Source organism: Mustela nigripes, chromosome 7, assembly GCF_022355385.1.
Source record: "Mustela nigripes isolate SB6536 chromosome 7, MUSNIG.SB6536, whole genome shotgun sequence".
NCBI classification, from domain to species: domain Eukaryota; kingdom Metazoa; phylum Chordata; class Mammalia; order Carnivora; family Mustelidae; genus Mustela; species Mustela nigripes.
In genome coordinates this window covers 87,983,557-88,043,039 of record NC_081563.1, presented here as the reverse complement: position 1 = coordinate 88,043,039, position 59,483 = coordinate 87,983,557, and the positions used below count along the sequence as shown (strand labels likewise).

The 59,483-nt window shown below is 38.6% G+C and overlaps 1 pseudogene; it reads right to left on the bottom strand.

Moving 5' to 3' along the window:
* Window positions 1-22,890: 22,890 nt before the first annotated feature.
* Window positions 22,891-59,134, bottom strand: LOC132022390 (casein kinase II subunit alpha-like; annotated as a pseudogene).
* Between the last annotated feature and the right edge of the window lie 349 nt (window positions 59,135-59,483).

Genomic DNA, 59,483 nt, shown 5'->3' with positions numbered 1-59,483 from the left:
GGGAGAGAGACAAACCATAAGTGACTCTTAATCTCACAAAACAAACTGAGGGTTGCTGGGGGGAGGGGGGTTAGGAGAAGGGGGTGGGATTATGGACATTGGGGAGGGTATGTGTTTTGGTGTGTGCTGTGAAGTGTGTAAACCTGGTGATTCAACAGACCTGTACCCTTGGGGATAAAAATATATGTTTATAAAAAATAAAAAATTTAAAAAAAAGTTTATACAACCACTGAAATGGCTGGGGGATAAATGTCTCTTTTTTAAAGCATGGGAAAAGCACAAACTATTACCCTAGCTTCTGGAGCACCATGGTGAGTGACTCTCAGAAGAAGCCCTGAAGGCCAAGGGGAGCTACTGCCAATGATTTGTGTTGTCTTTCCTTTAGAGAACAATGCCTTTTCCTTTCCTTTTGATTTCCATATATTATATATGTCTCTCTTATTGACTAATTCTAAGGGCAAAGGAATTTTGGGACATTTAAAGTTTCAGTTTTTTCTCCTGAAATGCACTTGTTAACACATTGCTAACTTGTGTCAGGCATTCGATTTTCAACACACTTTCTAGAGTAAAAAAATTAAGTGAAAAAACAAAATATTTGCAAATAATGAATTATCTGTGGAAAGTTATAATCCATTGTCAAGTGGGTCCAGTTTGTCTCTTCATTCACCAGCCTCTTTGTATTTCTATTTCAGGTGTCACCATTGCTTTTAGAGCCCTAGGGAGAGCTCACTGCTTAAAGAATAAAAGATGATATGTTGGTCACATTATTGCTGATTTAAAATGTTGCCTATTCCTGGTTATTTTTCATATTTGCATAGCCAAAAAATATAGCTATTTTGTCTCAAATGTATAGCATTTTGAGAGCATAGAGTAAATATCATCAATTTCTGTCAATTTCTTCTGTTTCTTTCTGCTATTTCATCACCTTCCATGCTTACCACACAATGCCCCTAATCTGAATAATAAGCATACTGCACTGATGCTGAAATTTTTTAACATGTGTACATGCACCATTTTTTATCTACACATGTGTTACAGTAAATTTTTCCAGATGAAAACCTTATCTCTTTACTTTTGTGTAAAATAAGCTTTAAAATAACTTCTTAATATATCCCCATTCAAAAAATAAAATACTTTTGGATTATAAAATTAAGACAAGGTATTAACAAGTCATGCACAAAATTATAAAGAAGGAAAAATTCTGTTGTAAAAGTGCCCATTGCTAAAGCTATAGTGCATATATTTTAAACATTTTTCTATACACTAACACATGCACACATTTCTGAGTTGGGTAGTAGTCAGTATATTCTTCAGGAAAGTCAACCTATATGTTTACACTTAGCAATTCATTATGAATATTTTCTGTGTCAATAGCTTATAGGATTAATATCACAATGTTTGATGACTAGGTACTTCATACTGTCAGATCATAGGGTCTTCTGCATTTTTGTCACTTCAAGCAATATTTTGAGTAGTGTGTACAAATGTACACAATGATGAATGAACGAGGTCTTGAGCAATGCATATGTAATGCACATCATTATGTTTTACAGAAGGTAGGATTAGGATATTGATAAAACTAGGAAAATAAGCAGAACTGAATAGTGAAGAGTCTATTTGCTGTAAAACTGAAGAATATGAAAAAGGCTAAGTGTTATTTATGCTAATCCTGGCTATAATTTGTCCTCAATAATGTAAGTGAATATTTTTTAAATAAAATTTATTCTTTTGAGTTGTCATAATTTCAGTCATGTACATTTCTTATGAAGGTGAAATTCGCATAAAAGTAACCATTTTAAGGTGTGTGATTCATCAGCATTCAGCACATTGACAATGTTATGTAACCACCACTTAATATCACATTCTAAAATATTTTCATCACCCTAAAAGAAAATTCCAAATGTATTAAGCAGTTGATTCCCATTATCCCTGACCCCTAGTCCCTGACAACCTATCAATTTCCTTTCTACTTCTGTGGATTTTCCTATGCGGATTATTTCACATAAATGGGATAATATAATATGTGACCTTTTTAGTCTGGCTTCTTTCACTCGCTGTAAAGTTTTTAAGGTTCATTCATGTTATAGCATATCTCAGTACTTGGTTCTTTTTTTAAATAAAAAATTTATTTTTTATTAATGTATAATGTATTATTAACCTCAGGGCTTTGTTCTTTTTTATGGATGAATAATATTCCATTGTCTATATGACATTTATTGATTCATCCATCTGTTGAGTGGAATTGCTAGTTATAGGTTACTTGGATTGTCTCATTCTTGAGTCTGTTTATGTAGTATGTGTGTTTCTGGGAATTTGTCCAATTCATCTATATTGGTAAACAACTATTCATAATATTCTCCTATAATCCTTTAGTCTTCAGTGTTTTTTCCTAGTCAGTATAGCTAAGGGCTTGTCAATTTTATTGATCTTTCAAAAGAACAAATTTTGTTTTCCTTTTTTTTTTTTTGGTATTAATAATTTTATTTATCTCTGATCTAACTTTTATTATTATCTTCTTCATACTGGCTTTAGTTTTAATTTGTTCTTCTTTCTCTATTTCCTTAAGGTGTAAAGTTAGATAATCAGTTTGAGACTTTCTTCTTAACATCGGTGTTTATGGCTCTAAATTTCTCTGTGAGCTCTGTTTGTGCTGCATCCCATAGTTTTATTATATGTTTCTGTGTGTTCATTTTCCATCTGAAAGTATTTGCTGATTTCTTTTTGTGATTTCTTCGTTGATTCATTGGTAGTTTAGGAGAATATTGTTAATTTCTACACATTTATAAATTTTTCAGTGTTCCTGGATTGATTTTTATTTTCATTTCATTGTTGCTGGAGAAACTACTTTGGATGATTTCAATATTTTTTACATTTGTTGAGGCTTACTTTGTGGCCTAATATATGGCCTAATCTCTAGAATGTTTCATGTGTCCCATTATTTTTAGGAAAAGGCAAATATCTTAACATGTCCTATCAAAATAAATAACCTGGTGCCTAACTACTCTACTTTTATTTTGTACCTAATTCCCCTTAGTCTAATTGCTTATGCAATACTACTTTCTTTTATGCCCTCAGATTTGCCTAACTTCCTCTCAATAATGGACTTAATATAGGCTGCTCTTTCTTCCTGGAATGCTGTTTCCTCCCTTAGCTAAAATCCACATTATAACTCCTTATTGAACCACATTCTTTTTCTTTAACAGAGTATTGCACAGTTGAAACAATACACTTATTTCTGATTATCTTACTAATGCCTATCTTCTCCACCAGACTATAAATTGTGATAGCAGGAACCAAGTTTGTTTTGACTATTATTTTGTCTCCAGAAGCTAGTAGGGTTCTTGGCACTATTAAGTTCTCTATAGGTGTTTGTAGAATACATGTATAAATGGAAGTAAAGGATGTTAATCTTCAATCCTCAAATTACAGCAACTATCCCAATTCTATTTAAGTCTGGTCACTAAAGCCAAACAGTCTACAATAAAGAAGGAAGTCTAAATGAGTAAATCAGCAGTTATTATTCAATGCTTTCTTAGAATTAATATACAACACATGTCTGTTCCACTTGGAGGAATGATTTCTTGATGGCACCATTTGCTGAGTTATTTGATATGTTATATTTATTCTTATTGGAAATTTAAATGCCTATAATGTGCAAAGCATTAGATACAGCATATGAAAGACAATTTGTTAGTACATTAAGCATTCAGTTTTTCTCTCCACATTTTACTTCTCCAATCAGAGCATTTATGAACTATCATAACAGCTAATATAAAGGGGATGATTTTTGGATTTCTTTGAAACTGAAAAATCCATAATCTTATCTTTGTGCCACAGAATACAAAGATATATCTCAGAAACACTTTACAGATAATCTAATTAATTTACAAATAAGAAATGTAAGGTTTAGACTGATTAAATAATTAATTGAAGTCACAGAGCTGGGAATTTAGTCCCAAACTTCCAAAACCCTTAAGAAGTCTTATTCCATTATAATGTGTTGCTACATCATATTTCTTAATTCATTCAATGCATATTTATAAGAAGTTTGCTTTCCTTATATTAAAAATAATGCAGGTGCTTCTGGTTTGAGCCACGAGGCAGTAATGGATATCAGAATTATCTTCTCAATATAGACCATTATAAAACGACCATATTCAGGCATTGGAGGAAAGACAGTATAGGGCTGGGGTTCTTGGAAGAAGGGAATCCAGACAAGTTTCACAAGTACCTGGTTTTCTTACTGGGGGTTCTCTAGAAGTCATGCCACAGGGAATTTGAGTCCAGAGTCCATTGGCAATACTGGGTAGAGTCAGGGCTACCGAGGTGGCCATAATGTGAGAAAACATGAAGTGAAAAAAGAAGGTGTCCGGAGGACGAGTTCTGTATAGGAGTTTCCTTAAATCTTTGCCCAAAAACTAAGTGCTACATACATGGGATAAGACTGGAGTCCAGCAGGGAAGACCTACTAGGGGCTGGCGGGGTCCCACAATGCTGACAGACGTTAGAGAGCGACTCTGCCACAGTGAACACCACAGGTATCCGGTTGAGAGCACAGCAACGCCAGAGCACGGAGCTATACTTGTCACAAAGAATGCTCTAGATAGGCCCCAAAATAGGCACGAATAGAAGGAAGCTGATCAGCCAGTAAATTAGTTAAACACAGTTCAATATTGTTCTAAGGAAGTGAACATAAACTCTCTGCAACCTAATATCTACAAGTTTCAGAAAGCCATAGAAAATGACTATACCAAGAGATGTTTGACTTATAAGGTAGGGCTTCTGAACAGTTATTACTGGGGGACCTGGGTGGCTTGTAGGTTAAGCGTCTGACTCTTGGTTCAGCTCAGGTCATGATCTCAGGGTTGTGAGACTGAGCCCTACTGAGGCTCCCCACTGGGCATGGAGCCTGCTTAAGATTTTCTCTGTCCCTCTTCCTTTGCCCCTTCGCACACCCCTGCTCTGTCTAAAAATAAATAAATAAATAAAACAAAAAATCATTATCATAAATATATTCAAGGTTCATGGGAAAGAGGGATAAAAAAGAATGATAGGGACTCAGCACAGAAATTCACATTTAAAAGAAGAATCTATGAAAATTCTGCATCAGCAAAACAAAATATCTGAATTCAAGAATTTTTCTGACAAGCTCAACACTAAATAAATAGTACAGAAGAAAGATTAGTGGGATTTGAGATGGGGTAAGAAAAACAATATAGAGAAAAATGGCTGGAAATGTCAGTGGCACATCATCTAACATGTTTGTGAGTGGAGCACCAGAAAAAAAGGAGAGAAAATTGGGGTAGAAAAAAATATTTATAGAAGTAATGACTGAAAAGTTTCATATTTAATGAAAATCATAAACCTGTGAAATTGAAAAGCAGGAAAACACAAAGCAAACCACATCATTTCATACTGATGTTAAACTAGAGACAAAAGGAAATCCTAAAAATAGAGAAAAAAGCCACATTGATATGTGATATAAGGGAACAATGATAAGAATAACTGCTGAACACTCATCAGAAGTAGAATGATCAGGAAGAAAGTAGAATGACTCCTTTAAAATGGCATTATTAACCTCAAATTCTCTATCTTGCAAAACTGACTTTCAAAAGTGAAATTAAAATAAGAGCATTTCAGATAAGCAAAGGCTGAGATCATTTGTCTTTGGGAAACCTGCACTATAAGAAATCCAAATAGAAGTTGCTAAGCCTAAATCACCTAAGGGAAATTATAGCAAATTGAGACTTAGATCTATAAGAAAGAAGCAAAGAGTACTAGAAATGATAAATATGCAAGTAAATACAAAGTAACCCTTTTCTTTTTTTCTGACTGTCCTTAAAGGAAAATTGACCATTTAAAACAAATATTAAACATTATTCTGGAGTTGATAATATAGATAGAGATAAAATACACATATGAGAGGCAGAAAAAAGTTCACTGCTGGAAGTTTTAAGTTACAGCAATATTATGAATTAAAGATGAACTGTAATAAATTAATATGCATATTGTAATCTCTAGAACAATCTAAAAATTTGAAGCAAAGAAGTATAGCTTAAAAGCCAATAGATGTCATAAAATGAAATAATAGAAATTATTTCAGGGGCGCCTGTGTGGCTCAGTCAATTGAATGGCCAGCTCTTAATTTTGGCTCAGGTCATGGTCTTGGGGTCCTGGGATCAAGCCCTGGTTTGGGCTCCACACTCAGCAAGGAGTCTGCTCTTGCAGAGAGAGAGGATTCTCTCTCTCTCTTTCCCTCTGCCTCTCTCCCTGCTCTCCCTCTTTCTCTAAAATAAATAAAGAAATCTTATAAAAATTTGTCAAAGGAAGGCCGAGGAAAGAGAAAATAATAAATAAATATAAAATAAATTTAAAAAGAGAAAAATAGCAGACTTAAAGCATATAAAGGCATATAAAAATCACATTGAATACAAATGAACTAAATACGCCACTTTAAAAACAGTGATTATTATACTAGATAAAAAAGTGGGACAATTAAATGCTATTTGAGGGGTGTCTGGGTGGCTCAATCACTAAGTATCTGCCTTTGGCTCAGGTCATGATGTCGAGGTCCTGGGATTGAGCTCTGCATCAGACTCCCTGCTCACTGGGGAGCCAGCTTCTCCCTCTCCCTCTGCTTGCTGCTCCCCGTACTTGGGCTCCCTCTCCCTCTCTCTTTCTCTATATCTGTCAAATAAATAAATAAAATCTAATATATATATATATATATCTTATATATATATATATATATAAAATATATATATATATCTGTGTCAATCTGTGTCTTTTTATTTAAAGCATATATATATATATATATATGCTTTGTTCACGCAAGCCTTATCCTCTGTGTCTCTGTGTTCTGTCTGGGCCACTTCGGTGAGTAGATTCAACCAAATATGGGAAGATCCCCAGTCAGAGGCCTCTGGACACAGTTGATCATCTATTTCTACCCTTCCTTTTGGACTTTCAAATATAAGAAAAAAAATGACTCTAAACACTCAGTTTCTTTAGGACCACACTGTCAACCACAAGATTGTCCTGCCAAGGATCACCTCCACAAGGCAGGCAAAGCCTAAAACCCCACATCTTTCTGTCTACAGCTAGCCCATTGACTCCTGCTGGGATCAGGGCCTGTAAGCACCGGAACTGACCTGAGGTTGGGGAGGGGTGATTGTCTCCTTTCCAGATGCCCTGGTGCTAAAGGACTATAGTCCAGGTTTCCTAGCCCCCAGTTCTGCAGTCTTGTTAGTTACCTCATGGATTTTGAGACATTAATGCCCTGGTCCCAGACATGGGAGAGTCAACAAGAAGATAGTTATTAGCTAAGTTATCCTTCCTAGATCCAGAACTTGAGGTGCCTTAATTTATACCTGACAAGTGAATATTAATGTTTAGTGAATTATAAATAATAATTTAATATACTAAATTAACGTGATTATACATTAATATAATAAATCAATGAATATAATGTTAAATCAGTTGAGCACAAGTACTGTTTTAAGGGACCTTTAAGGAGAGACATGAAATGTAGAAGTTCCTGCAAGTAAAGTTCACTGAGGAAGACACTTGTGAGCAGGAGGAGTCTAAGGTTTTTCCAGTCATCCCGTAGGTGAAATTATCATCTACTCATAGAGCAGTCCTGACTACTCTTCTCTAAATGTGGGCATCTTCACACTTGGGGCCCACACATTCACATTCCTACTCTTCTGCATAGGCTCAGGGGAGCCCTCCAGATGAGGGGTGCACTGTGAAGACCTCAGGGCCCTTACATCCACACAGAAGTGGCTACGTTTATGTGCCCCTTTGTCTTGAAGACCTTCAGGTTTAGGCCCTAGAAATATTTTGTGGGGAGTACAGAAGATGCCTCAGGTTAGCTTGGATCCCCATGATGTAGGAAAATCCTATCTGGGAGAAGATGTGCCTTGTTTGGCTGAAAATATAAACCAAATGAGACTTATACTGAATGTTGTCTTCAGGGAAATGGAGATGGCAGAGATCCCCATGGAAATAGAAAAAAACTGCTAAATGAAATGAATATTAGGAAGACAAAATAATTCTATTGGGATGATAGAGAAGAAATAGTAGTCTAGGAGTCTGAATACCTGAGCTTGAATTTTTTTGGCTGACATTTGACAAGTTACTTTATCTCTGTGATCCTCCCTTTCTTCATTTGCAAAGTGAGACACTGGTCTATATTAGGTGTTCCAATTTCCCCAGGTCCATGGGGAAATGACTATGATGGTTAAGTTCTCCGTTTGACAATAGACAATACAATCTCCTTAAGTGACTATGGGATGGGTGATTGTACCTCAGGAAAGTTTTTAGTGTTTATTCATAAATTGAATTTAATGCCTTAAAAGTGATGGCATTAATTTCCAATTATGTTCATGTCCAGATGGTGTTTAGATTTTTTTTCTAATATCAGCTGGAGATAAAGAATGTGGCCTCTGCCCCCTCCCTCTCCTCCAACCCCTACAGTTTTGGAAAGAAGGAAAATAAACAGAGTATTTTGCAAATCTTAAAATTATGACTTATGTTTTGGAACTTCAGGAATTTCTCCATCCTGAATAAGAATTTGTTTAATATAAGGGAAGCCTTAGGGGACATTCCAGTATATGTGACCATGTCTTAGGAATCTATATATACCCAAGCTCAGAAACTTCATTTGAAGAAATTTTAGTTTGTCTTATCCTATAAGACTTAGCTCTTGAGAGTGGGTAGTCTTCCCCAGCTTCACACTGCTACAACACACTTCCCACCTGTTATTTCCTTGCTGTGGAGCATCTCTGGCACCATGGCCATGGGTGTTGTTAGGCTTTTGAGCATGTGTGACTGTGGAGTCACCACTGAGTCACTGATTAATGCGACCAGTCCCCAGTGTACAATTCTTCCCCTTTCTTACCTTGGGGGAGGCAACCTCAGATATATTTCATATAGTCATGCAAGATGGAACAATCCATAACAGGAGAGAATCCCATTAATCCTTCTATTAGCTTTACCCCCTTCCCATATTTAAGTCACCCAATCTTATTTCTGCTTCCCATGAATTACTTTCCTAAATAACTTACATGTGTAAAACCTTCCTCTTGGGATCTATCTATGGGAGACCTCAATGTTATTAAAAATATAAAATATTTCATTGACACAGGCATCTTTACCATAATTTTCCAGCTGTCCATCTAAAACTTTTGCTCTTACTTAGGCACTGATAATGACAAATAGAGAAACTCATAATTCCCTGAGACAATGGCTATCCTTTGAGGGGTGGGGGCATTAGTTGTTAACTGTTGAGTGGGAATGAGGATAAATCTTTTATTCAAAATTCAGATGTCTTCCATTCATATATGACTGATTTTCCAACATTTATTTAATACAATTAAATCATGGTCACATATCTTAGTCACAAACTTAAAATGAAGATGGTAATTAGTTCTTTCTGAGACCTTTCATAACAGGAAGCTTGAGTGTCCTTATAAGTAGGAGGCAAAAAAATTCATTATGCCAAATAAAGGCTTATTCTAGAACCAGAATTAACAAGTATTTCTATTTTGTCATTTTATCCTTAGGTATTTTTAAGTAAAAGATAGAAAATATCATGGTTAAGAGATTAAAAAATAGAATGATACAAATGCTATCAAGTTATGGAAATGTTAGGATACAAGACAATGTATTATATAGATGTAGATATGTAGTAGAAGTGATGGTCTTTTAAAATAAGGTAAGCTGAAAAATGGAACACCATTTACCCAAATAATTCCTACCATAATGTTTGTCATTTTCCTAAATTATCTCAGCTATACTTTAACTATAGTGGGGCATTGGAATCCCATTTTCATGAGTCCAGTCTTTTTTTTTTAATTTTTTAATAAACATATAATGTGTTTTTATCCCCAGGGGTACAGGTCTGTGACTTGCCAGGTTTACACATTTCACAGCACTCATCATAGCCCATACCCTCCCCAATGTCCATATCCCCACCACCCTATCCTGTCCCCACTCCCCCCAGCACCCCTCAGTCTGTTTTTTGAGATTGAGTCTTTTATGGTTTGTCTCCCTCCTGATCCCATCTTCTTTCATTTTTTCTTTTCCTACCTCCTAAACTCCCCATGTTGCATCTCCACTTCCTCATATCAGGGAGATCATATGATAGTTGTCTTTCTCTGATTGACTCATTTCACTAAGCATAATACCCTCTAGTTCCATCCACGTCATCACAAAAGGCAAGATTTCATTTCTTTTGATGGCTGCATAGTATTCCATTATATATATATATATATATATATATATATATATATATATATATCATATCATATCTTCTCTATCCATGCATCTGTTGATCTGTTGATGGACATCTAGATTATTTCCATAGTTTGGCTATTGTGGACATTGCTGCCATAAACATTCAGATGCACGTGTCCCCTGGGAGCACCATGTTTGTATCTTTGGGATATATACTCAGCAGTGCAATTGCTGGGTCATAGGGTAGCTCTATTTTCGGTTTTTTGAGGAAGCTCCACATTGTTTTCCAGAGTGGCTGCACCAGCTTGCATTCCCATCAGCAGTGTAGGAGGGTTCCCCTTTCTCCGCATCCTTGCCAGCATCTGTCATTCCGACTTGTTAATTTTAGGCATTCTGACTGGTGTTATGAGGTATCTCATTGTGCTTTTGATTTGTATTTCCGTAATGCCGAGAGATGTGAAGCATTTTTTCCTGTGTCTGTTGGCCATCTGGATGTCTTCATTGCAGAAATGTCTGTTCATGTTCTCTGCCCATTTCTTGATTGGATTATTTGTTCTTTGGGTGTTGAGTTTGCTGAGCTCTTTATAGATTTTGATACTAGCCCTTTATCTGGTATGTCATTTGCAAATATTTTCTCCCATTCTGTCAGTTGTCTTTTGGTTTTGTTAACTGTTTCCTTTGCTGTGCAAAAGCTTTTGATCTTGATGAAATCCCAATAGTTCATTTTTGCCCTTGCTTCCCTTGCCTTTGCAATGTTCCTAGAAAGAAGTTGCTGTGACTGAGGTCATTGAGGTTGCTGTCTGTGTTCTCCTCAAGGATTTTGATGGATTCCTTTCTCACATTGAGGTTCTTCATTCATTTTGAGTCCATTTTCATGTGTGGTGTAAGGAAGTGGTCCAGTTTCATTTTTCTGCATGTGGCTGTCCAATTTTCCCAGGATGATTTGTAGAAGAGGCTGTCTTTTTTCCATTGGACATTCTTTCCTGCTTTGATGAAGATTAGTTGATCATAGAGTTGACGGTCTATTCTTGAGCTCTCTCTTCTGTTCCATTGATCTATGTGTCTGTTTTTGTGCCAGTACCATACTGTCTTGATGATGACAGCTTTGTAAGAGAGCTTAAAGTCTGGAATTGTGATGCCACCAACGTTGGCTTTCTTTTCCAATATTCCTTTGGCTATTCGAGGTCTTTTCTGCTTCCATATACATTTTAAGATTATTTGTTCTAGTTATTTGAAAAAATGGATGGGATTTTGGTAGGGATTGCATTAAGTGTGTAGATTGCTTTAGGTAGCATAGACATTTTCACAATATTTGTTCTTCCAATCCAGGAGCATGGAACATTTTTCCATTTCTTTGTGTCTTCCTCAATTTCTTTCATGAGTACTTTATAGTTTTCTGAGTATAGATTCTTTGCCTCTTTGGTTAGGTTTATTCCTAGGTATCTTATGGTTTGGGTGCAATTGTAAATGGGATTGACTCCTTAATTTCTCCTTCTTCTATCTTGTTGTTGGTGTAAAAAAATGCAGCTGATTTCTGTGCATTGACTTTACATCCTGACACTTTACTGAATTCCTATACAAGTTCTAGCAGTTTTGGAGTGGAGTCTTTTGGGTTTTCCACAAATAGTATCATATCATCTGCAAAGAGTGATAGTTTGACTTCTTATTTGCTGATTTGGATGCCTTTAATTTCTTTTTGTTGTCTGATTGCTGAAGCTAGGACTTCTAGTACTATGTTGCATAGCATGGTGATAATGGACATCCCTGCCGTGTTCCTGAGCTTAGCAGAAAAGCTCTCAGTTTTTCTCCATTGAGAATGATATTTGTGGTGGGTTTTTCATAGATGGCTTTAATAATATTGAGGTATATGCTCTCTATCCCTACACTATGAAGAGTTTTAATCAGGAAGGGATGCTGCACTTTGTCAAATGCTTTTTCAGCATCTATTGAGAGTATCATATGGTTCTTGTTCTTTCTTTTATTAATGTATTGTATCATATTGATTGATTTGAAGATGTTGAACCAACCTTGCAGCCCTGAAATAAATCCCACTTGGTGTGGTGAATAATCTTTTTAATGTACTGTTGGATCCTATTGGCTAGTATTTTGGTGAGAATTTTCGCATCTGTGTTCATCAAGGATATTGGTCTGTAATTCTCTTTTTTAGTGGGATCCTTGTTAGGTGATGCTGGACTCATAAGATGAGTTTGGAAGTTTTCCTTCCATTTCTCTTTTTTCTAACGGTTTCAGGAGAATAGGAATTAATTCTTCTTTAAATGTTAGGTAGAATTCCCCCGGGAAGCCGTCTGGCTCTGGGCTTTTGTTTGTTGGGAGATTTTTGACGACTGTTTTTTTTTTTTTTTTTTTTTTAAGGTTTTTTTTTTTTTTTAGGGGGGGGGGGGGGTGGAGAGAGAGCACAGGCAGACAGAATAGCAGGCAGAGGCAGAGGGAGAAGCAGGCTCCCTGCCAAGCAAGGAGCCCGACGTGGGACTCGATCCCAGGACACTGGGATCATGACCTGAGCCGAAGGCAGCTGCTTAACCAACTGAGCCACCCAGGCGTCCCTGACGACTGTTTTAATCTCCTTACTGGTTATGGGTCTGTTCAGGTTTTGTATTTCTTCCTGGTTCAGTTGTGGTAGTTTATATGTTTCTAGGAATGCATCCATTTCTTCCAGATTGTCAAATTTGTTGGCATAGAGTTGCTCATAGTATGTTCTTATAATTGTTTGTATCTCTTTGGTGTTGATTGTGATCTCTTCTCTTTCATTCATGATTTTATTTATTTGGGTCCTTTCTCTTTTCTTTTTGGTAAGTCTGGCCAGGGGTTTATCAATCTTATTAATTCTTTTGAATAACCACCTCCTAGTTTCATTGATTTGTTCTATTGTTTTTTTAGTTTCTATTTCATTGATTTCTGCTCTGATCTCTATGATTTCTCTTCTCCTGCTGGCTTTCTTTGTTGTTCTTTCTCCATCTCCTTTAGTTGTAGGGTTAGGTTGTATACTTGAGACCTTACTTGTTTCTTGAGAAAGGCTTGTATCGCTATATATTTTCCTCTCAGGACTGGCTTTGTTGTGTCCCACAGATTTTGAACCATTGTGTTTCCATTACCATTTATTTCCATGAATTTTTTCAATTCTTCTTTAATTTCCTTGTTGACCCACTCATTTTTTAGAAGGATGCTGTTTAGTCTCCATGTATTTGGGTTCTTTCCAAATTTCCTCTTGTGATTGAGTTCTAGCTTCAGAGCATTGTGGTCTGAAAATATGCAGGGAATGATCCCATACTTTTGATACCAGTTGCGAACTGATTTATGACCCAGGATATGGTCTATTCTGGAGAATGTTCTATGTGCTTTAGAGAAGAATGTGTACTCTGTTGCCTTGGGATGGAATGTTCTGAATATATCTATGATGTCCACTGGTTCAGTGTGTCGTTCAAGGCCTTTATTTCCTTGTTGATCTTTTTCTTGGATGATCTGTCCATTTCAGTGAGGGGGAGTGTTAAAGTCCCCTACTATTATTGTATTATGTTGATGTGTTTCTTTGATTTTGTTATTACTTGGTTTATATAGTTGGCTGCTCCCGTGTTAGGGGCATAGATATTTAAAATTGTTAGGTCTTCTTATTGGACAGACCCTTTGAGTATGATGTAGTGTCCCTCCTCATCTCTTATTATAGTCCTTGGCTTAAAATCTAAATGATCTAAGGATTGTCACCTCAGCTTTCTTCTAGTGTCCATTAGCATGGTACATTGTTTTCCACCCCCTCACTTTAAATATGGAGGTGTCTTTGGGTCTGAAATGAGTTTCTTGTAGGCAGCATATTGATGGGTTTTGTTTTTTTATCCAATCTGATACTCTGTGTCTTTTGATTGGGGCATTTAGCCTATTAACATTCAGGGTAACTATTGAGAGATATGAATTTAGTGCCATTGTATTGCCTGTAAGGTGACTGTATATTGTCTGTATATACTGTATATGGAGACTGTATAGACTGTATATACTGTATATTGTCTCTTTTCCTTTCTGATCTACTACTTTTAGGTTCTCTCTTTGTTTAGAGGACCCCTTTCAATATTTCCTGTAGAGCTGGTTTCGAGTTTGCAAATTCTTTCAGTTTTTGTTTGTCCTGGAAGATTTTAATCTTTCCTTTTATTTTCAATGATAGCCTAGCTCGATTGAGTATTCTTGGCTGCATGTTTTTCTTGTTTAGTGCTTTGAATATATCATGCCAGTTCTTTCTGGCCTGCCAGGTCTCTGTGGATAAGTCTGCTGCCAATCTAATGTATTTACCCTTGTATATTACAGACTGCTTTTCCTGGGCTGCTTTCAGGATTTTCTCTTTGTCGCTAAGGCTTGTGAATTTTACTATCAGGTGACGGTGTGTAGACCTATTTTTATTAATTTTGTGGGGCATTCTTTGCATCTCCTGGATTTTGATGTTTGTTCCCTTTGCCATATTAGGGAAATTCTCTACAATAATTCACCCCAATATACCTTCTGCTCCCCTCTCTCTTTCTTCTTCTTCTGGAATCCCAATTATTCTAATATTGTGTCATCTTATGGTGTTACTTATCGCTCAAATTCTCTCCTCATGGTCCGGTATCTGTTTGTCTCTCTTTTGCTCATCTTCTTTATTCTCTGTCATTTGATCTTCTATGTCACTAATTCTTTCTTCTGCCTCATTTATCCGAGCATTAAGAGCTTCCATTTTTAATTGCACCTCATTAATAGCTTTTTTTATTTCAATTTGGTTAGATTTTAGTTCCTTTCTTTCTCCAGAAAGGTCTTTTATCTCTCTGGAGAGTTGTTCTCTACTATCTTCTATGCCTTTTTAGAACCTGGCTAGAACCTTGAGAATCATCATTCTGAGCTCTACATCTGTCATATTACCAATGCCCATATTGATTAGGTCCCTAGCCTTCAGTACTGCTTCTTGTTCTTTTTGTGGTGAGTTTTTCCGCTTTGTCATTTTGTCCAGATAAGAATATATAAAGGAGCAAATAAAATGTTAGAAGGGTGGCAAAGACCCCAGGGAAATGTGCTTTAACAAAATCAGAAGAGACCCCAAATCATGGGAGGGAGAAAGGGGATAAACAAGAAGAAAAAAAAAAAGAAAACAAAACAAATAAGGAAAAAATATTTAAAAAAAAGAAAATATATGTATATACAAAAAAATATAGTTAGATACAATGGAGGAGAAAATATGACTATAATAATGAAGGTTCAAAAAGGATTATTATTATTATTATTTGGTAAGGTATTGTTAAGAGAAACTAGTTTAAAAAAAGTTAAAAGATGAAAGGGTAAAAGTTTAAAAAATTTAGAAGAAGAAAAAGAAAAAGAAAAAAAATTAACTGCAAGACTAAAGAATCGAGCTTTTGTTCCCTGAGTGCTTTCTGTAGAGTTCTGGAGGACGGGAAGGATAATGGCAGCTTCCCAGTCTCCAGCTCAGAGGAGCTGAGAGCTTGGGATCCTGCTCCTCAGTGCACCCTCAGAGAAAAGCACCCAATTGCTCCCATCTCCCTGGCCTCTGGTCGCATTTGGAGAAAAGCGCTCGGTCACTTGTTCTTGGAGAAAAGTGCCCAGTCACTCATGCTTGGAGAAAAGTGCTCAATCATTTCCATCTCAGCCTGCGACCGGTTCAAGGTTACCCCGAGCTGAGAGCTCACTCCTTGGCTTTGTTGCTGTAGCTGGCTTCCCTGCTCTAATACCTGTGAGCTCTGCGACACTCAGACACCCCCAGTCCTTCTGTGATCCCATGGGACCTGGGGTTACGCTGACCCCACTGACCCCGAGTGGGCTTCCCCCAGGTTTAACCTCTGGAGCAATGTCCCTCCATGGAGCAGACTTTTAAAAGTCCTGATTTTGTGCTCCATTGCTCCGCCGCTTGCCAGGAGCCAGCCCCTCCCCCCAGGGTCTATCTTCCCATAGCTTCGGTCTCACTTCTCCGCTGGTCCTACCTTTCAGAAAGTAGTAGATTTTCTGTTTCTAGAATTGTTGCTCTTTTCTTCAATTTCCCATTGGATTTGTAGGTGTTCACAATGTTTAGATAAGCTATCTAGCTGATCTCCTGCTACCTGATGTAGCCTCAGCCTGCTACTTCTCTGCTATCTTGACTTTCCCTGAGTTCAGTCTTTAAAAAAAGAAAATCTTCATGTCAATGGAGATTTTGAGGTCTTGGATAAAAACTATTCAGTTACTCAGCAAAAAATCTATACAAATATTATGTGTGTGGGCGTGTGTATGTGTATGTGTGTGTGTAACAAAAATCAAAGATCTTCATGGCATGACTTCTTCCCAGAAAAGATATGTTTTGTTATGCCAACTGCACAACAACCAATAAATCAGCCAGGGGAGGAAGAGCTGCTGACTTTATACTTAAAGGAAAAGGGATCACTTCAAAAAAAGTCAGAGGATACTTAAAAAAACCTTTCAGAGTAATTGTCAATACAGCTGTTTTATATTGGCATCCTGTTTCCTGCCTTCTAATCCCTGCACACACAGGATAGAGCTTAGAAATAGTGTCCCAACACAAAGGATACCAAAGAGGTAATTTACAAGAATGCAGAAGCTCTTACTCTGTGAAAGACAAATACCATATGATCTCACTCATATGTGGAATTTAAGAAAGAAAACAGATGAACATCTGGGGCCAGGAAAAAGGTGGAGAGAGGAAAGCAAACCATAAGAGACTCTTTTTTTTTTTTTAAGATTTTATTTATGTATGTGAGAGAGAATGAGAGAGAGCATGAGGGAGAGAAGGTCAGAGGGAGAAGCTGATTCCTTACTGAGCAGGAAGCCCAATGTGGGACTTGATCCTGACTCCAGGATCATGACTCGAGCCAAAGGAAGTTGCTTAACCAACTGAGCCACCCAGACAACCACAATAAGAGACTCTTAATGATAGAGAACAAACAGGATTGATAGAGGGATGGAATAGCTGGGCGGTGGGTATTAAGGAGGACACTCGTTATGATGAGTACTGGGTGTTCTATGTAAGTGATGAATCACTGAATTCTACTCCAGAAACCAATATTGCAGGGTATGTTAACTGGCTAAAATTTTAATTTTAAAAAAATCTGTTACTCTATAAACCCTTGCCCCTCCCCTTCACCCAGTTGGGTCTTTTTTATTTTTTCATGCTTCTGTAGTGACTTCTTAGGTATCATGGGAAAAAACCTCTCCATATATGTTCTAAAAGGCTCTTGAGTGGCATGTCAGAGTCTTCTATGTTCACCTTCAGTTTCTTGCAAGGTCTGATGTGTTTTAATATGTTCAGATTCCCTTTATACCCTTTCTCCCCCTCTCAAAAGAAAACATTCATTAGCTTAAGTTTCCCATTCAAATTCCAATCCAGTGCACATGTGATTACAAATTACATCTCTTGCAAATATTTTGCTTTTAGCTTCTTCACAAATTCAATATGGAACCCCCACTGTATTCTAGGGCATACACATGTTAAGACCAGTAAATATCCAGCATAAGGGGCAGAAAGGAAGAAAGTCATCATCCACACAGTCCAGATCTTTCCCTATGTTGAGAAACAATTTAAAATATGGCATTATCTTCCTCTAAAGTTTACCATTGTATTTATTCAGGCCATCACCTTGCTCTAGCCAAGAAGAGTTATGTGTACCCATGACACCAGGTGAAAAAGACTTGTAAATCTATAAAGGTAGGGGAATGAAATGAAGACTTCAGACCTTAAGATAAGTTGGAAGAATTTTTCCTAATTCCTATGAGCAGCTCTGTTAATCAAATAATGGCAGAAAATACAGAGCTGATGGTTTTGCTGTGGTACTTGGAAAGCCAGGCTTCACTCAGTAGTACCTGATTGTAAGGGCCTATTTAGCCAGAGTGATTCCATCTGGTTAAACAGTGATTTTGTTGTTTATGCAGTAAAACTTAAACTGATGCTGTCCCTCCCCACCCACCCCCCAGGGAACTTACTTAAAAGCAAGTCCAGGAAACCAGTCCCAGGTAACAAAGCCCAAATACAAGGGCAGGTCAGGCCAGGTGGAGACATCCAATCAGTGGAGCGTGCATACTGTCTCCCTAGCTACCAAGGAGTGTGGGCCTCACCTTTTGGGCGCCAATTCTGACCAAGGTGATAGGCTAGTTCAAATATCTACTAGGGCAAATTGTAATTCAATTGGCCACGCGTGTGTGACCTAGCATGACTATGCAGCTTTCTCTGTGTGTTGCAATCTCATTGGCCACCTGTGTATGGCCAGGCCCAACCACATGGCCTTTGCTCTATAAAAGTTAGTATGTAAGGCAGGGAGGGGTCGCCCTCTCTGTAAAAGGCGGCCCCAACTGGTCAGTTTGTTGGTTGGTTTGATTCTTGATGCTTGGCGCAAAATAAAGCTTTGCTTGACTTTCGCTTTGTACCAGTCTCACTCCTTTGATTATGGACCTAACACTGATAAATTTAGGTGGTTGAATTTCCGTGGAAAGTCCACTGTAAATGCACAAAAGTTGGCAACTTTTCTATCCTCAGTTCCTGGCACTGTTGAGACACAAAGGAAAATGGTGAAGGTTCTTAATCCCTAGAGATATTTTAGTTGGTGTTTTTAAAGGCCCTTGACCCTTCCTGGTACTGTGGGTAGTACCAGGGGTGTATAAAAGTGGGAGCTGTGGAGGGCCTCCACTAAACAGGGCTGCAGGCCCCTCAGATGTGAACACGAGACCCTAACCCAGTGAGACTTTTACATGGGGATTTTACACCTCATCTTGTTAATAAAACCTAATCTGTTTTTGTAACAAAGAATTCTAGCACTGAAATTTCACATATGAAGGACTTTCACACATGAAGGATAAGAGTAGTTTATACAGATGCACAGCAAGGGGAGGCCGGGCTCTAAGCAGAGAGTTTTCAGTTTTTCCACAGTGACAGGGCTACCATCTCAGACTCACTGGAGGTTGTGGTTCTGCTCCTACATGTCAGATGCATTGATAGGACAGAGGGGCAGGTCTTGTCACTGGATGGCTGTGAGGAATGGGGAGGGTAGGAGGAAAAGAACATAGAAAGCTTAAAATGAACCTCTGTGCAGACACAGCTCCCATCAGGTCTTAAAGCATTGCTAACTTGAAACTTACATAGAGAATGTTTCTTTTGTAAAAAGAATTGTTTTGCCCAGTAATAACAGAAGGATGTGTATTTTGTTGCTTTAGGATGGAATGTCCTGAATATATCTGTGAAGTCCATCTGGTCCAGTGTATCATTCAAAGCCCTTATTTCCTTCTTCATCTTCTGCTTAGATGATCTGTCCATTTCGGTGAGGGTGGTGTTAAAGTCCTCTACTATTATTGTACTATTGTCAATGTGTTTCTTTGATTTTGTTATTAGTGGGCTTATATAACTGGCTTCTATAACTGCCCCATGTTAGGGGCATGAAGATTTACAATGGTTAGATCTTCTTGTTGAATGGGCCCTTTAATTGTGATATAGAGTCCTTCCTCATCTCTTAATACAGTCTTTGGTTTAAAATCTAAATTTCCTGATAAAGGATTGCCACCCCAGCTTCCTTTTGTTGTCTATTAGCATGATAAATTGTTTACACCCCTCACTTTATACCTATAAGTGTCTTTGGGTCTAAAATGAGTCTCTTGAAGACAACATATCAATGGGTCTTGCTTTTTTATCCAACCTGATATGCTGTGTCTTTTGATTGGGGCATTTAGCCCATTTACATTCAGAGTAACTATTGAAATATATGAATTTAGTGCCACTGTATTGTCTGTAAGGTGACTGTTACTGTATATTGCCTCTGTTCCTTTCTCATATATGTTACTTTTGGGCTTTTTTTTTTTTTTCATTTATAGAATCTCCCTCAATATCTCTTGTAGGGCTGGCTTAGTGATGATCACAAATTCTTTTAGTTTCTTTCTATTCTAGAAGCTATTTATCTCTCTATTTTGAATGACAGCCTTGCTGGATAAAGTATTCTTGGCTGCATATTTTTTTTATTTAACACCTGACTATATCATACCATTTTTTTCTGGCCTCCCTGATCTCTGTGGATAGGCCTTCTGCTAGTCTAATGTTTCTATTATTAGAGGTTACAGAGTCATACACTAGATTTGGGGTGTATTTTGGTCTGTTAGAAGAAACTCCATCCCAAAATTTTAAAGAAAGAAAAATTATATATATAAATAAGATTAAGTACAATGAAGGGATAGAATATGACCGTGAAAATGAAAATTAAAAAAGATTTTTAAAAAGGAGTTGATAAAATAAGAAGTTTGTTGAAAAAATGAAGAAGAAAATTTTTTAAAAAAGAAAAAATAAAGAAAATTAAAATAGAAAGACTAAAGAATCATGGGATAAAAGCCCTGAATTCTATATGCTGTATTCCCTACCGCTGCAGTTTCACAGTTCTCATTGATCAGTAAACTTCGTCTTGGGTGGATGTTCTTGCTGATCCTCTGGGAGAAGGGCCTGTTGCATTGATTCTCAAATGTCTTTGCCCCAGGAATATTTGCAGTGCCCTTGCCAGGGACCAGGCTACGTAATCTGCTCTAGTTTACTGTCAGTGGCTTTTGTTCCCTGAAGGCTTTCTGCACAGCCTTAGGGGATGAGAATGAAAATGGTAGCCTCCCAATCGCTGGCCCCAGAGCAGAAAGCTTGGAGTCCCATGCCTCAGTGTTCCCTCAGAGATAAACTATTAATTACTACTGGGTTCCTGGTCTCTGACCACACTCCATGCTCACCAGGTGCTACTTCTCCTGGGGGAGGAAAGAGGGTTTCCCTGGTTCTGCCTTACTATTTATAGCAACCTGAGCTGAGAGTCCATTCCTGGACTCACTCTTTGCAGTGGCTTCCCTCTCCAATGCCTGGGAGCTCTGCTGCATTCAGGAACCCCCCATCCTCCTGTGACCCTGAGGTTCCACACTGTCCTAGTGAGGGTTCCACCCCCCATCCACTTAGTCACCTAAGTGATGTCTCTTACCAGGACAGACTTCTAAGAGTTCTGATTTTGTGCTCCACTGTTCTATCACTTGCTAGTAACTGGCTTACAGAGGTTCCTTCCCCTCAAGGTCTATGTTCCTATATATTGCCTTGAATTCACTACTCTGTACCTCCTCCCTTGCAGAAAGTGGTCACTTTTCTATTTGTAGAGTTGCAGCTATTCTTTTCTTTGACTTCTGGTTGAATTTTCAGGTGTTCAGAATGGTTTGATAGCTATCTAGCTGAATTCCTTGGGACCAGACAGAATTAAGGTCTCCTACTCCCCAGCTGTTTTGGACTCCCTGGTAATAATTTTTTAAGTAAATTGTAATTAAAATTGTAACTGAGTTGGATTTAGGGTTAGGTCAATAAGATATGATTCCTACTACTGAAAAGATGTTTTCAGGTCTTGTCTACACTTTGTGTAGATTTTCAGCAGCACAGTGAAATGAAGATGTATTTTCAGTAGATTTGCCAAGACAGAAACCCCCACTGAAGTATCTTTGGAGCACAGTGATATAAGTGGATTGAAGTACACTGGTCTTACAGGTTGGGTCCTCTCTTTCTCCTTCCTTCCCACCTCCCTTGAAGAATCTACATTTTTTGAACTTTGAGGGAAGAGCATGGGATACAAACCTCCCTATATATGGGATGGTGGGGGAGGCAATGGGGGACATGGGAAGAAATCTCCACCCAATCACAGCACAGAGATTGAGGCTGGCTTACCTTTGTTCTTTAGTGAGGAGGAACTGAATTTGGAAGGGAAGAAAAAAATTGTCTGTGAAATATTCTACCTGTAAGTAATTTTTAAGGGGATCCCTGAGTTATGAAAAGTTAGAGTTAAGAAAAATATCGGCCTATGTACTTTTTAAAAATGATTTGGTTCATATATACAATGCAGTATTACTCAGCCATCAGAAAGGATGAAAACCTTCCTTTTATATCGACATGGTTGGAACTGGAGGGTATTATGTTAAGTGAAAAAAGTTAGTCAGAGAAAGACAATTATATGGTTTCACTCATATGTAGAATATAAGAAATAATGCAAAGAATCATAAAAAAGGGGAGGAAAAACTGAATGGAAAGGGGTTAGACACAGAGACAAACCATGAGAAACCCTTGACTCTGGGAAACAAACTGAGCATTGCCGAAGGGGAAGTGGGTGGGGGATGGCTTAATTGGGTGGTGGGCATTAAGGAGGGCATGTGATGTGATGAGCACTGGGTGTTATATGCAACTGATGAATCATTGGCTAATTTAATTTAAATTAAAAAAATATGCTTTCTTAAAAAAATAAAAATACTTCCTCAACATAAAAAAAAGTGATTTGAACTACTATAAATCCACAAGCAATGGCTCAGACAAGGTGCTTCTGGGAGGCCTGAGTGGCTCAATCAGTTAAGCAGCTGCCTTCTGCTCAGGTCATGATCCCAGGGTCCTGGGATTGAGTCCCACATCAGGCTCCTTGCTCAGCAGGGAGCCTGCTTCTCCCTCTGCCTCCGCCTGCCACTCTGCCTGCCTGTGCGCGCTTGCTCGCTCGCTCTCTCTCTCTGACAAATAAATAAATAAAATCTTAGAAAAAAAATGCCATAGTGCTTCTGAACCATTTCACCCCTCTCTACCAGGTCTAAGCTGCATGGAGGACAGAATGGACTCCCCCACCTCTGTTTAGGCATCAGGAGATGAAGGGGTCATTACTGTTGGGTGTGAGTGCAAGGAAGAAGCATCCCAAGGAGATTGACAGCCACTGGTAAGCCTGCCAGAGGTCTAATGGGTGCAGCAAATGGCACTAAAGAAATTCCTGATATCATATTAGCACTACTGACAGATGTACTGCCACCTACCCGCCCTCTTCCCACATGCTAGTCAAGCTCATTCAAGTCTGGTCCTTCACAGCAGGGTGGAAATAGAGGTGCTCAATGGCCTTTCCTTTGGTGAGCCATGACCTGAAGTCAGATTGCCAAACCTTGTCCAGGAAATCCAAGACATCAGGGCCGACGAGGTTCTGGTTTGCATTGTAGAAAACATGTTCCCATCATGTACAGGAATAGCTACCCAAGATATCATTGAAAGGTGGATCTAATTCCATGTTGTATTTGTCAGTATAGTCATACAACATATGTAATCTGACTCTAGAACCTTGGCTATATTCACTGGCTGATTATAATTATGTCCATGGAATAATGGCTACTTTTAGAAGACCATACTTGCCAGCATACAACCCAAGCTCCACATATCCAACCTATGTATAATTGTACGTCTGATAGTCCAAAGTAGTTCAAGACCCTTGAAATATCAGGAAGACACTTGGACATTATATTCTCGACCAGGATGGTAAAACTCACCCAAACCCCAGTCTATTCACTGTAGCTTTCTGTGCTCATGACCAGTCATGACATTATGAACCTTCATATCTGTGTGCATAATTCCCATAGAACGATAATACTCTGGGGCCTTCAGAATCTCACACATGTAAAATCAAGTATCATAGTCTGTTAACTTCTAGTACAATTGCTTGAATACTGTCATTCACATGTTCAAAAACAGAAGTAGGTTTTCGTGACACAGGGTGTTTCACAGTGTCCACCAGTGTAATGATTTGGGGATCACCTCATAAATTCTCCAAAATTTTTATTTCACACTTGATTTTCTTTGTCTTTATTGGATTGAGAAAGTTTTTTAAAGATTTATTTATATATTTATGAGAGACAGAGAGAGAACACAAGCAAGGAGGAGGGGCAGAGGGAGAAACAGACCCTTCACTAGGCAGGTAGCCCAGTGAGCTTGATTAAGGGCTTGATCCTAGGACCCTGGGGTCATGATCTGAGCCAAAGGCAGATGCATTTTTTTAAAGATTTTATTTATTTATTTGTTAGAGAGAATGAGAGAGATAGAAGAAAAGCAGTGGGGGAGGAGCAGAAGGAGAAGCAGACTCCCTACCAGCAAGGACCCCAATGTGGGCCTCAGTTCCAGGACCCTGGGATCATCATCTGAGCTAAAGGCAGACTACTTAACCAAATGAGCCACCCAGGTGCCCTGGATTGAGAATTTTAACAACTTCTTCATTATTTGCAATGTCAGTGTTGGCACAGATCTGACATGTTAGACAGGGTGGCCAACAAAGCTGGACTTGACGTTTGGAGATCTGGTCATCCCCAGGTTCAGAAGCTTCTGCGGGCAAGACCTTGTTTCAGACCTGTTTTCTTCACATTTTGGTGGAAGCAGCAGCAGAGTTTTTGGAAACTTAGTTTTGAATCTCAGTTAAGTCAGTTTTCCTTCTATACCCAAATCACTTTTTTTTTTTTTTTTTTTTTTAGTAGACTTGTTTTACAGAAACTAACTTACATATCCATACCTACCTCATGATTGTTCACCTTCCACACTGACTTCCTCTTCCTGGTTCTTGTCTCAGTGAAAGGTCCCTTTAGTCACTCTGTTGTGCAAATGACACACTTGGGAATTGCCCCCACAGCCAGTCAAGGCCCTTCACCGATAGCTCAAATCAGTCTGTGCCATTTCTACTTATGGTTTTCTATTACCATGAGGTGTAGTGACCAGCCATTTTGGTGTGCCCAAGGCAGAGGGGGTTCCTAGCATGTGGCCTGTTAACCTTAAAATTGGGATGGTCTTGGGAAACTGGTCCCCATTTGCTTGAGATAGAGAGGTTTCTGGAGATGTAGTACTCTCAGAGTGCAGTCTGGAAAAATCTAAAGCAAGCTGGGGCAAGTTGTTCACCCTAGTTTTAAGACTACGTGGTTAACTTTCCTGAACACCCGACCCCTCTTTCCTCTGTTCTCCAAGTTCCATTCTGTGACTGTGTCATCCTTCTTTGCCACCTCAGGGCCTTTATTTATGCTTTTTGTTGTTGTTGTTGTTCTCTTCCTTTTCCTGCAGATTATCTCTTCCTAACCATCAGATTTTTAGCTATATATTATTTCCTTAGAGAAATTCCCCTGATACCTAAGACCAGGGCAGATGTCCTTGTGATAGTCTTTCTTATTATTTGTTCACTTCTTTATGGCACCTATTAGAACAGTAATTATGCTATTCAATGTGTGTCTCTCTGGCTGAGGTATAAACACCTCAAGTGGGGACCACATGCACATGGTATTCTTTAACATGGTCCCCAGTGCTTGGCACAGTGCCTGCCATAAAGTAAGTTTGCATGAGTTATTTATTGAATGAATGTCTCCTTTTTACCATCTTATGGTTATAGTGTCTGTTTCCACAGTCACAATAGTTCCACGGCAAAATGGTCAGATGACCCTATTTTCTATAACATATATTTAATTAAATCATGTTTCAAGTGCCTGGAATAATTGGACCCTCCCTTTGTTTGCACTACAATTCTTTCAGCAAATCAAACTGAATGATTCAATCCTCCTTCCCAAGAATTACATTCTAGGGAAAAACTATGGGCACAGAAATGTCTGTAACCACATGAGCGGCTATCCATTAGGTAACCTATTTTTTTTTTTTTTATCCTGTGTGCATTTTGAAGCAAGACTCTGCATTTCAAGAAGTCTGAAAAATAGACCCACTCCATCACATATCACTAAATTAATATTTTACCAACGATACCATGGATTCATAAAGAAGAGGAATCACACTGCAAAACTCATAGCAGGTACTCAAGGAACTATTAAAGAGATGGCTCTATTCTTCTCCTCTAGGTGTCCCTCTCTCTCTCTCTCTCTCTTTTTTTTTCCCCAAAATTTTATTTATTTATTTGACAGAAAGAGAGAGATCACAAGCAGGCAGAGAGGTAGGCAGAGAGAGAGGGGAAAGCAGACTCTCCACCGAGCAGAAAGCCTGATGCGGGGCTTGATTCCAGGAACCTGAGATCATGACCTGAGCTGAAAGCAGAGGCTAAACCCACTGAGCCATCCAGGCACCCTAGTGTCCCTCTCTTGATGTCATTTTTCCCACTCCTTTCACCCGTCAGTGTGGCCTCTAAAATCGTGTTGCTTCAGGATAATTTGGGGCCTGCCCATAGTCTGTATACCTCTCACAACAAAGCAAAAACCCCAATCTGGGCCTGTAAGTCAGTCTCTTGTGCCTTATGCACAGCCTTGGGATGTCTCATTTCATTTCCTTCCCACACCTCCTTTTTGGGAAACTATATTTTTATACCCATATACCCATAAGCCCACAAGGAGTCTTAAGACAGTAATCATATCATTAGAAAAGGCAATAAGTATCTATCGAGGAAAGGCGGTGGAAGACTTTGGTTATTATTCTAATCAGAATTGAAAAAAAAAACCCAAGGGAAATTGTGCTAGAGTTTTGGTCAGTAAGATGCTAGTAGCAATTTCTCTGCCAAGGGGGCTCTTCCCTCATGAGCAAAGAGTCCTTTACCGCATGCTGCTTGATGGAACCCAGCTGAACCACTGTGAAATCGGCCAGACAGAGAGGTGGTTCTGTGGACGAATGGAGACATTTTATCATCAGTTGTGCCTCAGAGGCTGCAGCTGGAGAAAACTGGCTGAAGGTTCTCAGGGCCCAACTGAGCTAATGGGGCAAAGAAAGGCAGAGGAGCCATCAAACATGCAAGAAGTGCGAAAATATAAACAGAGCACAAGTCAGTTACAGCACCTTTCAGAAAAGCCCTGTGCATGAGAAAACACATTGTCATGAGCCGACTGATATCACAATGCTACAGTTCCTACTCTGGTTATCTTTGTTGCTTTCTCTGTTGACTAAAAACAACCAGTCTTGGAAGAATCCTAAAGCCCAACAACGTCAGGGTTGGCAGGGAACTGGCAAATCATCTTGCTCCTCTCCGTCACTTGTAAAAGAATCAAGTCCAAGTTTAGAGGGGTTTAGACCACTTGCTGAAGGGGGAGTCACTTGGTTCCTTGCAGATAATGAAAACAGTCCTTCTGGTTGCTAGCTAATTGAAATCCAATCTTCAACACTACTCAATAAGGAATTTCCCCTAACATATATGGATTTATAGTCTAGAAAAGCAACACGATCAATGGTGTCCATTTTTAAAAATGAAAATCAGAGCTAAGTGAATTTTAAAATAAAGAGTTGATTAAAAAGAGACAGCAGAAACAGTTGTAGTCATCACTCTCCTGTTAATGGCTTGGAAACTTAAAGTGATTTTTAATCATTTATTTCTTTCCCAAAGGTTTTTATGTCCATCTTTAAATAAACAGCAGGATTTAATCAGTGGAGTTGGATGGGCAATTTCTCTCTTGAGAACTAGCCAGTATTGAAGCTCACTGGATTTCATAGTTTCCAAACACAGCCTGTTTCAGTGGCCCTTGTATTCCTAGATATTCCTCAAGTAATTGTGGATAGCCATATGTTTGATCACAAGTTAGACTACTAAAGTCAAATTTGAAATATGTTGACCTCCCTTTAAAAGTGTAAGGGAACATATTGACCCCAGGAGACGTGACATCACAGAGCTCTCGTCTTTTAGGCAGCTGCTTTGCTGAAACCGTTCCAAATGGGGACAGCCCTATAGAAGCCTGGGGGTACTGAGAAACACAGTAAATTCATTCACATGGGTAGACAGTTTATATTAAGCACCCATTTTAAGAAGCAACACATTCCTTTCTTCAAAGACTTTGAGGGTCTTTAAGAGCGCCAATCCTTACTGTTGTCTCTCTTAACACTCTGCTGGACACAGAGCAAGACATAATACATATGAACTGTCTGATCAGAGATCTACAACTTAGTGTGCTGTAGACTTTTCCTACCTTCTCCTATTCCATCTACATAATAGTCCTGAGGTGAAACAGAAAATGTGTTGTCATCACCATGTTACAAATGAAGATGTAGATGCAGAGAGATTGGGCATCTATGCTGAAGTTCAAGGCTGCATACTTACAGGGGTCCTGATCTCTCCGTATTACCATCACACCACAAGTCAAAAGGGAAGTGGTAGGGGTCTTACTTTGTATTAATTGGGTGAACAATTATCAGGTAAAATGGTTTGGTTATTGGCAGAAGCTGAGAAAAAGAGTCTATACTGCTTCATACTTCCTTCCTCAGAGACAAGAGTCTCTGCAGACTGTAGTCTCACTAGTGATGCTGGATATTCTAGAAGCATCTGTCTTTTTTTTTTTTTAAGATTTTATTTATTTATTTGACAGAGAGAAATCACAAGTAGGCAGAGAGGCAGGCAGAGAGAGAGAGGAGGAAGCAGGCTCCCTGCTGAGCAGAGAGCCTGATGCGGGACTCGATCCCAGGACCCTGAGATCATGACCTGAGCCGAAGGCAGCGGCTTAACCACTGAGCCACCCAGGCGCCCCTAGAAGCATCTGTCTTAACTAGGCTCCAGAACCTGGGCTGTCAGGGTTCTAGGTTCCCTGGTATGATGTCAGGAAATGAAGATGGATATTCCAAACAAACAACTCACACCTCTACGGATTTCTTCAGTTTCAACATCTTATGCCTTCTAATACTTTTCTTCCTTTGCACATGGCCCCAGACACCAGGGTGTCACCTGTTTGTCTCCAGGGCTAGGAGCAAGGTCTTTGGCTTCAAGGTCAGTGCCATTTCAAAATTCTACAATTAGTGTGCTGGAATATAGTTTAGTATAAAGTTTGAACCTAGGCTTGAAGAATGCTCTGTCACTTACTAGCTGTGTGAATAGAGGAAATTACTTCTCTGCCCTAAAGCTTCCATTTTTTTCATACTTAAAATGCCAAATGAAGCTTGTTGAGAGAATTAAGTGAGAAATGTGAAAAACAGTGTGCACATACAGAAAATTTATAAGTGGTAGCCTTGGTAGCTAATAGTGCAATTGCTAATATTGCCTTTCCTGGCTTGTGTTCAGCAGAAGAGGGAGCACCTGCCTAAAATTCCCTGAAATTTTGCTGGACATAAAACTGATGGAGAGTAGGAAATGCACCCTCCTTAACAGAGATGGGCAGAAATCAATTCATCAGCAGTGTTCTCCCTCAGTCCTGCTCTGTGCTGCCACAAAGGTGAAATCAATTACAGATGGAACACACCAGAGAGAGAAAGAGAGATCCTAAAATCCAGTGTGTGTCCTGCACAGCCTCCCCCTCCAAATGAAATCTGCACATTTTCCATGTGTGTGTGCATGGAGGCTGACCTTTTTGGGTAGCATCAACTTGGCTTCCTTACTCATTTCATTTCAAACAAGTGAATGACAGCACCCACATCAGACATTCATTGGGGAAAACTCAGGGAAATGACATCGATGATAGGACCAGTGTGGTGCCTCATTTCCTGTTCATTCTCAAGCAATATACAGAAGTCTAATATGGTTAGATGTTGTTATACAACCTTAGGTTGTGGCGTTTTTAGCTGCATGATTAGGGAAGCACAGATCTCTTCACTGTGATTAGGGACTGCACAATGTGGCATAAACTTTGACTCTAGTGTTTTCCTTTCAGCTAAGTGTGTGAGAAGAGCACCAGTTTTGGGGGTCAAATCTGTGACGTTGTCCAGGATATGTGGCCTGAAACATGGGCTATAGCAGCTTTCCATGGAAGTTAGAAGGAAACCTATTATTTTGCTTGGATAGAAGTCTGCAGGGATCACTCTTGGACAAATTAACTTTACCTCTTGTTAATTTCTGGTTGTGTTTGTAGCAGTGAGAGGCTACAAAGGGGACAGACAGAAAGGAGGGGGCATATTTTCCCATCCCCCTGGGGCATCTTGAGTCTGGCCACGGCTCTCCTTCTTCTACCTGGCATCTCAGCCCTTCCTCTTGACTCTAAGAACCTAGAATGATGTTAATTCTGGTGACTTTCACCACCCTCTTGGGCTTCCCACACTGTTGGGATTAGTCCTGCCATTGAACTTCTTGTATTCACTCATGTGAATGACCATCTATTTCCTGCTACAACATTTCCTGGTACAACATGGAAAAATGTCTAACTTATTTAAGATGTGAACATTGTTTGTTTTAGTCACTTGGATCTATATGAGTCTCTCTATACCATCAAAATTTTTCAATATTTTTAGATGCATCTTTTACTTTAAAGAGAAAAATATAAGAAGGAATTTGAACTTATGTTACAAAGACAAATAACTAAAAATGCTCTCCTTTGTCCTATTTCACTATCTTAAGAGTGATTTAAAAAAAAAATAAGTGTTATTGGAATTCCATAGCTTGCTGTGTAATCAAGGCAAATGTAGAAATAGGAAAGTTCCATTATTAGAGCAAAATCTCTCAAGTGGTTCCATTGCCCAAAATGACTCATTTAGACCTGTTACAGTTCTTTGTTTTTGTACCATACTCTAAGCAAGTACAAATAAAAATAGCCAAGGAGGAAGCTTACGTATAAGCTCTGGTACTAGGGTTTTTCCATGGGAAATTGATTTATTCTTCACAAGTCTATAAATTTAATTTATCCCCATGACTTCCTGTATTGATACAAATGCCATGGATTCAGGGAAGGCTTACGCAGACATGTCTGGAAAACATTTCCCATTTTTCTTTCTCAATTAGATGAGCTAAAATTGCATTACAGACTACTCTGCTCTGAAAGGCCATAAATATATCTAATACCCACCGTCTGGAGAAATATAAAATTGTGCAGGCAGCTGACCTCCTGACCCTGGCTTGTAATTTTTTTCACATCTTCCACTGAAGCCAGTTTTCCTCACAGTCGTTGTTAGCCGAGATCTGAAGAGACTGCATCTGGCTGTCTATTTTTATTTGACATGGCTGAAGAAGGGGTTGATTTCCTTTTGTCCACTCATATATGAATAATAAAGTTTTAACTTGGTTCACCAAGCTTATGGAAACTGGGTTTTAAAGCTGATTTTGGAAAAGTCATTCATTTGGTTATCATTCATTCATTCATTGTCAGGAACTCTCCATGAACATACTAGCTTCTCTTAATATGATTGCAAAGGAAATAAAAGAAGACAAAGTAAAAATGGATAATCCATCTCTAAACATTTGAGAGTGTGCCCAATACTGTGCTTTGTGTTGTGTTGGGAAATGATGCCACAAAAAAGAATTAAAAACTATATCTGCATCTGCGGGGGTGTGGCATCCCATGGGAGAATGAAGCGGTAGAATCAATAAAATGCCACTAATCAAAATTGCGGCTTTATTCTGGTGAATTTGTTATTTAAAATTTTGTTACTTTTCCACTGTCAATTGGAACAATTGCTTGAATTCCTGGTCTTGCTAGTGAGCACCCTGGGTAGAGGGCTGGTTTTACTCAGTATTTTTTTTTTAATATTTTATTTATTTATTTGACAGAGAGAGAGAGATCAGGCAGAGAGGCAGGCAGAGTGAAAGAAGGAAGCAGGCTCTCTGCTGAGTAGAAAGCCCGATGCGGGGCTCAATCCCAGGATGCTAAGACCATGACTTGAGCCGAACACAGAGGCTTAACCCACTGAGCCACCCAGGCGCCTTTACTCAGTATCTTTATGTCTTGGTCATCTTTGGACCATCAGAAGACTCTATCTGTCCTAAAAGAACCTTGTTCTCAGTAAAACTGCTCACAGATTTTGATGAGTACATCAAGTACTCATTGGTGTTTATTGGGGGTACCAGTTTACAAGGGTCTTTGAAAGGAGATAGGAGAACACAACACCCAAGAGCACAGATTCTAGAAGCAAATATCCTGAGTGTGAAAGTTTCTTCTACCATATGGTAATTGTGTGGACTTTGGCAAGTGACTTAACCTTTCTGGGATTCAGTTTCTGTGCATGAAAAGTGTAAATAATAACAGGACCTATGCTAAGCTTGTAAGGCATTTAATATGACCTCAGATAATAGTCACTGAATATCAGCTGTTACTATTGTTACCAAAATTTTCTGAGGCTGTGGGACAGCCTAAACAGGTGTTTGGTAAGCTGACAAAGTGCCTGAAAAATCACATGGTACTGTTAAATTTTTCGTTTTACATACACTGAAATATTTCTAGAAGGTACTTCAAACACTTAGTCTTTTTTTAAAAAAAGATTTTATTTATTTATTTTTGCGAGAGAGAGAAAGAGAGTAAACAAGCAGGGAGAGGGGTAGAGTGAGAAGCAGATTCCCCACTGTGGGACTCGATCCCAGGACCCTGGGATCATGACCTGATCTGAAGGCAGACACTTAACGACTGAGCCACCCAGGTGCCACAAGAACACTTAGTATTATTTAAGGTAAGAATATACTTATCTTTATATAGTGAGGAAGAAAATTATAATATTTCTGCTCAGTGAGTCAGTACAGAAAAAAATCTAGAGAGGAAATCTCTAAAGAAATGTTCATGGGATCTGACATAAAGTGGCTTAGGCAGGGGCTGTAGTCAAGCCCTTTAACATGATCTCCATGAGGGAATGACAAATAAAAATTGAGAAAAATCAATACTGTAACCCCAGTAGTTAGTCCTGAAATACATTATTTTCAATAAATTCTTGTCTGATTAAATATTGATAGTTTTAAGTAGATATTTTCAATGAAATAAAATGTCAATGCTTCCCATTCACTCATCCAAAAAAATGTATTAAGTCTGTGCATGAGACACAGTGGATGCAAAAATGAATAAACTGTTCTCCATGACCTTGCAATGCAGGAAGGAGAGACATCACATGGATATGTAGGTCAGGTTGGTCTCCAAAGTGAGGATTTTTAAAGAATGTGCAATATATTAATGTAAAACTAGAAAATAAAAGTAATTTAAATAAATTATGTAAAACATTCAGAATACACTTGACACTACTTTTTCATTTGGTTCCTATGTCCAGCTGTTGCATATTATGTGATATATCACACAGCCTCTGTACTATTGTATCAATGTTTTGTAGTATGTATGCCTTGTGATATGTATGTGTCAAATAAAGCACTTTTATGCATTATGTTTCCTTTTACCTAAATCAACCTTCACAACATGGATGAGGTTTATGGTAGATTCCTCCAAGAAAGCTGCAGACTGGGGATAGTACCAGAACTCCCAGTAAAGCCACAAAAACAAAAAGGAAGTGGAAGCACCACCCATCCCCCACTCCTAGTAGGACACTTCATCAGCCTCATTATGGATAAAAACTGTAACAATGTAGCAATTTCTGCAAGAATTGGATCAAAAGGAATTTTAAATAACAGAAAAACCTGTTTGATATGTATATTTACATCCAACATTATTATCAAAGACTCTCACCTCAAGTGTGTTTTAGGTCTTGATATTTTGATTAATGATAACTGTGTAGATTTACAATTTATAAGCTCATAATTTTGAGAATGTGTGTTTCCAATTACTTAATGATAGAGGCATGTGATCAAGTTTGGAGACCACTGGATTTACGTGTTACAATTCCAGGGCAGCAGCAAAGGGAGACAGGCTTTATTTTCAACATTCTTTTAATCTGCCTTAATTTTTCAAAAAAAGTATTTTCCCCATTTTTTATGTTTTTATTTTTAATTGAAGAATAGTTGACATATAATGTTAGATCAGTTTCAGATGTAAAATATATGATTTGACAGTTCTATGCATTACCTAGTGCTCACCACGGTGAATATAGATACCATCTGTCACCATACATTATTACAATATTATTGACCATATTCCCTATCCCTATACTGTACTTTTCATTCTTAGGACTTACTAGTTTTATAATTGGAAGTTTGTATTTCTTAATCTTCTTCACCTATTTTGCCCATCCCTCCACCCTCTGAAGAGACCTTTACCCAAAGAACACATACAGATGACCGACAAATGCATGAAAATATGCTCAACATCACTCATCATCAGGGAAATGCAAATCAAAACCACAGTGATCACCTCACACCCATTAGACTGGCTAGTATCAAAAAGACAGGGAACAACAAGCGCTGGAGAGGATGTGGAGAAAAAGAAACTCTTGTTCTCTGTTGGTAGAAATCAAACTGGTGCAGCCCCTATGGAAAGTGATATGAGGTTCCTTAAAACATTAAAAATGGAACTATCATATGCCCCAATAATTCTACTTGGGTATTTATCCCAAGAAATGAAAACACTAATTCTAAAACTTATGTGCACCCCTCTGCTTATTGCAGTATTATTTACAATAGCCAAGATATGGAAACATCTATCAGTAGATGAATGGATAAAAAGAAGATGCATATATCTATATTAATAATATATTAATATTATTTATTACTCAGTCTTTGTATAAGGTACTTTAAAACAACTTTATCCTCTTTACATATCTCATTCCATTTGTGCATTGAGTTTTCTTTGTGCTAAGTGTGGAGGGACTATTCCAAAGCATCCCATCTAGGTTTGAAGATTTTACTTCTTAGAGATGATACATTACTCTTAATGGTGGTATATTGCTCATTGTACTGCTATTGTCAAAAGATTTAAAAGGTCCTGTCCTCGCAAAATAGAAATTTTCAGATTTTCTATTTTAGTTTTTGTATTTAGGCCTTGCCACTAGTGTAGTAATATACTGTAATGTGCTGTTAATGTTAATGTAGACATTCTAAGGAGACCTGGAAAATACACCTTGAAATTTCTGAATAAAAGTATCTCTTTAAGTATAAATGATTTAATTAAATTTTGGTACACTGTTTTTGAGAGCTGTGTTTCCTTTTTTGATCTGGCAATAGCACGGGGACATTCCTGTCCTTTTATTTTGATAGTATTTATAATTCTCAAAGCATCTTATGCACAGCATCTTGCTTGGCCTCATAACTGTGCAGAGGAAGGCACAGGGCTCTGAAGTGAGATTGACCCACTTGCAGTTCTGGTTCTTGCCAGCAGGAGCCGAGTCTCTGAATAGCAACCAACCCCCAGGGTCACTATCCTCATCCCTCAACAGTGATGTCAGTCCTACTCCAACCAGGAAGGCTTCAAGGATAAATTTTTCTCGTATCTATGAATTACCATTCATTAGAAATTATTTAAGGACAGTTATCTCTTCTTTTCCATGCAACCGGGCAGGGTTGGTCTGTATGCAGAGGACCTGTGTGCCTGGACAAAGTAGAAGCTAAGCCACAGGGAGTGTAAAAATGACTTAGGAATAAGAGAAGCCCAAGACATTGAAAATATTTGCATGAGATATTCATTTTAATCTTTCCCTCCTCATTTTGAAGAGAATGTATATTCACTGTATAAAATACAGAAATTACAGAAAATGTAAAAAGGCCAAAGTCACCCAGTACCCAAAAGCTTTCATTAACATTTTAGTGTTTTATTAACATTTTAGTGTTTTAGTGTTTGATCACACTGTACATAAAAATTGTGTTCTGCCATTTTGCTGAATATTATAATATAAAAAGTAGTCAATTTTGAACAGCCTTGATAAATATTAATTTTCCAACTGCATTAATTATCCAATCTATATTTATTATGCAGATAAACCTTTTAAATACTGGTAGAATGTCCTTTTTGTGTCTAAGTTTTCCACCTTATTCTCTTAAAATGTTTTCTCAGAAATGGAATTACTGGGTCACAAGATGTGGACATCAGCCACAGAATTTCAAACGCACTTAATGATAATTTGGAGGTGACCTCTTTGGTTTCAAATACCAGTATTTCAAGGAAGATATGAACCTATAATTTAGTACTTTCACTGGGTTTATCATGTGCACAAATAATTTTAATTTTATTTCTCACTAGGGAAGATTTTTTCTATTCATTTTAAGCAATTAAAAAAATTAAAACAAAATATACAAATAATTATCATCAGGGAACAAAACTATTTTACTCTGATTTTCAATAGCTGAGTGTGTATCCTATATAGTCAGAAGGAAAACATGGTAGGTGAAACTTAGTAAATGTTATCGATAAGGCTAGAGTAATTGTTTCATTATATTAAATACTTCTTGGGACGCCTGGCTGGCTCAGTTGGTAGAACATGCAACTCTTGATCTTGGGGTTATATGTTCACCCAATACAGATGCTCTCTTTGGAACTCTGCCTATTCTGTTCTTGATACACTTCAGGTTCATAGATCTCATTGAGTAGCTTCTAATATTTCCAAGCAAGTCCTGAAGGGAAACGAATCGCCCTCCACCTCCCCAAAATTTTGGCTTGCAAAATCCTTGATAACTAACACAACACTCACAATGGATGGCCTCTGAATGTTTTGGCATGGTGCTCTGCAGAGTGGCAGGTGCCCTATCTGATCCAGCAGCAAGCACTCAGGTGCCATCCTGGCTCCCTGGCAGCCTTAGTTAATTTCCCTGGTGTCAATAGCTTATTGTCAGGGATGTGGTTCCTCCTGAAGCTTTGGCTCTAGACACCCAAAGCATACAGAGAGGAACAAAAGCAACCTGTGAGGGTAGGTCCCTAACATTGTAGAGAAGAGAGTATAGACTTACAAGATCACTGAATGTAAAAGGAATAAAATAATAAGAACATTTTGCAATCTCTTTCTCTTCTGTCAGGCATCCTCAGAGTCAGCATGAAATAACTCTTTTCACGAACTGACCCCAGTTAGGTGATCTTCAGATTCCGAGGGGAAGGCACTGACACTGGGATTACTAAGTGAGCTTGGAAGGGAGGAAAGGACACACATATTTTTCTCACATCCCAAAGGTTAAAAAGAGGAAGGCAGAGAAGACAAGATAGAACCTTGAATACATGGGGTGCCTGGGTGGCTCAGCCATTAAGAGTCTCCCTTTCGCTAGGGTAATGATCCCAGGGTCCTGGGATCGAGCCCTCATTGAGCCTCATATCCGGCTCCCTGCTCAGCGAGAAGCCTGCTTCTCCCTCTCACGATCCCCCTGCTTGTGTTCCCTCTCTCCCTGTCAAATAAATAAATAAAATATTAAAAACAAAAAAACAAAAACAAAAGTGAACTGTGAAAAGCACATGGCATTTTCTGGAAAATTTGTTTACTGCTAAGTTGTAGTTCAATTTGATTTTTGACAGACTTTTTTTTTTTTTTTTTTTTTACACGATCACAAAAATGCATTAAGATAGAAAGTAAACATCATCAACAGCCACCACACAGTGTATACAGTTTGGGGTAACTCAGCCAGACCTTACCCTGCAGTCATTAGCCTCCAAAGATTTTCTCACCTCCTATGAGAACGTGTCAACTTTTGATTATGTCCAGCTTGCAAAGCATGACTTTCCTCCATGTATATGTTTCTAAATTTCCTTTGATCTTTTAATGCATCTGTTGTAGTTGATTGTGGCTTCTTTCTTGGTAGTTTTACATTTGAAAATATGTCAAAAAGCCGAATCTATTTTCCCCTTTCCAGCCTCTCTCACTTGGCCCTATTTCTCCAACATTCCTGCTCTTCTCTCTCTTTCTCCCACTTGTGCTTGTACATCATCTGGGTTAGAATTCCAGGTGAGGGTTTGGATGGAGTAGCCCTGTCCTAGGGCACAGTGAAGTGTCAAATAGAAGTACCTTACCCTCACACCCACCCCAGTGATCCTCACCCCAGAGCTTCTACCCATATGGTTGTCATGTCCTAAGCACAAAGTTTTCTGCAGGGATGGTGGGGGAGGGAGTATCTGTATTCATGCTCAGGCCTGAAGGATTCGGCCTTTTGGATGCTTATCAACCCTGTTAAAGGCTACACAAATTGCCACAAGGATTTAAGACCTAGTGGTTCAAGTCAAAAAGTTTGACTGAGGGTCTGCTACATGTCTACAGCCATTCCCAGGTCCTGGAGCCTCAGAGATTTGGAGGCCTTTCACAAAGTTATGGGGTAAGACTAGTTAGAGATTAAGTGCACCTTAATCATACTCTGCTAAAGTATGATTGGTAAAGCCTTACTGGGGTTTTCCTTATCTGGTAGCCTAGAAAAAAGATATTTTGATGCCTTAAAATGACATAGAAAATTCTGGCCAGTACAAATCCAGAGCTGAACCTTTCTTCCAACTGCCTACCCATGCCGTTCTCTCCAGAGGCAATGTCTAGGTGATCCCCTGGTTTCTCCTTCTACCTTCTGAGACTTCTGTACCATCCCAGGGCCCACTGGGAAACGCTTTATGAATACCTGTCACTTGCCATGTCCCGAAGGACAAGAAGACACCAAGAGACAGGCAAACATCTCTCCTGGGTGCCTCGCATCCCATGACCTGGTATATTTAGAGTAGTCAAAGGAGAAGAGGCTAAGTACTTCCCTGGAGTATAGATAAGCTGATTGGTCTGCTTAGGGAAGATTCATAGACAGTGACTACTCCTTAGGTCTGGGCTTCTCTTGCTCTCTGCTCTGATCCCTTTAGATCTAAAAACCTGGCCTTTGCTCCTGGTGCCAGGTACCAAGCCCTTTAGACTATCGTGTGGTTGGACTTGGGGCCTAACTCTGGGTTTCCTTCTCAGGAGTTTTCTTCTGCAATCACTCATATATTTAACCCACAGCCAGTCCCTTCATGGGCTTTCACCTACTTTCAACTGCTACCCTGGATTCTGAGATTTTTTGATGTATATGTATATTGGGGCAGTCTGGTCACTCCACTGGTTGCCTTGCCCATGTGAAGAGTCCTAAAAACACTTTATGTCACTGAGTCTCCATTTTATAAGCCCTGTAACTGAATGGTATCCCCTCTACCAGCTCTGGGTGACTATTTTGGTTACAGGTGGCTTGTCTACTCTCTGTGTGGGCCTGAGATATTTTAAATAGTGCTTGAAGCTTCAGAGAGAAGTCATTTCCCACCTATTTAATTCAATTCTACTTGAAATTCCAAATTTAGTAGAAAAACATTTAATTTTCACCAATAAGTATGATGTAGTTTTTTAAAGTTCCTTTGAATGTTGTCAAATGCTTTTGCTGCATCTATATGATCTGAAAAAGGTCATATGATTTTCTTCTGTTCTCTTTACCTGATAAACTTGGTCACTACATTACATTAATTTTTTTTTCAAAGATTTTTTTTTCTTTCTTTCTTTCTTTTTTTTTATTTGAGAGAGAGAGAGAGAGGGTGCATAAGCTGGGAGAAGAGCAGAGGGAGAGGGACAAGCAGATTCCCCCTCCCCCCCGCAAGTGCAGAGCCCAATGAAAGGCTCCATCCCAGAACCTCCAGACCATAACCTGAGCTGAAGTCAGAAGCTTAACTGACTGAGCCACCAGGCACCACATACATTGATTATTTTTTGATTTTCCAATACTTTGTTGAATATTTTTGTTTTTGTATTTATGAGGGGGGGTTGATCATAATTTTCTCTTTTGTAATGACATTGTGTTGTTTTGGTATTAGGTTGTGGCTTTAGAATATTTGCTGGGTAATGACACCTCTTCCTCCATGATCTGAAAGTCTTTGTTTAAGACTGGTAGTATTTTTCCCTTCAATGCTTGATAAAATCTAGCACTGACACCATCTCAGCCTGGAGGCTTCTCCACTGGACTACTGTTGGTTAGCTGATCAGTAGATTTCTTTGACATGTTAAGGGTGTCTATTTCTTTTTCTGTCAATTTTGGTTCATTTTGTCTTGCAAGGAATTTATAAATCTTATCTAAGTTTTCAAATTTATTGTCATAAGTGTTCATAATATCCCCTTATTTTCTCTTTAATATCTTTGGGATCTCTGTGATGTCTCTCTCTCTTAATTATGATAGTAATTATTTGTGTCTCCTTTTCTCTTTTTCTTGATCACTTTTTCTAGAGGTTTACCAACTTTACTGATCTTTTTGAAGCGCCAAAACAACAAATATTTTTATTTCATTTATTTTCCCTATTCATTTATATTCCCTAATCCACATTCTATTGGATTGATTTTTACTCACTTTAAGTATTGCTTGTCTTTTGCTTGGTTGGCGCTTAATTTCTCTTCTTTCTCTAATTTATTAAGGTAGACTCACAGACTGATTTAAAATTTTTCTACTTTTTTATTATATTAATTTAAAGCTATAAATTTATATTTAAACACTTCTTTTGCTATATCCCACAAATATTAATATATTGCATTTCTGTTTTCATTCAGTTCAAAATACTTTCTAATTTATATATAATTTGTTCTTTGACCTGTGTATTATTTAAAAATCTTTTATTTCATTTCTGTTTGGGACTTTTGAGATCTCTCTTTTTAATGTAATTCAGTTGTGGTCACAGAACAGACTCTGCACCATTTTAGTCCTTTGAGATTTATTGGCACTTTGTTTAAAAATAGACATTGCTATTTTTTAAAAGATTCCAGATGATTCTTATTTATGAAAGGTGTTGAGAACAACTGGGCTAGATCATTTTGGGGGGTCTTTATTCAGAATCTAGGATTCCATGCTTTCTTTTGTTAGAAAGAGGTTTTTAAATAATGGTTTTTCCGGATGAGAAATGGTTTGAGAAACCTGACCCTGACCCATTTGAGAAACTTTGCCCCTTTGATACCTGTTTTGCCAGGAGCCCACCGACAGTGCATAGGCTGTTCCTCAGAGGAGGCATGGAGTCATTTTTTTTCCCAGCTTGCATGACAGGCTCCAGTTATCTTGATTCATATCCTTTTCCATGCTGACTTATTTATGTATAAGGTATGTTCAAACAAGAGGCAGAAAGAGGCCTCACTAATAGCTTTTCTACATTGCAGACATGTGACTTGTGCTTTTAATAAAAGAGGAGCACTTAATGAGCTTGATTCATTTAGCAGCCTCACAGGGTGACAGATCATCTGCAGAAAACATTAATTGGGTGTATCGAAGAGCGAAGGAATGAATACCGATGTTACTGCCAAGGCATAAAAATACGGCATTGGAGGGAAAGGAGATGTATATAGATCAAATCTATCTCAGGTGCTTGTAATGTGTGTTTCCTCTTTGCCTGCATTATTTTGAAGTTAACTCTGCCAAAACATCTATTTTGGCAGGAAAGCCATTGACAGCCCCTGTGTAGCCTTTTTTGACAGAGAATTCGGGGAGAAAAATCTCACCGGAGTTTCTAAATTAGTATGAGATGAACTCAGGTCCTGTTCAATGGGAAGCTTTGTGATTCTTAAAATGATCCATGAGTTATTTTCATGGTTCTGCTTTGTTTGTGCAGAATTCTCAATAGTTGGGCTCTTTGTCTTTCCCTTATTTGTCCTGATTCTCCAATTAACTCATTTCATTACCAGCCATAGGGACCTACAGGTACAAGCTACAGAAGGTAGAAAAATTGATAGCTAACAGATTTGTTAATTGAAAGAAACTATTTTTCTTTTCTTTTCTTGTTCTAGCCACAGTTCAACATTTTTTTTTTAAATTTGGACACAAACATTGTGAAGTAGATATTATGATATATACTTCTACAGATAAGGTAACCAAAGCTTAAAAAAATCAAAGATCATACTGCAAAGTTTATCTGATGCTAAGGTCAGTATTTTTCCCACATGGCTCTTAAAATAATACATATGTAGGAATCTATCAAAGTCCTAGATGAGAACATAGGCAGTAACCTCTTTGACATCAGCCACAGCAATTTCTTTCAAGACATGTCTCCAAAGGAAAAGGAAACAAATGTGAAAATGAACTTTTGGGGCTTCACCAAGATCAAAAGCTTCTGCACAGCAAAGGAAACAGTCAACAAAACAAAGAAGAACCCACAGAATGGGAGAAGATATTCTCAAATGACACTACAGACAAAAGGCTGATATCTATAAAGAACTCCTCAAACTCATCACAAACAAAACAGATAATCACATCAAAAAATGGGCAGAAGACATGAACAGACACTTCTCCAAAGAAGACATACAAATGGCTAACAGACACATGAAAAATGTTCATCCTCACTAGCCATCAGAGAGATTCAGATCAAAACCACATTGAGATACTTTACACCAGTTGGAATGGCCAAAATTAACAAGACAGTAAACAACAAGTATTGGGGAGGATGTGGAGGAAGGGGAATCCTCTTACACTATTGGTGGGAATGCAAGTTGGTGTAGCCACTTTGGAAAAGAGTGTGGAGATTCATTAAGAAATTAAAAATAGAGCTTCTCTATGACCCTGCAATTGCACTACTGGGTATTTACCCAAAAGATACAGATGTAGTGAAAAGAAGGGCCATCCATACCCCAATGTTCAGAGCAGCAATGGCCACAGTCACCAAACTGGAAAGAGTCAAGATGCCCTTCAATGGACGAATGGATAAAGAAGATATGGTCCATATAGACAATGGATTATTATGCCTCCATCAGAAAGGATGAATACCCAACTTTTGTATCAACATGGATGGGACTGGAGGAGATTATGCTGAGTGAAATCAGTCAAGCAGAGAGTTAATTATCACATGGTTTCACTTCCTTGTGGAGTGTAAGGGATAATATGGAGGACATTGGGAGTTGGAGAGAAGAAGTGACTTGTGGGAAATCAGAGGGAGAGACACACCATAAGAGACTGTGGACCCGAGAAACAAACTGAGGGTTTTGGAGGGACAGGGGTGGGAGGTTGGGTGAGCCTAGTGGTGGGTATTAAGGAGGGCACATATTGCATGGAGCACTGGATGTGGTACATAAACAGTGAATCTTGGAATGTTGAAAAAAAAAACTAAATAAAAAAATAAAGAGTTAAATCTTGAAAAAAATAATACATATGACTCTCAGGAACTTTCTATCTCTTAGTGGCTATGGAGTACTATTCACCTGAAGATTCTCTCTAGCAGCCTTTATACTTTGTACCACCCTGAATTTTAAATTCTAGGCTGGGGACTGCTTCCAGAGAAAATATTGTCTAAAGTTCCATTCTCTCCAGGTAGTAACTGGACTGTTACCTAATAATTTCATTTGAGTTGAGATTTTAGTGTCTACTTTTCAAAAATACAATAATACACAATAGCAGAGAATTCATAGAGGAATTCATAGAGATTGAGAGCTAACGAAGTTGCACACACATACATAATATAGTTAAGATATAATATATAACATGTTTTGTTATATGTTTTTATGTATGTTTTATATATGTTATATATATGTTTATATATATAAATTATATATAACATGTATTTTGTATATTATGTTAACATATATAAGTGATGAGAGGAGGATTTATATGATCTAATAACCATATTCTTAGAGGAAGAAATACAATTTTTTAAAAATTGTATTTTTAATAATGCTTTTTAAATTTTTACCTAGGGCAAATTTAAATGGTTTGTTCTAGAAATATCTGTTGATTCAGGAATGGTAGAAATGGTAGAAATATCTCTGTTGATTCAGGGATAATATTTCAAAAAACGAATCGTGTCTCTATTTACTCTCAAATAAAATACAATGAAAACTAAAACAAAGAAAAAGATTTTAGAGGTTGAAAAATTGAGAAGGAGAGCAAACCAACCTGAGATAGGCCAGGGCCTGAGGGCAGACTGAGAAGGAGAGCAAACCAAGCTGAGATAGGCAAGGGCCTGAGGACCTGAATAGGCCTGCAACTACATAGATAAAGTGTGGTTCAGGCTCAAGTCTACTTCAGATCATATATGATGTAGTGGTGGTGGGGAGAAGCGTATTTCGGGGTAAGAAAGACCCAACCATATCACATGATGGAGACACCAGTGCTTCCCTATAGCAGAAAATAGTTTAAGGACATCAGAGAGACCAGGAGAACCTGTTTCCAGTCTCAGACATTGGACTGAAGCTGAGCCTGATAATACTTCCTGTGATGGTCAAGAGTGGCCAAGAGGTGAGGTGAGCTTGGGCATACAGGTCAGCCCTGACAGCCCTTCAGTGGACTGATTCACAAACCCAGATCACCTTCCCCCTGGATACAGAAACTAATTACTAAACAAGGCTGCTCTGTAGCTACCCAGCATGCATTCCATGTGCCTAAATGAATAAAGATGAAGATGAATCCCCATATCTCACATAACTCCTTGAATTTTGTGTGCAACTACCACAAGTGGATACTTTGGTTTCTTCTAAGGGTTTCTTTGTTTACTGGCTCTAAATTGTTTATTTATTTGGACAGATTTGGGTAGTGACTAATGGGTTTATTGTTCTCTACAGTGATGTCTCATGTAATTTTTCTAAGTGCAAGGATTTGTTAGAATAGTCCTTATTTCTTTTATATATAATAATAAATGGGTGCTTAAAAATGGCTTTTGAATTATAGGTCATCTTCCTTCAGAGTGGGACATAGGATAATCTTGGAGGGAATCTGCCATAACAGTGTCTATAAATAGCTTCCTGTGATCATCTACATTGTCTGATGTGGTTAATGCATGTTTTTAGGTATCACCTTGCTCTAGGACAGTGGTCTTTAAGTTTAGTGTATGTACAATTACCTAGAGATATTAAGATTCACATTTCTAGCCCAACTCCCAGGGTTTCTGGTTCAGTTTCTGGGGTAGGACATAACTAATAGATTCCCCGGAGGTGCTGATACTGCTGGCTAGGGGACAACACTTTAAGAACCACTGTTTTAGGGAGTAAGCTCAGCATATGAGATAAGAGGAAATTGAGGTTGGCTAGCAAGTGGTTTAAAAACAGACATGGAAGCTTCTTGGGTTCCTCTCTTCAGAAGTTATGTATTCATTATTAGGTTCTTATAATTAAGGTATGTAATTATTATTTCATATTAAATAGATGGCTTGCCCTTTAGAAAATGATAAGGATGGATGATTAATTGTTAATTCATTCTGAAACATGTAATGCTATTAGCAAGAACCTGCCCCGTCTTCACTAACCTACATTTAGGAAAGTCTCTTCTAGATACAGGTAATCACAAATAATATATGGCCAATATTAATGAAAGATGGGACTATAATTCAGGATGGGTAGTAGTGCATCCAACCAGAAGTAATTATTTCTATCAATTACACTGAGTAGTGTCAGCTGGGGTAGAGGATTCCAACTACAAAGAACGCTCTTGGATTCCCTCCAGTCTCTTTGTTTCCCTATGTCACTATTCACTCATTTGTATTAGTCTGCTTGGCAACTATAACAAAATATTAAGGAGTGGGTGGCTTAGGCAACAGACATTTATTTCTCATAGTTCAGGAGTCTGGGAAGTCCCAGACAAAGTGTGGCAAAGCAGGTTTCATTCTAAATCCTCTTCTTGACTTATAGGTGCTACTCTCTTACTATGGGCTTACATGGCAGAGAGAGAGAGAGATTAGACTCTATGGTGTCTCTTCTGAAGACGCAAATCCCATCACCAGTTGCCACCATTGCTTAATTACCTTCCAAAGGCCCCATATCCAAGTATCATCACACTAGAAATTAGGGCTACAACATAAGGATGGGGAGTGGGGCATAATCATTTGTTCCATGGCAGAGTGACCTGAATTATTAACAACACCAAAGGATTGTGCATTTGGACTAGGAGGGGTAAAGGGCTTCCCTAAGTTAATGTAAAGTCCAAGTTATAGAGATTTTTTTAAAAAGATTATTTATTTATTTATTTGACAGACACAGATCACAAGTAGAGCAGCAGGCAGAGAGAGAGGGAGGAGCAGACTCCCTGATGAGCAGAGAGCCCGGTGCTGGGCTTGATCCCAGGACCCTGAGATCATGACCTGAGCCGAAGGCAGAGGCTTTAACCCACTGAGCCACCCAGGCACCCCTAAGTTATAGAAATTTTGAGGTATGCAGTTCAATATACAATAACAAATGTTACAACAATCCAAAAAATACATCGGGTGGTTTGAAGCATGTCAGTGTGCTTAGCAATAGCTTCCAAATCACCTTCCTTCTTAAATAAGTGAAACATTTGTCACTCCCCCTCAATTACATTACTGATCTGTTTATTATCTCTGGTCATTCCTAGATGTAATTATTACTTACTCCCAAACTATGAAGTAAGAAAAATTATATTTTATTGGTTTCTTGTATTTCTAGTTTCTGAGTTTATTTCCTCTTCTGGGACATTTATCTTGCCTTTATGCTGTAGATTATCAATATCAAGTAACAAAATAAAAACCAGATAGTGGTTGATCAGATGTTTTGTGGCTTCTCAAGTTAGACATATAAGTGCTTGTTAGTAGTTGGCCAGGGAATAATTCAAAATTTGACTTTGGTCTTGAAGTTCCATTTGGCTTCAGTCTGGTTATTTTAAGCCTTATGTACTTTGTGACAGGTTCTTGTAGGATGAGGACTTACTGTATATTTCTGGAACTTTTCCAAAATGATACTTAGCCTTGAATTTAAATATGCTATCAATAAAAGTAGTTTCAAAAGCTCATAAGTCTTAGTGCTTAAGCACTAGATCTACTGTTGTCTACTGGGAAAATCATACTCTAAGTTAGTTGCTTGGGGGGCATTTCTAGTAGTCCATCATATGCGAACATAGTATGTGCAAGAGTTTCTTTTCTTCATTTCTAGAAAACTCCAAGTCTTGTTGCTAGGAAAACATAAACAGATGTGATTATCTTTGATTATGTGACATAAGCATCATGTTTCTAATATTGTGATTCTCAGAAAAATGCAGGTTCAAATGTTAGGTAGGACAGGGGAGGAAACCTATTATTTATTGAAAAGTTATTATTTGACCATTAGTGTGCTGGTCTCATTCACATACTCTCATGTAATTCTTTCATTAACCTTGTGAGACAAGAACAATTTTGAATTTTTATGGATAAGAAAATTGTGGTTCAGAGAAATTAGTAAGCTACCCTAATTTATACCACAGGTAATTAGCCAGATGTTTTTGAATTAAAAGCTGGAGAAATTTCTACTGCATAATGGTTCTCAAACATGGTTTGAGAAATACAAAAATATTGTTGTGTATTACAAATAACTGGGGAGTCTTTACCAAAAAAATGACCAGTGCCTGGCTCCACCCTCAACAATTTGGATTTATTTGGCTTCAAAGTAGGAGACACTGGCACTTGGCTTGGAAATGGGCACATTTTAACACAATGCCTCATGTCCTATTATATTAGTGAAAATAACAATAAAAATAAGTGCCCCACCATTCACTGAGTTGTATCAATCCTAGTGGGTCTAATGAGCATGTGGTTGAGATGTACTGCCCTCCACTCTACTACTTCTGGAAGAATAGTATTATTGAACATTATTAGTTGGTGAGAATTTCAAAATAAAAGCATTTTTTTTTTTTTGGAAATTTGAAAATGGGCCTGTGATAAGGATGTCCTTATCATCTGATACACCTGATATCATCTGATACCTCCTTATCACCTGATACATACCTGGTATCCAGTTAGTAATCCAAAACTGCCCTAGAGCATTCTATATAACAGGTGAGAGAGGACAAAGGTGGAGCCACTCCTTTTTGTAACAATTGTGGAAAGCAGATCACATGAAAGACACTTGTACTCAGAATCTCCATTATGAAGTAAAAATTCAATGTTCATGTTTTAGACAAAATTAACTGGGACACACATATGGATTACTAAAGACTTTCATATGGTTATTCTGAGGATAAATGATGTACTTGAATGGGCATTGTAAACTACAAGAAACTCTGAAGACAAATATAAGATACAGTAAATATTAATTTTAAAAATCACAAAATATTAGTGAAAATAACAATAAAAATAAGTGCCCCGCCATTCACTGAGTTGTATCAATCCTCCCATTGCTAACTATTTTTTTTGTTTTTAAAGGAATCAAGCACTTAGGAAGGCAGCATTATTGAATCTGTGAAGGAGAAAATGAAGAAGTGCAAGAACACTGTTCCTGTTGAAGCCTGTCAGCCAACACTTGTTGAGCTTGGTGAATATTCCAGATTCAAGTTCAAGATTCAAATTAAAATGAGGATATTGAGTAAGGGATCTTAAGGAGGCAACTTTTAATATTAACAATTTTTGTTGTCTTTCAGACATGGAAAGAAAATTTTTTTAATCAACTAATTATCGAACCAACTAAACAACCCAAGAATACTAGATAGTTGAGGCCAACGAAAAAGCAAACTATTTAAGCAGAAATCTGGAAAATAAGGGCAAATAATGCTAACTTATTAGAATTAGCTCACTTTTTACTTTAGTTATATAGATAGTAAGGTCCTAGATTTAAATATCATTGAAATGAGATATTCAAGAGCAAGAAAGAGACCCCATAAGCTGACTAAAGTAGTGAGCATGATATATGCCTTCAAAGGGTGAAATGAAGCGAGGTAAAGGTCAAAATAGAATTGAAGAAAATCATCTTATTAAATGGAGTTTGGGCTCCCATCTGATTCAGCAGTAAGTCAAAACGTTCCCTCTCCTAGTGCTAATTATTCTCCTCACACCCCCTCCTTATCCCTTTCCTCCTTTATTCTCTTTACATATTCTCTCTGGATAAAGAAATGAGGGTAAAGCTATGGCTCTTAGGCTGAATATGCTGATATCGTAGTGTGTTTAAGAAGGGAGTATAAGGAAAGATTTTTAAATTAAATTTATAAAATAGCTCAGATTATTTTAGATAATCTCCAATACCTTTTTCTCCCCTTGAAATTCTCTGAAATAAAATTCTATTCATGGTTGCCTTCAGAGAAACTGTCCATATGGTCACCCCTCATGCAATAGACTCAAAGCCTTTTATCGCCACAGGCACTCATGGGGAGTTTGCCTCTCTGATGACTGGAATATGCTCAAACAAAACAAAACAAAGCAAAAAAAGCTTTCTGTCTTGGTACTTGCAAGAGATGTTTGCATTTTAGAAAGTTTTGCAATCAGAGTGCATGGCCATTTGTTTACTCTGTCAGCTGGCAAGCTCCTTGCAACCTGGAGAACAGTTGCAGGAGGTGGTACAAAGTACAAAGCAAAGCAGCTGTGTAATGAGCTAGCAGCACCCTGCTGTCAGAGAAAGCCTCATTTCAGGGAGAACCAGCCATCACAGCAGACTTTATTGCAGTTATCATCATCCCTGATTTGGTTCAGAAAGATCAGAAAGGAAGGGGGAAAAAAAAAGAATCCTCATAAAAGTTTAAAAAAATCTGGTGGTTGAGAATTACACTAGCAAGTGTTCTTGGAGGCAAATGGGTCAGAAATCAAAATGATATGTGTGTTTCTTGATAACGTAAACCATGATCATCTTTCACTGCAGATCTAAGGTAAACAAGTTGAAAGCTTTGTTCTTGTGCAGGGAAAGGAAACAACTCTAGGGTTATAGACCTATTTTTCTTTTTTTAAGATTTTGTTTATTTATTTGACAGAGGGAGAGAGATCACAAGTAGGCAGAGAGGCAGGTTGGGGGCGGGGAGTAGGCTCTCTGCTGAGCAGAGAACGGGATGCAGACCTCCATCCCAAGACCCTGAGATCATGACCTGAACCAAAGGCAGAGGCTTAACCCACTGAACCACCCAGATGCCCCTATAAACTTATTTCTTTTTGAAGTAGGGTTGAGCAAGCAAAATTGTTTGAAGGAGAGACAATTCTGAGGGTAACGGTGGAGGGGAGAGAAATGGAAATGTCTCAGCAACTTCTTAGGAGACAATGGGAAGCCCTGAATGTGGAGACTCTATGAGGCTGGAGCATAACCAATTCTAAGCTGGACTAGAAGAATGAGTGAAGTCAGAGATTTCTGGGCTGGAGCCTGGGATCTGACCCCAACCAAGTTGCTTAACTTCCGGTAAGTCTTATTTTTCTCATTTACAGAACACGAATAAAGAGTATCAGAGGGTTGTAAAGAATAGGTAACACAGAAAAGTGTTTAACATAGTGTCAGGCACAGAAAAAGCATGCACAATGTTATAAATCTTGAAAATTACAGAAAGGAGTGCTTCTGGATTATACATAATGCAGATGTACTTGGGGACGGTGGAATCTTCTGAGGGAACCACAGCTCCCAGAATTGCCTACCCTCTCTGTATCTTCAGAATCTGCTGTCTTGTACCCTCTACCTGAATCTCCCTCATTCATACATCATTGACTAGATCACTGCTTCTCAAATCAATGGTGGGGAAAGGACCAAACTTCCAATTCATGGCAAAATAATACTTTTTTAAAATAAAATACAATAAAAATTATTAGAAAATAACAAATAAAAAAGATAAAACATAAGCCTGCTGATCACATGCTTGGATGTCACAGTAATGTAAATTGCTATAGAAGCTTCTCAGGGCCTACTTTCAAGTTTGCAGTTATCTTGCCTTGACAGTGATGGCACCAATGGGTAATCCCTATTTTGAGGATCACTAGAATAACTTCCCTATAACACCTATTCTTTCTTTAGGTCTCAATTGAGATGTTCCTTCCTTGGAAAGCTTTCTTTGATCTCCCCAGGATTCAACTAGTTAGCTCCTGTGTGCTTCCTTTGCTCCCTGTGCTGCTCTCCCAAGCTTACAGGAATTTGTCTTATTCACCTTCTTGTTTTCACTGCTACCAAAATCTGATGCACAGTTGATGCTCAATAATAAATACTGAAAAGGCATATTTCTCTCAAGTAAGGTGAGAATTGAAGTGTCCCTTATTCAACTCCATGATTACTTGAACTTAGGATAGGGTCATTCCTGGCATTAATTAGATTCATTGCCCCTTTGGAAAAAGTGTTTCCTTTGTAAGAAAATGAAATTAATAAACCACAGTATATTTAGACCCTGTGCAAGTCTCAGTGATAGAATTTACTCATGCAGTGAATTTTATTCATGAACTTCAGAAAAGAAATTGAAGATTTAATTTGTATCTCTTCCTTAAAGGTGGATGTACAAATCTTTGGAAGCTTTTCCTATCTTTAAAATATATTGCTTTAGAAGATTTGTCTTTGACAAGTCATAATTCTGATGACTCACAGAAGACTTACTAAGAGAGTAAACTGATGTATGCAATAGTTTCTCCAAAATTAGCAAGGAGTAAGGAATTACCAGTGACAGCCTCATCAAGGGAATAGATAAGGTTTTAATCAGAACTTCCTTTTTTTCACCTTAGGGATAAAGGGGAAATGTGAAAATATGGTTTCTGTTTTATAAATGGAATTTTTACATTTCATCACAGAGAGAAGAAAATTCTGATCCTTACTTAATAAGAATATGACATTGTTTGGATGGTCAAAGGAAAGCACTGTTCATTTGAAAGATGACCAAATTGCTTTCCTCTCCATGGGGGAGGATCAGTTATTCCTTGACAATTGAGACTAAATAAATGTGCAAGATGAAAAGCACAGTGCAATTTGGGTTTGATCTGAGGAGAAAGGTGGCTTTCCTCCTCTTCTCTGGAGATTGACCTCATCCTTGCCCACTGTTCTCATCTGGGACATGGATCCCAAACTGGCCACATGAACCTCTTGTCATTTCCCCAAAATCCTGTTTCCAGCAGGGGAAAGAGGACTAAGATTGTCTTCCTGATGGTAAACATCTTGGGATAAACCAAAAAGTTCTTATTACCAATGGGAAATCTGTCCACAGTCTAAGCACATAGACCCAGTGAGGCAGACACTTGTAGGACTGTGGGATCAAAACCAGGCATCTGGACCCCCAAATATGCACCATGCATGATCAGCGGATTGAACACATAACTTTATTTGGCCATACGTAGGGTTATTTCTAAAGATGTGTGGATTGTTATGCTTAATTCAACATTAACAAAAAAAATTATTGAATAATCTCATAATTTTTCACCATTATGCTTTTCCCTAATCAACATATAATAAAAACATCATGGCTATAATCACGTGTGAATCTGAAAAAATGTTGAAAGAAAGGAGGACTCCTGAGTCTCTGCAAAGATTGGAAACTGTGATGTTTGCCACCTTGGTTTTTCTCTCTGCATCTGCACAGGCACGTGTAGGCAGAGAGCTTCCTGAAGCTCCAAGGTGAATCTGGCTGCTTCTGTATAACAGAGAAAGCAGGTTGAGGACAGAACGCTGGAAGGAATCTTCAGGGAAGAGGAATCTCAGGGTATAGGACAGTAACCCTAGTTCTGTCTTACTGGAGGTCTTTATGTTCACGAACATCTCTCGCACCCGATCCTCAATGCTCTATGTTCCTATAACAAAGAGAGCTTGCCTTTCGCTATGGAGAATTCTGGTTTAAAATGAACCAGATTGGCTTAATGCCATTTGGAAGTAACACATCTCTTGTCTTCTCTTTTTGAAGAAACATCTTGATCGGGGAAGAAATTGACAAGGTATGAAGTACAGGGAATCTGAAACATGAAGAGAGCACCAGGGAGGAAAGTTATAGGAAGGGAGGAAAGTCATTGCATAGGAGGTTTGATTGCTCTGTGTTAACTAGAATGGAGGGGAGGAGGCAGGAGCTTGTCTGTAAGATGTTACCACTGAGGAAATTAATAAAGGGGAACTAACTAAAGTGGAATCCTGATGCTGGAAGGGGAGACCAGAACAGGTAACCCTGCCTCTCAATACCAATTATAGGCACAATTGTCAGCTACAGACCCAATAGAAGAATCCTCAATGGGAAAGAATCATCAGTTACAAGCCCCAGCAGGGACAGGTGTACATTGTATTTCTTATAAGAAATTGACTATTCCTATAAGTCAGTCCATGAGAAATTGTCATCACCTTGAAATCTTGCTTTTTTCAATGGACTTTCATTCAAAAGAATCCCTCCCAACTTCCTACTTCTCTATAAAATTGGACTTGTTTATGGTTTTTCAATAGCTTGCTTATCTTTAATTACAATTCTCAAATAGATACATATTTTCTGGTAAAATAAATCACTCTTCCATTTTTTAGGTGAACACCACCCAGCATAACAGGAAAGTGAGAAATGGTAGATGGATGTGAAGGCAGGCATGCAACAAAGCAGGGAAAGCTTGATTGCCCAAATGTGAATGTTTGAAGCAGTGGTTGACTCTGGAGCTCCAATGTGGCTGTAACATTTAATGCAGAAGTAGAGAGGCATGAAGATATGTGAAATTATCTATGGGCTTCAGATCATGATCCAGGAAATCCATTTTTGGAGATCAATGGTATTTGTCATCAAGTAGCCTCTTAAGGACTGGGCTCCAAACACTATGAGGGGTGGATACAAGACTACAGTATCACAGAAATGACAACCAAGTGATATCACAGATCCAAGTGGTTACAGGTGGGAAGTGCATCAGAAAAGACCCCCTAAGGTCTAATATGGGAACCTATACTACTCATTACTGCAATATTAAGGTCTCGGATCAAAGATCAGAATTAAGCCTTGGAAGACTACTGAGAAGTGTACAGGATGTAGACAGATGCAGCTTAAATATAGTCAGTTACTTCCCAATTTGCATCCAAGTATGTTTACAATGCTCACTCCACCTTAGGAAAATTAACTAAGGAGGGCTTTAGGCAGAGTGGTTGGTAGTGATGCCTTCAAGAGAAAGAAGTCCTCTGAACCTCCACCCAACCTACGAGGAGATGAACAGATGTGGTCTGCATCCTTCAGTGTCCTTAACCTAGAAAATGGAGCCAGCATGTGTCCCTCTGTAAGTTGCAGGAGTTTTGCAATGAATCTAGGGACCAATATCACGACTGAACATAAAATGTTTCTTTGCTGTTGTTGCTTTCCTTGGTGCATAATGGCTCTCAGAAAGCTCATGGAAAGGAGGGTGCAGTCAGATCACACTAGGATTTAGGCATTCCTAGTTCTTTTCAACAAAACGTCATCACCAGACTGCTTCTGATTACTATCTCAATTGTAAAATTTGCTACAGATGAGGGATGAGGGGAGCAGGATCATCTGCAGCATTTCCTGACATGAGAGACAGCAGGATGGATCTTGTTTTCCTCCCGTGTTTGGAATGGCCCCAAGGGAAGAGCTTCACCCATCCTGGCAGAACAAAAAACATAAGAAGTAGAAAGAGAAATAGAAGAGAACTTTCAAGGTTAAACCCTAGAACACTGAGATTCAAAACTCACCCTAACGGGTCACTCTCCCTCCTTCCTGTGGGTGGATTCCTACAGAGAGGTAGGAAGACAGGGAGGGCAGGGAGACAAATATGGAAGATTGGAGTTGTATGGGGCAGAGACTTGGCCAATCTTGTTCAACTGTTCTATCACAAGAGCCAAACCCAGATCCTGACACAGTAGAGGCGCATAATGAGTATTTGGTTACATGTTGAATGAATGATCTCTTTCTTCTAAAGGCTGGCAGGAACCTGTGTAGACAGGTTTACTTACTTGAGTTTTGCCAAAATGGCTTTTCTTCCACCCTTACTGACTCCGTCTGTTATCAGCGTTAAGGTTATCATTTGCAGTAGACCCAATAAGAAAGCATAGCTTAAGATCATTATCTATCTCTGGAGAGATTCTAAAAGAAGCCAGTGAGAAATACTCTCCCCTTTTATACATAAGAAGTTCTGTTGCCACACTTCTTCAGGAAGCTAACAGGCATCAATACCCACGTCATACTTGTCTTTTCCATGCAAGGTGTGTTTGTACAGTAAGGCTCGCAGGCACATGTTGGAAGCATTTTCATTGTATGGTATGAAATGTGCACCTTCTATTCATCATTCTGTTTGTGTGTGTGTGTGAGGAATGAATGAGACTCACGCCGTGCACCTCACGGAGCTCTAGGATGGATGGAGTCATCTCTGGCACCACTCCCAGGGACTCTGTCACTGCTCATTTACCGGAGATTGCTTCCCCCTTGACTTTCTTCTCATTTTATTCTTCTTGTTTTTTCCGTCTCATTTTCATTCTCTCCCTCTTTGTTTTAATTTCTCTTTTTCTTTATTCTATTTTCCTTTCCTTTTAAATTCAGGTCTGTTTTGGAGTACCCCAACTCTTTCTCCCCACCTCCAGAAACACCCACGCGGAGTTCAGCTGTGGAGGAGGGTGCTCCGCTTTACAATTAGTATGCACCTGTTAAAGAAATCATCTTTCCATGAAGGCAGGGGATTTTTCTCCGTGAGGTTATGCTAGCACAGGGTTATGTGTTTTTATCTGATTCTTACCGCTAGACTTACAGGCTACATGAGAGCAGTTTCTGGAACTGTACCTAGTAAATACATCCACTGAAAGAGTATTTGTGGAATAAATGAATAGATACTGAATGGCCACACAGATAGGCGTGGGGAGTTTTACAGCTTGATGTAAACAGATGTGGCGTATATGCATTTGTGCCATCTGTATACGATGATCACCAGCAGCTTTGCAAAGACTCCACTGACTTTCAAGAAAGCAAACCCCTCACATTCTTTTTTTTCTCCATCCCTAAGGGCTTGCTCAGATGTCTCCAAATCCACCATTTGTATTGTGTCAGGCCATGACTGTTTATCTCTGGGATGAATACTTAATGCAAATGGCAAGCCATCCTGAGAGAGGCTGGCATCCGTACCCACTGAGAAGGCCAGCGAGCAGTGTGTGAAGCACTGATGTCAAAGGCCATTAACACAAATGAAAATTAACATTTTTCATCAAGGTCTAATAGTGTGCCACCAAACAGGCCAACCACTGTGCCACCTGTTTATAGAAACAGTGCTAATCAGTCAGAAAATCCTGTAATATTTGTGCTTCTGCATATTTGCTTTTCAGCCTTTTGAGAGCATTAGATTAGTCTCAATTAGTAAAGCTAATGCGTGCAGAAATATTGAACATTTTAATTTAATGGAAAACACCCTGCTGGGTGAGAAGTATAATTTCTATCTGGAGCTGTAGGCTCTAGGTCTTGAAGTGTTAATCACAGGTTTATTTCAATCCAAGACACTAATGTTGACTTTATTTTTTGCATTCTTACAAATCATTAAAAATCTTGATACTTATTTCTCCAGTGATGAAACGCTATCAAGAAGGTAATGATCTAATGTGTGCATTTGAATTTTATCTTATCTCCTGTTGAAGCAACAAAAGGGAAGTTGCTGTATCTTGAGTGTTCTTTATCAAGTAAATAGTTTCCATACAAATAAAATAGTAAAGTATAACCAAGCAACAATAATGAAACAGTCGCTCCTTTTCTTCGTGATAGCCTGTACATTCTGGGCTCTTTCATTGCTACTGTTAGCTCTGTTTTATTACTGTGCCTGAGGCCTGATTTCCAATGGGAGACCTTATGTAATGGAATGCCAGCAGAATTCTAGCTCTCTGTGATTTACATGCTGGCTTTACTCCTGATAATAGAGAGAACTAGACACACGTAATGAGAAAATAAATTTTATTGCTGGCTGGTGTTTATATGTGGAGTATTGGAGGGGTTTAGGTTTTTAGTCATAATTAACCTTTCTGGAGTTGATGATGGACAATTTCTAACCTTTTGTGACAACAAGAGGTAGGCAGGTGGGATGTGGCAGGTAGAAATGCATAAAAAGCATACAACTGTCAAGAGACAGTACCTCAGTAATCAAATACAAGAGAAATTAAATGTTGTAAAATGAAAGTAATCATTTATTCTCACCCATGTGATTGTGAAGTTCACAATAACACTTTGTTGTGTCTATGAAAAAAGATATCAAATAAAAATAAGGAAAAGATCTGATGCTGGGGCTCAGGGGGAGTGATGGATAGAGAGGAAAGGAACTGGACCTTGCTACTGTGCCCTGTGGGAATTCCTCATCTAAAAATAAGGAAGTCTGATGTCTTAACACTCATCTCTGGTGAGGGTTGGACAATGGGGAGCAGCAGCAGGAAACAACAGCAGGGAGAAGGATGACCAGCAAGCCAACAGCACAGACAACACTGAAATCCCTTCCTGCACCATTCCTCAGAGGAACCATCCATACCCCAGTGGCCATATGGTGGCCACTGGGGATATAGAACCCACCCTTTTGTGGATGGACACACACTTCAGTTATGGAATTGACTTCCCTACCATAGGTCTCCTGTTAGAAACACTATTCTCACATTAAAAGGAATCCTTATTCATTGTCATGGTACATTATTTCTGACCAAGGGATGCACATAACAAAGAAAGTGTAACATGGGCTCCCAACCATGGGATTCACTGGTTCTTACCAGGATCTTTGCTATGATTCAAATGTCAGAGTTCCCTGTCTCCCAAATTCAAATGTTGAAACTATAATCCCCAAGTAACAGCACTGGGAAGTGGGATCTTTGGGAAGTAATTCGATCATGAGGGTAGAGCCATTATTATGGGATGTCTTAGAAGGAAGAAACAGAAGAGAGCTTGTTTTCTGTCTCTGGTCTCTGCCATGTGAGGACAGTGAGAAGACCACCATGGACAAGCCAGGATGAGAGCTCTCCCCAGGAACTGAATTGGCCAACACCTAGACAGATCTATGAGAAATAAATTTTTGTTGTTTAAGTCACTGAGGATATGGCATTTGTACAGCAATCTTAGTTGACTCTTAGGCTCCAAGAAATCCTTGGCTATTTAGGCTCCTTTGTGACTCCATATGAATTTTAAGAGTGTTTTTTCTACATCTATAAAAATCATCATTGGTATCTTGACAGGAATTACTCTCAATCTATAGATGACTTTCAGCAGTATTGACATTTTAACAATATTAATTCTTCCAATTCATGATCTCAGTAGACTTTCCATTTATTTGTGTTCCTTGATTTTCATCAAGCTCTTATAGTTTTTAGAATGGAGATCTTTTACATCCTTAATTAAATTTATTCCTAAGCATCCTATTGTTTTTGATGCTGTTGTAAAGACCAATTTCTTTATTGTTTTTTCAAAAATTTCATTGTTAATGTATAGAAATGCTATTGATTTTTGTATATTAATTTTGTAATCTCTGACTTCACTGAATTCACTGATTAGATATAACAGCTTTTGGGTTGAGTCTTTAGGATTTTCCCCATATAAAATTATGTCATAGAGATAACTTCACTCCTTCCTTTCCTGTTCTGATGCCTTTAATTAATTTTTTTCTCATCTGATTGAATATGGTGTTAAACATACAATTTCTGCAATGGTTTAAAATTCCCCAAAGTATATTTTTCTGTGCAGAGGAATGTAAAAATTATAAAGACAATCACTTTAATTAATCCACAGGAAGAAACTTATTGGTGCTAGACATAATCTACAACTTTGAGAAACTCAGTGTACAATTTTTCTGTAAGTGTGTCTAATACTGATATTGTTCATGAGAAATTTACAGACCAGTATAGAATACAGACAGGTAAGCAGATAAACTGTGTTTAATCACAAACAAAATTACATTAAAAATAAATCATAAATATAAATGAAAAATTAATTATGCCTGGGAGATTGAGGTAATGTTTTAGCAAAGTTTAAGGTAAGTACATTCTCTGGCAAAGAGCAGATAAGGACAAGACACCCCTGGACAAGGGAATAGCATACAAAAGACACAGAGGCACAGAAGAGCAGGCTGTTTGGGGAATTACCAATTCTTTAGGTTTTCTGCTTAGTAAAGTTTGAAGAAGGAAATGATGAGGAGGGCATGAAGTGGCAGAATTTCTGGAATAAGCAGAAAACTTGGGTGTTTATTCTCAAGATTTGGAGCTTTTGGACAGATTGATCAGATTAGTGACATAATCAGATATGAATTTTTGAAAGCTGTCTCTTGAGGGGCCTAATGTATGGGTCTGAGAAAGTTGAAATGGGAGAAAATGACCCAGGTGTGTGATGGTAAGAAGTGGAATTAAATCAGTGGCAGGGGGACTAGAGAAGCAAGGACAGCTGAGGAACTTATGACAGAACGACAGAAAGGGCTTGGAGGCTGCAGGTGTGGGATGATGACCCCAAGGCTCTGACTTGGGCAATTGCATGGATGTTGGTGCCACAAAATAGGAAAGGATATCCAAAAGAGTATGTTTGAATAGGAGAAGTTACACGATGTCTTCTGCTTTGAACAGGAAATACTTGAGATGCTGTGGGAATTATCAGTGAAATGGAACTACCAAGGAGACCGCTGGATTAATAATAAGGATTTGAGGGATATTGTAGTGTAACTGGTTGTTAAAACCCCAAAAGTGAATACTGTGACCTAGTGAGGCTATGTACAAGGGAAAAGGCCAATGACAGAATCCTGTGTTTAAGAGTGGGAGACAAAGGGACTCAAGCAAATATAGGATGGACACAAAACTAGAAAGAGAGCCAGAAAACAGTGCTGTCATGGAGTGCAAAGGAGGAGGCCACTCTGAGAACTGGTTTCAGGTGCCACAAAAAGATATCTCTGAAAAAGACCAAAGAAGGCAAAGATTGGAAGTATGATGAGATCTGGTTGAAAGGAGCTATGGTGGCCTTCCTAAGAAGTGTTTTCAGGGCATGACATTGCATGGCAGTTTCAGGCATGAAGAGTTAATAAAGCAGAGCTAGGATGAGCTAGTACTTTGGGAGACTTTGATAAGGAGGCCAGGAGAGAACAGGCTCCTATTCCCACAAACACCACCAGACACAGTGCTAGTTACCTCCACCATGGTGCTTGTAGGGGCTTGGCTGGCCAGAGGGAGCCATTTCCTTGTAAGCTTGGATTGACCCTGCCCCTCCCAGAGGAACTTACTTGCAAACCCTAGATATAGGGGCGGGCCAGCTGGATGGAGACATCCAATCAGTGGGGCACGCCTATATCTGCTATGGTGAATTGGAATTCAATTGGCCACCCGTATTGCTGACCGAGCGTGACTGTGCAGTTTTCCCTGTGTGTTGCAGTCTCATTGGCCACCTGTGTGTGGGCTGGGCTCAACCGCCTCTGTAAAGGTTAGCCTGTGAGGCAGGGGCGGTAGTTGTCGGAAGCAGCGCCGTGGGGTAGAGTAGTCATTGTAACGT